General features: G+C 37.8%; 1 protein-coding gene and 1 long non-coding RNA gene across 4 annotated transcripts; one reads left to right on the forward strand and one right to left on the reverse strand.

Moving 5' to 3' along the window:
• Positions 1–1528: 1528 nt before the first annotated feature.
• Positions 1529–47852, reverse strand: LOC120515103 (calcium-binding mitochondrial carrier protein SCaMC-1-like). Of its 3 annotated transcripts, none has more exons than XM_039735832.1 (11): positions 47499–47852; positions 46899–47153; positions 23341–23467; positions 22482–22569; positions 21412–21523; positions 16647–16805; positions 14494–14646; positions 12855–12962; positions 10617–10784; positions 10300–10450; positions 1529–3799 (listed from the first exon to the last, which is right to left on the reverse strand). In XM_039735832.1, the coding sequence occupies exons 2-11, from the start codon at positions 47079–47081 to the stop codon at positions 3618–3620; spliced, it is 1431 nt and encodes a 476-aa protein (XP_039591766.1). In that variant the 5' UTR covers positions 47082–47153; positions 47499–47852; the 3' UTR covers positions 1529–3617. The 3 variants fall into 3 exon arrangements, with proteins under 3 accessions (XP_039591766.1, XP_039591767.1, XP_039591765.1); XM_039735833.1 differs by lacking the exon at positions 47499–47852 and adding an exon at positions 47363–47490; XM_039735831.1 differs by lacking the exon at positions 47499–47852 and adding an exon at positions 47321–47490.
• On the forward strand, positions 23799–34399 carry LOC120515104. The gene is made up of 3 exons (XR_005630588.1): positions 23799–24857; positions 28247–28432; positions 34351–34399. It is a non-coding gene; the product is annotated as an uncharacterized LOC120515104 (long non-coding RNA).
• Positions 47853–72089: the final 24237 nt, after the last annotated feature.

The following is a 72089-nucleotide window of genomic DNA, read 5'->3' on the forward strand; positions in this document are numbered from 1 at the left end:
AAGGAAAAGATCTATTCCTTCTCCAGAGACTGAAACAGCTTTTCTGACTGCCAATGATTACATTTGCTTTCTGCTGTTTTTTGGGCCAGAAAATCTGGTGTTGTGTTATCCGGTTTGATCACGGTAAGGCAGAAACGGGAATCAGATAAAAGCCATCTTGTTAGACCAGACAATCTGTTAAATGGATCCAATAGACATTTTATCCATCTATCTAAACAAAGAGCTGGAGAGCGATGGCGTTATATGCTGATTAGCATACGAACTTCGAATTTCACTGGACTCTGTGTATGTGACACTACTGATCCTACACACCTATTTATCTGCATACAACATCTCTGTGTATGTGTATATAATAACAACATGCACACCTCCAGTCCTCTCAAGATCGAGGTTCCACACCCTGTAGCTCCCTCAGTATCAGCAGGTTGCCACACTACAAGTGCCAATACGTAATCAGCTTTGGCAGTTTGCTTCATGTTTAGTTGGTGAATATATATATATATATATATATATATATATATATATATACAGTACAGGCTGTCCTCGAGTTACGTACGAGATAGGGACTGTACGTTTGTTCTTAAATTGAATTTGTAAGTCGGAACAGGTACATTTTATTAATAAATGCTATTGTTGACTGACTGTAACCAACTGCTCTGCCAATGAATGATGGAGTTTCACCTCTCTCTGACCTTTTTATTATTTCTACTTCATTTTCTATGGTGCTGGTTTTTCTCTTTACTGTATCACCAGCACTTGCATCAGATTTGTGTTTCAGGGACATTCTTGAAGGGTGAAGACAAAAGATTAAGATGAGCTCTTCTGCACAGCACACGCTATCACAGCAGAAAGGCACCCCTCGACGGCACGTCTGGTGTACTGACGAGAGACAACGTCCTACTATGTATGTAACTGTACAAGCAGGCTTGCTATTGAGAATGAATGGGGGTGGCGAGGGGCGGTTCATCCGTCCTCCAAGAACGAACAGGGTGCTGCCAAAAGCGGGTAGTGAATCGCCCACTACAGCCCCCATTCAACAGGCAGCCACCTGAGGCACACTACAATGCTGCTGCCCGCCACCCCATTCACCGTCAATGGCCTCTGTTCAGCCACAACCGGGTCACATCTTGCAGCATTGCCAGCCGCCCCCCAAGAACGAATGGGGCAGCCGTGTGTGGTGGGCGGGCAGTGAAACACCCCCCTTCGACCCCATCAAGCCTCCGTCCTGCACACGAATGCTTGCCATGCACCCAGCTGCCCACTGAGAATGAATGGGGTGCAGCCCCCACCACCCCACTCATCAACTAGAGCCACCTGTGGGACACTACACTGTGTGAGCAGCGAAACCGCCACCGCTTGCAGCGTCCCCAGGCTGGAGATGATGGAGCAGCAGTTACTGAGGAGACTGTGTCACGTCCCCCAGACAGATGAAGGAGCAGCTGCGGCCCCGTTTGTAAGTCGTATGTCCGTAACTCGGGGACTACCTGTGTATAATATGAGAGAGTCTTGAGAGAGGATGTTTTCTGTTACAGTATGTATGTATTTTTGTGGTAGGTAGATAGGTCATTTTGTGTTGTGTTTTTAACAGTGTGCTTAGCACTGAATACAGTTTCACCAAAAAAAATAAAAACTAAACTGAATTGTGGACAGACATCAAAGATTTATGCTGATAGATTATAAAAATGTGAAGTACTACTAGAAATCTGAAGTGAGGCACCCTTATTGTCACCTCAAGAAAAGGCAAATCTTTGGTGTGGTGTAAAATGTGTTTAACTAGGATGGAAAACATTAAGGCAACTGTTGTGTATAGCAGGTCTCAGGCTACATGGATATCATTACAATTGTTACTTACATTTGATTCTCAGTATCCAACTCCACAGCAGTTCATTTGATTCATGTTTTTTCAGTGTCTTCCCAAATAGAATTTGATAAAAATTAAAAATACATGCAGCATACATATTTTTGGCATATTTATCCTGAGTTTAGCAACAAACTGAGTATGCAAGACGTAATGGAAACTCTAAGTTTTATACATCTATCCATAAACACACACACACACAGTATAAACAGTGAAGCCCTCAGAAGATGCACAGGCACACACTAATAGAACAGATTTTATATGTGCCGTCCTCCATTGTATTAGGATTCATAATTAATAGAGGACTATTAAAACAATGCAGACCTAAAAGGCAGGCAGAGAAAACACCAAAGTATGGTGAATTTTGATAACGTATTCTTTCTACAACCCTTAACTTGATGGTACAGCTATCTCAAATTTCACTGAATAAAATACCATTCTTCAGTATTTTGCAGGAGTTGAGGAAAATTTACAAAATAATGTCTAAAATGAAAAACGTCACACAAAAAAGCAATCCTACTTCACAGATTTCTGCAAGAATAACTCTTTTCTAATATTGTTGTTGTTTAGTAACCAAAAAACATAGAACAGCCATTCCAGTCACTTGTTCACATACACAGCCCGAAGTTAATGTGCGTGGCACTTTACGAAAGCCTTCATAATCTCCATTAGACAATAAAGAGTTACTTTTTTCCAGTGTTTTTGAAGTATGCAGACACTTAAAAGCGGGCCAAGGATGATTTTACAGAAGCATTTCCCAGTCCAGGTTCTGGTCAAGCCCAACATCAACTTCTTTTAGAAAGCACTGAACCAAAAACCACAAGGCTGGTTGTCCAATCCCTAAACTACTTGCACTTTTTCTAATATATATATATATAAATTGTCCTAGGTATCCGAGATGGCACTATATAGAGTAAAGGTTGGCTAATAAATAAAGATTTTTCTTTCTTACTTCAAGGCCAGCTTTCTATCGATCACTCAACAGGTTTATTTGCCTTAAACTTCTGGTCAGAGTCGCTGGCTCAAAACGGTGGGCTGTCAAAGTCGATGAAGAGTAACGGACAGTACAGTAGCACAGCAGCCCACACCTGTAAAGACCCACTTTTGTATTTGTGACCATTTGTGTGGATTTGGTTTCGTTTTCCTAGTATCCTCGTGTTGTTTCTTTTGTGTGTGTTTGGGCAACTGGAAATTCAGTTTGAGCAAGTGAGTTTTGCTTATGAGGGCGTCTGTAACGGCTGAGGTTTGGGCCTACTCTGCAGCCAATGCTGCTGGCTCAGAAATAGGACAGGGGACATGTCTGAATCCCAAAAACTGTCATTTTAATTAAACAAATAGTGTGATTAATTAAGAAATAAAGGAAAAGAGCACAAGCATGCACTGTGAGGACTGAAAGCTAGAGATGCTGTTACTGTAAGTTCATATAGTGCCACGCTATAGAAATCAAACCTGAAACTGATAACAAACCTAAGCATAGTCAAGTTCACATAAATGGTATAAAAAAATAACATATAAAATATATACCCGAGCTCTTTACAGAGTGTCTAGCACAGCACCGAGGTATTGTTTTATGATTATAACCTAAAAACAGTTTACTTCTGTAAAAAAATAAGTCAGCTTGCCAAGATGTCAACTGTCTTTCAAAATAATCAATGGCACAAAATAAACGAATTATTTTAGACATAAAAACCAACATTCTGCTGATCTTCCTGCAAGTGCCTGTCTGTTTGTTGATTGTAAACTACAGTACTCTTTGGCTTTATTTTGAAATCCCCAAACCAGTCTTCATGTATTCATACACGACATAGCTAATGCTTACTGCAGGAATAACCTTCAGAAAATTGGGAGCTATTCCTCGGTAAAGTCCAAAAAAGCCGTCCTTTACTATGATTTTCTTTGTGAGGCTGACCATGGAAAGTTGAGGTGCTCCTTCTACGGATGCTGAAAAAAACAAAAAAAAAAAAAAACAAACTTCAATTTTTTTAATTTAAAATATCACAGAAAAAAGAAAAGCCCTTGTACAGTTACCGCTGTTTATGTACTTCCATATTCAGTGTTTTCAAAATGGATCACAGAGTTCTGTTTGGCTAGTAATTAGAAACTTGTAACAAATTGGAGTCGAGGGTCGTATTTTCCTTATGGTGCTGCTGAAACAAAAGATGCTTCCTATTTCCCTGCGCTGTAAAATAAGCAGGACGAGGCACAGTGTTTTTCATTAACATTTGACATCACTTGTTCGCCATGTCTGAAAGTTTCCTTCGTGTCTCATGGCCTTAAAGCATTACAGACACCTGGATGAGAAGACGCCAACGTAGCTGGCCAATCCAAAACAACATCAAGTCAACTTGTGAAGGTCCCTCAAGTCCAACTGTCTACCATACTAGCTGGTAACGTATCCCATGGTGTTTGTGTGAAATCTACCCAATAATACGTTGGTGTATTCCCAGATGGGTTTGAAGTGGAGAAGGACAAACTGATTGTAATGGCCTTTACCAAACTACTAGCACGCAGACTTACCTTGCTTAACTGGAAAATTCCCAACCCACCCTTTATAAGTCAGTGGGTAAGTGACGTTCTATCGCAGGGGTGGGCAAAGTCAGCCCTGGAGGGCCGCAGTGGCTGCAGGTTTTTGCTCCAACCAAGCTGCTTAATTAGAAAACAATCCTTGCCAATAATTTAATTTCATGGCTTGTTAGTGCTAAATGGAGAAATGCCCATTTTTTTTTTTTTTGTCATTTGCATCTTTCTGCTAATGAGGAGCAATTAAAAACCGCAAATACGGCTGTTGGAGACTAAAATGTGCAGAGAGGGTTCAAAATCTTAACTCGCGAGACAACTAAAGTGTTACTTGAGCAATAAGTGCTTCTTATTCAGCAAACGGGTGGAAACAAAAACCTGCAGCCACTGCGGCCCTCCAGGAATGACTCTGCCCACCCTGTTCTATCCTATTTGAAATCGGGAAAAAAATGAAATTCAAAACTTTTTAAAAATATGGCAAAATGTAATGAATCCAATTTTAAATTAAGCATTTATATTGGGGAAGAAAAGGACATTTTTCCCTTTTTTTTTCTTCTTTTCTAACCAATTTTGCCCATGCTGCTGGCTCTCCTCTCTTTTTTTTTTTAACTTTTTCCCCTTATCTTCTTTCTTTTTCTAGGTTGACTATAAAGTCATTTGTTGTCTAAGTTTAACTTAATTCTATGCAATGTTACTTACTTCAAATAAAATAAAAAAACAAAAAGAAATCCATCCATTATCCAACCCACTATATCCTAAGTACAGGGTCATGGGGGTCTGCTGGAGCCAATCCCAACCAGCACAGGGTGCAAGGCAGGAAACAAACCCCGGGCAGGGCGCCAGCCCACCGCAGGGCACACACCCACACATTAAGCACACACTAGGGACAATGTCGGATGGCCTGCATGTCTTTGGACTGTGGGAGGAAACTGGAGTACCCAGAAAATTCCCATGCAGACACGGGGAGAACATGCAAGCTCCATGCAGGGAGGACCTGGGAAGCGAACCCAGGTCTCCTAACTGCGAGGCAGCAGCGCTACCCACTGTGCCGGCCAAAAGAAATCTACCCACAGGAAATTTTCACCATGTTCTTAAGGAAGAACTCATATTAAAGTAACAGCTTGGATCCACTATACTAATTCCCTTCCCTTTTAAACACTTTAGTCGTGTGCCCTCTTAATCTCCATTTGCTAACTTATAAAGGCCCAACAATCTCTCCTCATAGCTCATACCTCAGCACTGGACTCTCTTTAGTGCTACTATTGTAACATGGAGGCTAAAACTACACAGAGCACTAGCAGCAGGTGAGAGCTCACTGGTATGTATAGCATAAGAAGAATCGCCCTAAACTCGTGTGCCGTGTACTGGGCTGTATAACCTAACTGCCTTCTTAATTTCTTCTATACACTGTCTTTTTTCATTCTAAAATAATATTTTAGGGCATAACAGCTACATAATAACAGGTAATCCAATGAAATATTCACTCAAAACTGCAGTATGGCCACTGTGTTCTTCCCCAGAAAAGAAAAGAAATGCTACTAAAGAAAACACACAATCTCCTCCTATACATGGGTACAGCCTGCTGCCTTGCAACTGGCATTTCACACCAGAGCAGTAAAAGAGGAAAATATATAAAGTACAAATGTTCAATTAACCTCCAAAGTAAAACTAAAACAGTAAACAAATCCAAAACTGAACACAGAAATTTTATTTGATTTAAAGGATAACTTTGGTATTTCTCAAGTCAAATGTATTTCTTTACAAACATATATAATGCCTTCTGTAAAATTGTCTTCTATAGTTAAGCTTGCTCTATAAATTGAATCTAATAATAATAGACTATAGGGCATGGAAGAAAAGCTACAAACTAATAACCATGTTTTAAACCAAGAAGGTTGTCAAGTATTGATCTGCTTCTTGTGATTAGACACACCTGTAAAACAGCTATGGCCACTGTGTTTTCTGAACACAAAAACAGAAATACTATGCTTCAGCCACTGTAAGAGAAAACCAGCTCTGCAAGCTACCTCAGCACTTGTAGTTTTCCTACACTCCTTCAACTCCCTGGACGTGGTTTCTCTCTCAAAAGATAAAATCACAGTGTCACATGGTTCGCTTTGTTTTGATTGAATTCAGTATTTATGTGAGAATTTGCACAAATAAATAGAAAATGCTGCCTTACCACAAGTAAAATTTATCATATATAAATATAATAGGAACATGTGACAAAATGTATCATTTTCTGATCCCTCCAAAGTCAGAAACATGGAAGGCATGGATCAATGATCGACAACTGTTTTCTCCTAAATAATGGAAACCATCATTTAAAAACTGCATTTTGTGTTTACTTGTGTTATATTTGACTAATGGTTAAATGTGTTTGATGATCAGAAACATTTTTTGTGACAAACATGCAAAAGAATAAGAAATCAGGAAGGGGGCAAATAGTTTTTCAAATAGTATATCCAATGTTTGTGAAGAATGTAACAATGTGAACATATCGCAAGTTCAAGTATTTTGAAAGTAAAACACTGTTACATGCTACTATCAGACTCAGTTCTTGAGCAGTGGCGTTCCCATTCTTCAAGAAAATATTCTAACGTAAGGCACGCTCATTTAAAGAGGCAGCACTCTTAGTATCTGCTTTTCAGCATGCAGTATATTCCTCATTAATATAATGAACTGCAATGCTCAGGCTTGCTTCCATAGTTGTAACTCAACCACAAATCAGTTGTAGCTGCATAAAGTGCTACCTGTTTCAGATGCATTTAGATTCTTGTTTCGACACCTGGAATAAAGTAAATGCTACATTAATGTCACGTTGGACACCAACAGGCTAGCATGTCAATGAGAACAGATGGTTCCTTGCCTTGCTGGGAAGCATTTATAATGGATGGATGAAGGGAGGAAGGGAGGCAGTCTCACTGGGCCATGTGCTCTCCCACGGTGATAGGTGGCAGCATCCCTCTGGTGGATCTCCCATGTGCACACCTGCAAGGGTGCATGGGAGTTGTAGTCCCAATGGGTGGCCCTGCTGGGTTTCTTGGGAGTCACCAGGGGGTGCTGTGGAAAGGAGACTTTCACATTTTATGGAGGTTCCACCTTGCCTGGTAGTGATTCCTGGAATACGGTGATGGCACTGGAAGTAATCCCAGGTCCAGTATAAAGGAAAGTCGCTCCACGTCAGTCAGGTGTGGAGGAAGAGCAAAGCTTGCCTGGGAGGTGTGGAGATGGTGAAAAGAGAAAGGAATTGTACCGTGCCATATTTGTCAATAAAGACCTGATTGAAAATATTGCCTGAAAATCAAACACTAGTTTGAACTGGAATTGTTGTGGTGTATTTGTGTCCAGGGTTTTGGGGCTCACTGTTGCCCTCTGCAGGCCACATAAACTTGGACGAATTAGAGGGGATGACTTCTCTTACCGAGTGTTGATCATGTTTTTTAAAACCTACTTTTAATCAGAGTCTTGCTTTTAATAAATATAAAGAAACACTGTTGTTTTGCTTTCAATAGCCTGCTATAAACAGACATGCGTTATAGCAGACACGGATAATGGTGGTTAAATGTGTCATGGACCTAATCTTACTGGGACTTGATGTTGCTTGCTTATGTTTTACGCACTCTTCATACTGGACTATGTGGTTGAATTTTACATAACTGCAAAAAGCATAGTTTTCTTTATTTTGCTATAGAAATATCAGGTGGTCTAGGCTCAATATTACTTTTAGTTCTTAATTATTCTGGAAGCTGCTGCAAACAGAAAAGAAATATTAGCACACTTTATAAAAGATGTTGTTTGAATCAGACTCCCAAAAATGTGTTTTGCGATTATTATATAGTTCGCCAGTGCACTCGTGCTTAGTGAATGTGTCTGTGCCTGATCACAACGCTCACTTGCTGTTTAGAGCAGTTTGTAACTGGGAAAGCTTAATCTGTGAGAAATCAGGAGTAGAAAGCAGAAATTGTCACTTTCCACAACTGGTATATCGATGCACTTGTAACTGTAATCACGAAGAATATATGATTATTTATGCAGCCCTACTACATGTACATTTACTTTTATTACATTTTATTTACCACAAAGTCTAAATTATGTCCAGGTTCATCTGTAATGATTTTCCTGACTCTAAAGTTTAGTATCATCTGCAAACTTAACTGTCTTGCTATCTTCCATCCATTAATTTATACAGGCAGAATCCTGTTGTAACGAAATTCATGAAACCATAAAAATATTTTGTTATAAAGGAAATTTCATTATAATGACTATGACGAAAATACGTATGGTATACTATTGTGACCGGGGTCATCAATGATTTGCCATCTCATTTCACCGTGTGATATGCTTATTGCACAACGTTTAGAACATTTAACACCCAACCTGGACTCACCATTCTGTCTCTTGTGCAACTAACTCTGTGACCTAAGCTTGTTCTTAAACTCAAAAAATATTTTATTTGAAAATGAGATGTTAAATGTCCATCCATCCATCCATTATCCAAGCCGCTATATCCTAACTACAGAGTCACGGGGGTCTGCTTGAGCCAATCCCAGCCAACAGAGGGCACAAGGCAGGAAACAAACCCCGGGCAGGGCGCCAGCTCACCACAGGGCGGATGTTAAATGTCATTTTTTTTTATAGAAATACAAACGCACTTCTAATTTGTCTCTGCTCAGGTCCCACCATCTGATCTTTAACTTTGTCATCTATTTATTTATTGTTATTTTTTGCCTCTTCTTTATTCCAGAATCAACTTTTTCCAGGGTTGTTCATTTTTCTTCAGTGTAAACTGACACCATTTCTCACTTTTGTTTGTTCATGGTAAAGAAAACTTTGACAAGTGCTATGAAACTAGAACAGTACAGTATTTGCACAGGACACAACTAATTTGACTATGTGTATAATGTCTCGTCTACACTCATGCCGAGCCTCACCGAGGCTGCCAGAGACCACAAATTTCACAACAGGCTAGTACTTTCTTTTGGTGTAACAAGAAAGAGACAGCCTGTTGCAGGTTTCCCAAAAATCCAAGAAAGTGTAGATGCGGGATTAAGTATTTTTTGCATTGCATTATCATCTTCGGTGGACAGTTTTGGTCGAAAAAAGTTTGCTATACTGACATTTTCATTTTGTTAAAGTGAAATCCATTTAACATGATATTGTAAGAAATGTTTGTCCGAATACAATATACAATAAGTATTTGTTATTGTGAAAAATGTGTTACATAGGTATTTGACCTGTATACGGTACACCTATTAAAAGGTAATCAGACGTGCTAGTAAGAAATTAACTGTATTACTACTACCTACTACGACTACTAGGTGCTATGCTCAATAGATTTTACAGATCATAAAGCTTTTAATGTATATAACCTGAAGGAAAATAAAATCTGGTACTTTTTTCACCCTTTTATTTCGGACAACCTTTGTAATAATCTGCTCCAAATATGCAGCCAAGATAATTGCTATCAGCAATAGAGACCTTAGTAACAGTATATCATAAACACAGGAAGCATCAATTAGTCTTCAGCTGCTTGTTTGGGGCCTTTATCATGTACACGTTTTACAGAGTGCTGCAAAGTCAAGTTAATCAGTACAAGCAGACATGATAAGAAAGAGGCACGAAAAAATCAGAATAAAAGAAGACATTTCATGTGGCTATTCATGCCTATCTTTTCTGGAATAGGGCCGATGAATTCTGAATCTGTACACAATATCATTTCAAATGTCATTAAAAGTCAGATTCCTGAAAGCACATAACAGCAAATGATATTTTTTGACTGCCCGAGTTGTAATATGTACATATAACTGGTTATACATGTATATGGTTCGATTTAAGTGATGACTAAGTGTTGATCTTCAAAAATAAAGCAATCTTAAAGACACCAAGAAAAAAAAGATGATAGTTTAGATTTTGAAGCTTACCTTGTGCTTGCATACGAGTTCTGATCAAAGCAAGGGGATAACTGGCAAGCTGGCCACAAGTGCTAGAAACAGTACCACAACCCAGAAGAACTAAAACACCAGGATTTGCCGAATCTTTAGCATAATGTGTCAGCCATTTATTCTTCAATCCCTAAAGAGAAAGAAAAACTTTACAGTAAAATGGATAAATTACAAGTAGTAAAACTAAGATGTACTATAAATTGTAAAACAACTGAAAGGTATTAGCTACAAAGAATCAATAGATGTACAGTATTCTTATATAATGTAGATCAGACTGGATAAGATATAATTCATACCTCATAAATTGCCAGATCGATGCCTGCATAAGGTATAATGCCCAAAATGTTGGGAATGTAGCCTTTATAAAAGGCTTTTACACCCTCTCTCCTCAGAATCTTTTTAGCACAGTCAAACATGCCTGAATACTGGCCAGTTTTCCTGAGAGTTAATCTAGTCTTCATGACCTATAAGAGAAAGACAAAAGATTTTTTTTCAAAAATCCACATTGCGTCAAAACAGTATAAATATGGATCCACCTATCCTTTCAAAACTATGGAAAAACATTGTAAAATACATTTTATGATGTTCTTGTTTAGAAGGTTCAGTACAGAACATTTAACAACAGGGTGTATTATTGACAAAAATACACTGAAAGTAAAAAACCTAACGTGTGTGTGTGTAATGTATGCTTATGTTTCACTTTTAGAATGTTAATAAAAATCATTTTGCACTCAAAATCCATACATTAGTTACAATTAAACAAAATGCACATTACATAATATCTCACATGTAAGCCTTGTAAAAGTTTTGCAGCAGCTCTTATAAAGGCACAAAGTAAGAGGAAGGGGAGAAAATGACATGATCTATACATGCTTTTTTACTTTTCTTCCTAGACAGGATAAGAAGACATCAGTTGACAACAAATGATGTCACTTCCTCCTGTTCACTAGACCTGCCCATTATGGCTTACTGGGATAAAAGGATAATGTGGGCCGAAAGTTGATTCCCTTTTTAATCCGACTGAACTTAAAATTGAAATCACATCCTTATAGGCAAAAATGTCAATCAGTAATACAAAATAAGAGAAACAGTTAAGTCAATCCATACTACTGTTTTAATAGTGGAAATGGATTTCAAGTGTCTTGGCACTCTCCAAACTAACTTTTGAATGCACAGTATATGACACATAGACACAGAGGTATATGATCTAACCGTTACACTGAGTCTTTCTGAGATGATGACTGATGTTTGTAAAATGGCTTTTAACCAATAATTACACAGAATATTTAATATTATATCTGAATATAAAGTATATTATATAAAGTATATTTAAAATATATTTTTTAAAATACATGTAAAATGTGCTGACCACTGTTCGGTTCTCAAATACTGATAAAAGTTAATCATGGTGAGTGTAGAACCTGTGATTAAAAAAAGAGCATATTAGCTTTCTTTTGCTTTGCTTGAAAACCATTGGTGTAGCTCACGCAGAGACGAGCTTGTGAATATATGAAAAGTGAAGTTGTTTTGTCTTCAGTTTCTTGCTGCTCTACTCTTGTCAGTTAAATTTAAATAGGCAATCATAGTTTACGTTTGCCAGAGTAGTTGATTTTGAGATAACATGCTGGCAAACTGTGTGTGTCATATTCAGGCTTTCTATGCTGTCACCAGGGTTAGTGGTCATCTAGTGGACAGAGGCATCTTTACTGCGATTCAGAAATTTTAAGAAGTTCAACTCCAACGTTTACTATAAGACAAGTGCCTAACTGTAGCTTTTATATAAGACATTTCTATTCTGTAATGCTTGGTCGGTGAATGATTTTATACAGTTTATACGCTGTACATCAAATGAGGGTTAATGATGGGAGATTCACAGACTTATTTTTCTTGTTTGAATGACTTTTTTTTCAGTGAGTCGTATCTGTTGAGTTGTCAGCATGAGCAAATTGATTCAGCAGTACAAGTGCTTACATGATGTCATTTGTATTTTTTTGTTTTTCAGGATGACGCTTACAATTTATGTGCAAGTAGAACCCAAACAATTCCAAGATTCTCTGAGCATGTTTACATTAAAATGTATTATAAGTAACTGAGAATTTTTACAATTTGCTTAGAAGAGGCTTCAATATATAGAACAGAATAGAAATTATGACTACTTAAAACTGCAGTTATTTGCGAAGTTAACTGGTGTTTTTAAGCTGGCCTGCCATTATTGAGTATGGGAGCGAGTTTTTATTTGGCCATCCAAAACCGAGTTCTCATTTGTGCATATTGCTACTAGAATAGTCCTTAGCTTCCCGCTGCCATGCAATTTAATTATTAGGTTCAGAAAAATAAATGAATAAATTTGATGTCATTTTGTAATTAAGGCATAACAGAGAAAAAACCCTAAATATAAAAAACTCCTGAGCTTAAACTGGATTTGCCATAATGTTTCCATTGCTATGCCAATACATATAAAACACTGAAAAAAAGATATTAAAAAAATATATAAAAATATAAAAAAGTAAAAAACAAAATATATAAAGCCTTACCTCCATGGGATAAATAATAGTTTGTGCAGTGGCCCCAGCTAGGGAACCAGCAATAAACCTCTCATGGGGCTTGATCTTTCCATCACCTGATGTAATCAGCTTTTTGTACTAAAAGAAAGTAAAGAAATGTACAATTATGAAAAATAGAAAGCAAAGAATCCTACACATCACTACAAAGGACAACAGAAATATTAATAATGTATAGGCATAATGTGATGCATAAAAATAATTACAGCTAGAGGCAACACCATTAGTGGTCTTATAAGAAGTTCTGTTCAAAATAAAATGTTTTAGGTTTTCAGATTCTTGGACTAAATGGCACCTTTTTTTAAGTATCTGCAGCGCAGCCATTGCTATATTCATTTTAGCAGATCCCTTAACCCAAGGTAATATAAATGCTGGAAAATGACCTAACATGCATGTCTGTAGGAAGAGAAAAAGCATACAAACCAGAAGAAAAAAACAAAATCAAGCACAGGGAGAACATGTTCATAGTAACCAGGCCAGAATTCCAACCGCCATCTCCTGGAGTTACACTATAGCTGTGCCACCATGGTGTCACTACACCACATGGTAGCAAGCGCAGTATAAAGATAGTATATTTACTAAAATGGACAAACAGAGGATTCAAAATTTAAAAGTGAAAACTATACTATATTACATCTATTATTAGTTTTTGTTTTGACGTAACTACCAGGCCTTTCTATTTCCAATTACTTATAAGCTCAAATTATAGCTAAATAATACATACAATTAAACGTAGTGCTGCTGCCTTGCAACAGGGAGACCAGGGTTCAAGTCCTAAGTGCTCCATGCATGGAGTTTATATGTTCTCCTTGAGTTATGGGTTTCCTTCCATAGTCCGAAGACATGCTGGCTGAATGGACTTGACGTGCTAAGCTGGTCCTGGATGTACAGTATGTGTGTGTTCACCCACATGGGCTGTAATCTTGTCCAGGGATTATCCTACCTTGCGCTCAATGTTTGCTGGGATAGGCTCCAGCTTCACTGCAAACCTGCTCTGGCTTTGGAAGATGTAAGAATGGATGGATGGGTATTGAATGCATCTTACATTCAGAACCATGTCATCAGAGATGCCCAAAACTTACAAATTCCAGTGTTACATTACTAAATTGACAGCAAAACACCTTTGGAGATTTCATTATCAACTAATCAATGTTTACCAGGAACAGTCCCTTTTGTATGCCACAGTCAAGATGGACTGCAAAATTTCATCATGGAATGACTTTTCTAATGGTTGGCCCAAGGTCAACGTAAGTGCCAGAAGGAAATGGTGGTACTGTGAACCTAACTGTAATGAGCAGCTGAATGCTGACAGTAAGTGAGATGCCAAAACAATACAGGAATTAATTATGGGTCAGCTGAATACATCCATCAACAGCAATGTCTATGCATGTTGTTAGATGCCCAGAATATTGCCTTCTGAAATGAAGCATCATCACATCCCATTTATGCGTAGCTACCTTAGAATGTAATGGTGATCTGATACAGAATCCCTCAGTTTCTCGATTTAGCATTTCCTTTAAAAGCCTACTAAAGATGCTCAGCTGCATTCTGCTGTATACTTCCAAGTCTAACATTTATCAAAAGGATAATCAGGAAATAATGAAAAAGTTACCTGTTCATAAGCCCAAAATTTAATGGCAGTCTCAGGAGCAATCTTAATAACATTAACTCCATTACCACGCCACAGTGATGTTACTCCACCTTCTTTAACCATTTGTTTGAGGCCACTGGATATGCTCATTTTATTAGATTTTGATGCATGCACCTACAATAGTAAAAATTAAAATATTTTATAATTGGTTTCAAAAAATGGAATGCACTTTAAAATTGATTATTCAAAGTAAATATGCCTAGTGAAACAACAATGACAATTAAAATCAATGCAAATGTAACATAACAATAGAAAATACATTGTTTTAAACCTATAATAAATTTAGCAAACTTGTCTTGAGGAAAAGTGTGAGTGTTAACCTGTCAGCATGCCACTTATAGTGCAATAAGCAATGGGGTGCAAGCAGAGGATTTGTTTTTCAATCACTACTTAGACTGAGCAACACAAAAAACATTTAATCTTTGTAATACATGTTTTACAGTACAGGCACTTACTACAGTTAAAGGTAAGCCACCATCAAAAAATTGCACTAAGATTTAATTTTATAATACAAATTAGGGATATGAATAAAAATCATATAAACCTTTAGCCACTTTTAAGATAAAAACTGCTTAGGAAATAAAAAAGGAAACAGCACTTGAGGCCCAGCCTCTCCCTCTAGTCATACTAGCATTATATATAAAACAATATTTGACAAGAAAAATATGAATGTAATTCACACAAATTCGTCAAATCAAGTGTTGTAATAACGTAACTTCTATGAGGCCATTGTACAATGCTTTGTGGAAGCTCTCCTCATTGGTCTTCCTCATTTCATGCACCGAGAGGACGTGAACAATGAGAACTTGCGAATACAATGAATGTTCTCAGCCTGGTGGCTTTTATAGCACAGGCACAGAAGCAACAGCAAGGCTATAGTCAGGCAATGAGCAAACAAAGTTATACTTTAGTGAGAATGACATACTGAGGTGTACGGACACATTAACAAAGGAAATGTTGCAGCTCTCTGACTCTGTGTATCCAGGAGCCCATGACTGCTTTCATGCAGTTTTAGCACTGTTATTTCTTTAATAGATTAATCTGAATATACACTGTCATATTCTAGTGACTTAATGTGACTACAGTCAAAACTTTCACATTTTTAAATGCCTTTTAATGGTGTACAAGAGTGTTGAACACTTCAAAGTATGTGAAATCCCTTAGTAGAGGAGAATGTAAGACAGGTTTGTCTATAGGATTTGTTTCAGTTCTCTCCCAGATTTTGCACTGGGTCAAAATAAGAACCTGTCTGTTAGCGTCTTTCTCAAAACACATTTTGGAAGAATACAGATGAGAAAGAAATGACCTTACTATAGAAAAACTCTCTGCTGTAGCAGTTGTTTTTTAGCAATATAAGACAAGCATATTAAGCAAGCAGTCATGAGACTTGTTCAATGTGTTTCAGTTTCTTTTACTTAAAGGTCCTCAACTTTTTTATACCTACTTTTATGAGACAGTGTTTTCGTTCCCAAAATACATAAGCAAATCCCGTGTTCAGAATCCATGCATCTTTTCCCCCTGTGGATTAGCTTTACAATGGTAATTACTTGCAAGCCTAAAGCATTAAATAAATGGCATTGTATGGTAAAAGCCTATACCCTTATCATGCCAGCAGATATTCCAGGTGTACAGTGTGGTCCACATGAGTTTCCAGTGCTTAGCAGAATGCATAAAAATATGCTGAAAATTAAACCTACAAATTCTGAGCTGCTGCAATTTGACATTAAATTGCAAATTCCATGTAAACATCTATACATTGCTGATTCATTGTACAAATTGTTTGAACAACTTTATTGTACTTTAACACCCCAAGTGCAAATATACATTTTGACAATAACGTATATTTTTTAATAATCTTTCAGAAATTCTATTCTCCATTTCATTATATTGTGTAGAAAACCAGGCTTTAATTTTTGTTAATTTTCAGCTTCAGACAAAGACATAAATACCTTTATTTAAGTCATTAAGCATTTTGAATTGTTTAGGCTTCTTTTAATCTTTAGCCAAAGGTGGGTAGGGAGGGTTGTAGAGTACAGGCAGTTCAGATTTTACCCAAATGCAAAAACCCCTCTTGGCAGTTGAATACAAAAACATTGTGAGCTCAAAACGTTTACCTGCATAAAGACTTTAATTCGATCAAGAGGGGCAGTCCCAGTTCTTGAAACAGCTCCTGCCATCCCTCCAGCCACAAGCTGCTTCCACCACATTCCTGTCTTCTTTTCCTCTTCTGTGAATTCATCAGGAATGGTTAGGCTGTCTCCAATATCTAGAACCTGAATCCAATAGAAAAGATTATTTACACTGATGAACATAGAAATAATTTACTTAATTTGCCTAATTCTTGTAGAGGCAAACTGTGACATTTGTTAACTTCAAAATGAGGAGTAAAAATCAAAAACATTTATTTTATTTACTTACTGTAAGCTAGAAAACATTTTAGTGGTCTCCATCTACCCTATTACAATGGCCACATTTAAAACTAAAATAATCAAAAAAATCACCAAATTAATACTTTTTTGTACTGCAAACAAAACTGGATAGCTTGCAAAAAAATGTCTTTTTGTGCAGACCCACTAGTTAACAAGTACTCAGTCCTTATGTACTTTGTGTTTAATGCCATCACATAGTTCTTCTAATGTCACAGTAAATTAATGTGGTAAAATAATCCTATAGCTGAATATATATTCTCCATATCATTAATTAATCAAGTTAAATATAACCTGGTTTAATCACTAGTGTTTATTATGCTTCCTCTAAGGTTAAGAAGTTATAAGCGTGACTTCTGTTTATGCAGGGTATTCTAATAGTGTTAATATCAAGAATAATTAACACATGTAAAACCAGGGGATAAAAACACTACATGGACTAGCAAAAAACACAGTCAAAATAGAGGCTTGAGTCTAAGGACCCAAAAGCTAACTGAACCAACAATCAAAGCCAAACAAATTTTTTATTCAAAAATAACATTGCTAAAAGGGGCAGCACTAAATTGATTTTTATTACCCCTAAGTGGTCTAGTAAGAATTAGTTTTATAAATTGCTGTGTGTCACCACCATCTTATATAAGGAGGAGCGTGACAACAAGGCATGTGACTTGATCTCTCTAAATAAATCAGCATACACTCATGAAAAATGCATTAAATAAATAATAAATTAAGGGAAAGTAAGCTAAAGTAACGAATACTAAGGCAAATCAAGTTTGGCAGTGTTAGCAGTCATCTTGAAAATAAGCTCAGTATTATCTGGTATGTTTTAGCATTCTGAGTAATAACTGCCCAAGGTTTAAATTACATTAAAGCTAACTAGTAAATCAAACCTTATACATTCTCATCAGCACACAAGTGAACCTTCTGTTTGCTGTTATTAGACATACAGCAAGGACAACTCCGTGTGCTCAAAACCCATTCATCAGCCTAGAAAAATACTTTTGAGAACGGCTGCCTCAGCTCACACAGAACATATCTTATTCAGTCATATTCTGTCCCTACTGGATCATCTACATTAACTATTTACACATGACAATCAGACAAATAATTAGAATCAGACAAATAATTAGAAATGATTGTCTAGCAAGCACATACAGTAGATCAATCAAAAATTATGTATCGTTTATAACATGTTTTCATAATGCTGTTTAGTGTTTTGTTAATTTTTATATAAATCTTATTAGAATTCTCTTTTGTACAAATTTCAAGACCTTCACAAATATTGATGGACTCCATCACTACCTAATGCAGAGTTTGGAAACATGACCACTTAAAAGTAAAATGTAGTTAAATAAAAGAAATAAAAAAGAATGCAAAAGGTGGTATGATACTTTTGATGTCTGGCATACTGAGACGAAGAAGAACATTGATTTTCAGGATCCCTGCTTTATGCATAGCGCAACACTGCAGAGGAATGACAAGGCTGCAAGTCTGCATTTTCATTTCTAATACAAAAGCACTTTCCTAAATTGAATTTGGACCACTAATTATTATGCCTTATTCATTAATGGAAACTGCATGAACATTTTAACTTCCTCTAAAATGACTAAATATTGTAAAGACTTTCACATTTTTTCCAAACTTTTCATCACTAGAGGGTTTATATTTTTTTGGAGTCTATGTAAACTACAACGTTTCAGTAAACATGTAAAATAAAAAGTTTACACTGAAACCTGAGTTATATTCATAACAAAATTAAGGTTTTATTTATTAAAAAACTACTACACATCACTCTTAGAAAAAGTCTTAATATTTCAATTAAAATACTTAGGTCAGCTAAAGTAGCATGCAAATATTTTTAAACTTTTGACTAAATTACCCCATTTTTCAATCCACTAATCCAGGTAACCTTGTGCTAAAATCATTTCATTTTTTTCCCAGCATAAAGCAACACTCAATACCTCAGAATGCCAAGATGAAAACCGGATTTTAGGCATTTTTGCATGTTTATTAAAAGTAAAGAACTGAAAAATCACATTGATACAAGCATTCAGACCCTCCGTTATGACACATGAAGAGTTGCTCATTTCCATCCCATTCTTATCAGCAATGTTTGTACACCTTGTTTGTAGCAAAACTAATCAGAGATGGTCATTGACTTAAGGAGACAGAGACACACAGCAGAGCTAGTCCTACTCCACATCAATAGGGAACTGGTGGAAAGGGTCACTTCTTTTAAGTTTCTGGGAACTTATATCTCTGAGGACCTGTCCTGGACAGCAAATGCTCTGGTGGGGGTCAAAACATCCCAACAGTGACTGCATTTTCCGAGACATCGCCAGAAAGTAGAAACGAAGGGGAAGCTGCTGTTGACCTTCTACCACTCAACCATCAAGAGTGTTTTAGCATACTGTATTTCAACATGGTATGTTGGCTGTAAAGCATCCACGGCAGAGAAAACAATTGGCTGCTGTCTGCCCGCCCTGGAAGATACTGCACCTCCAGTGCACACTGCCTCCATAGAGCCAGGAAAATCATTAATGACCATTCCCATCCTGGTCACTCAATGTTCAAGATACTGCCCTCCAGCAGGTGGTACAAGAGAATTAAAAGTAAAACAAAACGATCTGAAGATAAGTTTTTATCCATAGGCCATCAGAACTTTAAATTTTAAAAACTGATAGAACTGTTATAATTTTTACTTCCAGTATGTACGTTGATTACTTTAGTGAATGAGAATTTCCACCCCTTGTTTAGTTATGCACGATATAGTATATGTTTGTCGTTGTTTGTTGTACACACACCATTCACAGATGTAGCTTTTACAACTTCATTGTACAGTACTGGTACAATGACAATAAAGGCTTTCTAATTATTCTAAAAAAATGGTCAGAGAGGTGACAAAGAAGTTGATGGTCATTCTGGCTAAGCTCCACAGAACCTGTGAGGAGATGGAAGAAACTTCCAGAAGGACAACCATAGAAGTGGGTGGTATGGCCAAAAATGTGTATCACAATAGAATAAAAAATGATCACAGTTACAATGTACTGTATATCACAGTATATTCTACTGTATGCATATATTTTTAGACTGATGAGACCAAGGCCAGTGTCATGTCTGAAGAAAACCAGGAACTGCTCATTACCTGGGCAGTACCATTCCAATGGGGAAACATGGTAGCAGCATCATGTTGTGGAGTTGTTTTCATCAGCAGGGACAGGAAGACTAGACAGAGGTGAGGGAGTGCTGAATGGAGCAAAGTACAGGAATATCCTTAATGAAAACCTGCTCCAAAGTATTCTGGACCTTAGACAGAGCAAAGATTCACCTTCCAGTAAGACAATTACCCTAAGCAACAGGCAAAGACAACACAGGAATGGCTTAGGGACAACTCTGAGAATCTCCTTAAGTTGCCTAGCCAGAGTTTGGACTTGAACCCAATTGAACATCTCTGGAGAGACCTGAAAACAGCTGTTCACCGACTGTCTCCATCCAACCTGATAAAGCGTGAGAGGATATGCCGAGAAGAATGGCAGAAAATCCTCAAATCCAGGTGTGCCAAGTTTGTTGTGTCATACCCATGAAGACTCCATGCTACAATTGCTATCAAAGATGCTTCAACAGTAAGGGGTCAAAATACTTGTATGAACATGATGTTTCAGTTTTTTACTTTAATAAAATATGCAAGAATTTAAAAAATTATTTTTCCACTTTAACATTCTGAAGTATTGAGTGTTGCTTGATGTGGTGAAAAAATCGAAATAATTTTAGTATAATGCTACAATATAGAAAAATGTAAAAATTGAAGGGGTCTGAATATTCTGAATCCATAAAATTAACTATAAATTGACCTTTTGCCCTAAAGCTTTAGACAAAATTGTAATATAATATCACAATTAAATTTTATCTTAAAAGCACAAAAGTAACATCAAACTTTACTGTGGCATTAGCCCTGGTCACAGTTGAGAAATGACATACACTAATGTTTTAAAATGTAACTGAATTTCCTCAAGAGGAATCATTATAATAAATGTTTACTTTACATTCAGTTTTTAATACCGTCCATCATGTATTTTTCTATATATGTTTGAAAATTTTGTTGACATATCACACATTTTTCTTTGTTACTTTTAACTCTTAATTTCCAATCATTTCTAACATGTTAAATTCTGAAGTCAATATTTTGTCTGCATTATACACATATCAGTAATTAAGTGAAGTAAGCCTGTTGCAAGCCAAGAACATGCTGTACAAAAGCCCAAACAGTTAAATTGAGTAGAAGGATTTCTCATTGGCTTGATTGGCTTAGGTGGCTGTTTTATGCCACCTACAAGGAGGATGATGCATTTCACTCAGGCATAGCTCTGTTTCAAAAGGCTATTTCATATCTTTTACACCTGAACAAGTTTACTTTCACTTCAGTTTATAGTAGAGAATGGCCCTACATACTCACAGTTGAATGCTTCCAGAATCGGATAATCTCTTGAATGTCTGTGGCTGGGTTAAAGAGAAAGTGCTCCCGCCATTCATTCCAGTCAACACTCAGGGTCCCATCAGCATCAATACTAGAAATAAAAAAAACATAAAAACATAGAAGGATGGATAGACAGGTGGCTGGACACTTGGTAAATTTAATGCATAGTCAAACCTAAAATTCCAAAGTCATGCTATTCTTGATCCTTTGTAAGAGCTTTATACCCACAGGTAATTTTTAAAATTAAACACAGAAAGTTACACTATATAAATCAAATTAGATGGCTTCATGAACATTAAAAAATTGGTTTACCGTTTGTATTCAATACCCTTTATGAAGACTAAAAATCATGTTTCATGAATGCCACACTTTGCAAGACTTTGGTTCTCTTTTTCAGAACTCGCTCATGTCATGTTTTTCTATGCCTGTTTCATTCCAAATTGGAGCCCTATTTATGAGAGACAATACTTAATAATAATTATTATTATTATTTTAATAGTAATTATTATTATATTAATAATACTTATTTTCCCTTACAGAAAATGGGTCTGAGGTATATCCCTGGGTGGTATGGTCACATGTGATATTTAAACTATTCCTTGTACACAAAAGTATATCAAAATCATTTCAAAGCAAATATAAAAAAAATCTGCTTTCTTCTTTAATGTGCTCTTAAGTCAAGTAAGCTTGCAATCATTACCGTTTTGAAGCATTTCTCAACTATTTGTAAAGTTTTTATTGAGATGTACATAAAACATAATGTGTGCCTGCTGATGCAAGTGAGTGTTTTAAAATTGCAAGCCATACGGCCCAGTAGTGTTTTACTTATATGCACTAAACAATTAGTTTTACTTGCTATTCTGCTACAACTCTTGTGCAATATTCTACTAACAAACATTAATTTTTTTACTTGTGGCAAATAAACTAAATTGTTAAGCGTTCTATCATTATTACAATAACAAGAATTAAAAATTAAGATAATTCTAAACTTTAATCTTAGCGAGTAATGAAACCACTTTAAAGTTATTAAACACAAAATCACCATGAACCTTTTCAAAATCTTTTGTGCGCTCTCTTCTGTTATGGAGACTCCTAATTTAGCAAGAGACTCTTTAATTTCAGAAGCATCAATGGTCCCTAAAAAGAAAAAGGGGGAAAAACTAACATTGAACTGGATGTTCTTGATACCAAGCCTATCAATATATTAAATACTCAATATAAAGCTGAATTAAAAAAAAAAAACTGTGAGACAGCAGTGCTAACCACTGCGCAACAAATAATAAGAGATGCAGATGGAAAAAAATACCAAAAACAAAATACAACAAACAGCCAAATACTAGCAATAAGTAAATAATATATAGATCATTGCACTCACAGAGTTCCAGTCTCACGGAACACACTGGCTGTTAAATGAAGCAGCAGCGTGCGACTGGCTTGCTTTAACTATCTGAAACTGTGACACAGGGCACTGTGAGAACTTCTTTTTATTTCTCATGCATCTGTGCAGCTGCATCACATGTTTTTCTTCTATCAAGAAAAAACGAACACCTCGTGAATAGTAATAAATCTTTTGTTTTTATTACTTCACAAATTGTCGTATGTTTTGTGATGCAGCCCTAGACTTAAAATAAAATTTAAAATTAAATAATGTGGATTCAATTACTTTTAATCATTATTTTATATATTTGAACAGTAAACCATACATATTCCTATGACATTCTAAGCATTATTTATGTAAGTTTTATTACAACTTAACTTTTCTTATGAGATGAAGACTATAGAGTAACATGTAAATATAAATTTTGTATCTTGTAAAAAAAAAAAAAGTGTTTTCCATGTTATTTAATTTTTCCTACTCTGTTCTAATAAATGCATAAATAATGGAAGAAAACTATGACTATACTATACCATCATTATTTCTGTCCAGGCTCTTGAAGGTCAACATCAGTTTCTTCTCATGATCCTTAAGATACTCTGAAAATTCTTCAAAGTCCAATTGTCCATCCTTATTGCTGTCACCGGCTGAAACAATTTTCTGGGAAGAAAAAAAAAAGGCAATTAATTAACATGAAAGAAAATGTACAATGAAAAATATTTCTTGATGGTTGTCAACCCTTAGGAGAAAAAAGTGATCCTCAGTAAAAAATGAAATAAAGTTCCTATCTAATTTGTAGAGAAAAGAAAAAATCCCCATTAGTATTAGACAAAAGACAGATGTGGTGTTTGGTCGCTCATAACAATGCTGACAATTATTTCATACATATTCAGTATTAACCTCAGTTAAATTATTAATTTAATATTAATATTAATTTAAAGTTGATTCAATACAGATTTTGATATTTTGTATATAAATATTTAAATTAAAGAAGATACAACACAAATACTGATATTTTGTAAGATACATTACAAAATATCATAATCTGTGTTGTGGCAGATGTGATCGCTGTAATCTGATTCGTTCTAGTTCTTGTCTGATTAAACAGTTTTTTTCTTTAAATTCTGCAAGTTTTTATTATTATCTTTGGTTTCTCATATTTGCCCATGACTTTAAAAAGCGGAAGTATGTAGTGCAGATTAGATTACAACTTGAAATCAGCAGTGCTCAGCAATGTCTTTTCAAAATAAAAATGCATCATATTTAATGTTTGCTATGTTTAGATTATGTGTATTATTCTATTTAACTTGGTAATGTGCAGCTTCCCCTACCTTAAAATACTGTACAGCACTGAGATGTCACCTCATATTCCTGAACACATGGAAAATGGTAAATTTACTCAATGTTGTTGGATTGGATCAACTGCATCAAACCCAGAAGGTTACAGGTTTTTCAAGCTTTTTACTCTTAAAGTAACAAGTTGCTTAGATGCCGGTACATGAATACTGCTGCTTTGTAACAACAATCTCAAAAATTACAACTAATGGGTTAGACATGAAATTTTACTGTACTCTGTACTTGTGACAATACTATTGTTATAGACCACTGCCTGTTCTTGGCAAATGCTCCAGTTGTTAAAGGGCTAAAATGTAAGGGTGTAGTCACACTAGGCCTGTTTGCTCCGTACCATGTCCAAGCACGATTGTCCCTGCTCCCTACACCTCTGCTGGCCTGCACTCACTAACTGCGCTTAACATTCTGGGCCCGGGCACAGTTTCATCATGACCATGACACTTCATGTAAAGCCAAAACAAGATCCAAACACGCTGTGACAGCATGCATGTCAAAATGATTTGACTTATTTTGTGGTTGTTTTGGATTTCTGTAGGGCAGATAACACTCTACCCTCTTACAGATTTATTGAGTATGCAGTGCAGCGTTTTGCTGTTAATCGTGCTGCATATATGAGAGGATTTTTACAGAGACAAATGATGTTAAGGAAGGAATTTGCAGCTTTTCTTGCCAACTACAATTCACATTCAAGTGTAAGGTAAGAATAAAAACCTGTTTTTAACTCAAATGGTATTGAATGAAATGGGAATTGTACTATCTGACTTGTTGCATCATTGACGTCATGTCTGTTTTCTGTGCTTGGGCACATTCAGCGATCACATTGTTCCCAAATGCTACTAAACTGTGCTCAGACCCACATCTTCTAAACGGGGCCAGGGCACGGTACAGTTGGCCTGGCACGGAACGATCACACTAGTCAAACAAACAAGACTTTGTGGGGTTACACACGGAATGAACTACTAGTGTGAGTACAACCTAAATCACAAGTCCACAGGTTAAGTCCCCATAACTAACTTCCCACGTGACTTTGTTAAACCAAGCACGTCTCCATATAGACAAATGTGTGAAACATTCATTCATTTACTGAAAACAAGATTATCAAATTTTATGATTGCAGGGAGTTACAGCTCATCTTGGAAGAAATGAGTTCAAAGCAGGGGCATACAATTTGGAAAGGTCAAACTTGCTGTATATACACCTCCTCTTTTGCAAATATTTTGCAAATGTAGAGATGCTAATTAACTAAGTTGCACATATCCGGCTTTCACATCCCCAGAGCCTAAACAAAAACCTGCCAAGACAGATGGACATCTAAACCGTCCTATAAAGTGTTAAAGGAACAGGATTCAAAACCAGCCTTCTGGTGCTGAAAGTCAGCATAGTTAGCAACTGCCCCAGCCATTTGTCAAACATTTATTCTGTACTGGTAAAGAAGTGTTGAATGGTAACCATGATGAAAGGCACTTTTGAAAACTGCAGCTCCTTCTCTGATTTTAAACATTACTTTGTAAAGCAATAACTATTTACAGTACACTCCAGTTTTTATTCCTTGGACTACCCTGAAATACCTCATAGCGACAGGCTTTATGAGAATATTCATCATGATACGAATTTTACAAAATACCAACAGCTCAGTTTCAAATGTTTAAATATATCCCGTGCCAGTAACTGTTCAGTAATAGAATTTGGCACTTACTTCATGATTTTACACTTCTAAACATGATTCCTCACTAAATGTTTGGCTTGAAAATACATTTTGTGATTTTTTTTATATATTACTTGGATTCAACAGTAACTAGGAAAAAACAAACGTGCCAAACATACACAGATTTGATAACATTTGTTGTCACAGTGTGCAACCTTTGAGCTGGAATTCATTTTCCTACTAGCTTAGTCCAGATAACAGCATCACTAGGGTGTAACAGGTGGCTAGTGCTAGTGTCCTGGCAAATGGCTGGTTTCCTACAATTTCAATTGCTAAAAATATATTGATAGGAAGCATTGCTTAAAATGTTAAAAAAAAAGTACTAGAAGTAATGAATTTCATTTGCAGTGCAGTGAAAAAGAATTTAACCCCTCCTGTTCTCCTTTATTATTGCCTTTTGTTTGTTTTTTACATTTTCATGTCTTCTAGCAATACATAATATTAATAAAATAACAGTTTTCTTTATGTACTCCTTATTTTAAATTGACAAAGTTATCCAATACCAGTTGATGCCATATGATAAATGAACAATCTCCATACATTCAGTAACTGGTTATGCACCCTTCACCTACAATGACTTCAACAAAACGCTTTCTATAATTCAAGATTAACTGTTCAGAGCACTGACAAATTTAGGCTACATTTTCCATAGAACTGCTTTAATTCAGAAACATGAGTAAATATTTGAGTATGAAATTACTTTTTCATTTCCTGCCATAGTACTTCTATTGGGTTTAGGCTAGGACTTTGACCAAAATATTTAACTTTGCTTCTTTATGGACATCCTTATGTAAGCTTGGATCATCGTCCACATGACCTAACTGCTTCAGCTTCAGCTTACAAAGAGATCAGAATTTGAGGGTTTCTTTAGTTATGGCATCTCATCCAAGTCATGTGTCAGTAAAGCATCTTACATGAAAACATTATCACAACTATTTTTCATTGTTAGTACAATGTTGATGGGACCAAAAAGATCCATATTTGTCTCATCTGTCCCTAAAACCGTCTCCAAAATAGCTTGGGGATCAACCAGGTGCTTCCTGATAAATGATAGATGAGCATTTATGTTCTTTCCTAATTAGAAATGTTTCCCACCTTGTCCTCTTCAATGAAGCCCTTTTTCTAGCCAATGCCTTCCCGAGGCCCATTGACTTTTGAAGCAGAAAAAGTTTGCAGTTCGTTGGATGTTTCTTTAAGATTCTTTGTGATTTCTTGGATAATTTTAGGCTGCACTTTAATTTTTGGCAAGTGAACTACTTCTTAGTAGACATGCTACTGTATTCAAGTGTTTTCCATTGTGAGATGTTTCAGTGGAGTCCTAAAGCTTTATAAAAATCTTTTGTAGTCCATTCCAGATGATACAGTAGACATTAACATACTACTTCTGATCATTTTAGGCATTTCCTTAAATCATCGCATTACAGTACATGTTTTCTGATTCAATGTGCTGGCAACTTAATTTTGATGGTAAGGATAGAAATAAGAGGTTTATAATATGCATGGTTAGCTGTAATCAAGCCTTGCAGTGTTCAATCAGCTGAAAAGAACTATCCCCTTAAATGGATTTAATTCAATTACGGAGAAAGTGTTTTTTTCTCATGGCACCAGATGGTGTTGGATAACTTTGTTCATTCAATAAAAGTCTTAATTTAAAACATGTTATTCGTTCATTCAAGTACCCCTTATCTAATATATTTTTACTGAAGACCTGCCAAAAATTTACAATTAATAGAGGAAATGAAGAAGGTGTTAAAATACTTTTTCAAGGCAAAGCATGTGTCATACTCTGACAATCTGAGTGGACTTTATCCCATAAGGCTTCTACTGTAAAAGGTTCTTTTATAAGCAATAGAAAAAAAAATAGTTCTCTGATATAAGGTAAAATAAGGAATGTCATAAACACACAGAGTATCTTCTTTGTCAAAGCCATGACACTTTTTCACTTCTTTTATTATCAAATGCTTCCTTACTTAATATGTTTCAGTAAAAGTTTTCCATGTATTACATACAAATTTCAATTGTTTTCACTTCACAATAAATAACTTACAGTATAACCTAAATAATCTACAGTACATTGCTTCTGACTTTAATCTTTTATAAAACTTTGATCAGATTGTGCATCTTGTGAGCTGCTGTTTGGTGGACAGTATCAGACATGTGAACCAAGATCCCAGGATCCCATATATTGTCACTGGTGTAAAAACCATTTTATAATGACTTAAAATTTTCAAATGACACTGTCCCAAGATGGTAATAAATAACAGGTTTTTCATCAGTTGTATCATAAATGTAATATCTACATTGTAAATGGTAATTAAGTAAAATACTAAAACAAAACATTTTTCTCACATTTTGATTTTTCATATTTTTTTTCCCTTAAGGAAGCTGCTTAATTTAGCTGTATACAAGACAAGAGAACTACTACATATACAGTATGGCACAGATGGCTGAGATTTTGTGGAAATGCTTCTGGTTAGTTCACTGTTGAGTCAACAGCTCCACCTACAGCTTGTCACATGTATAGCTGTCATGAAAATACACAAGCCTCATAAAAACCTGTGATGCATGTAAGTATCTATAGACCAAAATCTGCTGAAAGAATTTTACTCAAAATCTTCTGGTATATTAAATGCTAATAACTGTGCCAAGTTTTATGTAGATTAAGTGATTTGTTTCTGAGTTATTATATCCATAATCGTACATCCTGACACACTTATACACTTAGATAGACATTATCTGTGCGTGCGGGCAGAAAATTATAGACTAATGAGGCAAAGACGATAGCATCATCTGCACAAAGCAATGATGCTGTACTAGGCCTCTCCAACTAGACACCCTCACGATGTGACGATGCGGGTTCTGCTCCATGCTCCCATCTAGGCTTCTGGAGGGCTCTCGAACCCGACACCGTCGGTAATGTCACCGATGAGCTAGACAGTGAGGACTTCAACAACGAAGCAAGGAGATGGTGCAAAAAGTGCAAAGTGCTTTTATTAAAAACAAAACAAAGTGTTCAAATAAATAAGTGCAGTGTCTCAAATAGTTCTTAAATAATCCGTTAAAACAGGTGAACTGTGGAGGTTAAAATCCAATAAATACATCCTTTTTAAAACGAGGTTAAAATAATAATGGCTGGAAGCAGTCTTGTCTTAAAACTTCAGTGCTTTCTTCTTTCTACTGGCGGCTCCCCTGCTTCTCCCATACGGGCCCCACAACAGGGGAGTCGCCCAACCAGCAAATGCAGCTCCCTCCTATTCTGGTCCGGTAGCCTTCCGATCCCCAACTATGCAAGGCTCCAGCCAGACCGAGACTTGGGTTCCCTCCCCAGCAGCCAGGGCGCTCATGCTGGGGCTCAACACGCTCAAAGCCTCCTTGACTGCCACTCTCTTCAATGGCAAGTCATCTCCTCTGCTGGTCACTCCAGCTCCCCAAAACTGCTAAGCTGGAGTGACCGCTTCAATCTGTCCCCTGAGAGTTGTCCAAAAGACTCCTCTGGGGCTGCATTCTACCTTCAACGAGCCTGCTCTCGCTCTCCCTCTCACTCGCTTACGCACCAGCTTTCTTCTTCCTGCTGCCTTCTTCTCCATTAAACTCCGCTCCCGTTCTTTACTTTTTTCTCCCTCCTATCCGCCTCGCGCTTCTACTATATATTACGGGGATGTGGATCAGGTGTGACGATTAGCAGCTCCCGGCAACAATTACGGATGCGGACAACTGCTCACCTGTGCACTTAAGCGAGGAACCACCCGCATCACGAAGCCCCGGGAACCGCTCCGGCCACACTACCACGCCCCCTCTAAGCCACGAATGCCGCAATTATCTATTAAAACTGGCCTTTTCAATTTGAGCTGTGGACCCGCTATACCACACACATCTTCTGCTGTGCTTTGAGACATCACACTAAAATTTGTGAAATTGTGCACAGGGCTGCTTAAAATATATAAATCCTTTTAGAAAGTAAGGTCAAAATTCTGGTAATTTTATGTCTCATAAACTTACTTAGGCTATGTTGTTTATATTGTTGGCAGCGAAAAAAAATGTTTTTTAAGGAAATAAACTTTCTGGTACAGTGGGCTTTAAAACATCAAAATCAAACACATTCAAATGACATGGAGCTTCTAAATTGAAGACAGAGTTACAGACCAGTGAAAGGAGGGTAGGCAGATCTTCAATTGAAAATTTGAAAATGTTTCACTTTTGTGTGCTGCTGTCATTTTCTAACTATTTATTTAACAATATTTTAATAAAACCACATATTTTGAACGGTGTGAGTGTTTTGATTCAGCCAGGGCTGTGGCACTAGCCTGTTCATTTTCTTGTTTATTGAATATTTTTTTGCTTTATAAGTTTTCTTCTTGATACTAACTCTACTTTTGGATTTGCTTACTTTTTGTATTTAAGTAATATTATGATTCTTCTATTTAGTGTTTAATTAATTTTGTGGCTATGTTTATACTTAAGTGTTTTTTCCAGCTTCCCTGCTTCTGGTGTTAGGAAACCAAATGACCACCTGATTAGGCAGTCGGGGTATTAATCCACTGTTTCTGGACTGTGTTTTTTTGCATTTAGTTTCTTTTAGGTTTTGTCTTTTAGGCAAACTTTTTTTGTGCCTATTATGCTCTTGCTTTGGTTTTTAGACAAACCCTTTGAAAATGCTTTAGTAAATATTTCATTATTAATAAATCTTTGTTTTATCGCTTGACCACAATTTTTGTTTAATCATTCTGCTGCTCAATTTTTGTGGAAATTTGTCATTTTGAACCTTTAAAGCTTTTAACCCTAATTTGGGTCTCTCTAGGCCAGGGGGTCCCCAACTCCGGGGCCCCAGTGGTTGCAGGTTTTCATTCTAACCCCTTTTCTTAATTAGTGACCCGTTTTTGCTCCTAATTAACTTCTTTTAAATTCATTTTAATCAACTTGCTCTTGAAGAATTAGACCCCTTAATTGTTTCTTTTTCCTTAATTAGTTGCCAAACAATAATGATATACAAAATGAGCCAAAACATGACCAACAAAGTGTGTCCATCATACAATATCTGAAAATAAAGAAAGATGAAGGTCTCAAGGATGTTGATCTGCTCAGGTCCCCAATACATTTTAACAGTGCTCTTAGAAAAAAGAAAATCAACAATTTCAGAAATGTAATTCCATTGCATAATGAGAGCAGCAACAAGCCATGGAATAAAAGAACGGGTTTAATTAACGACAAGAATCCGCACCTAATTAAGCAACCGGTTGGAGTGAAACTGGTTGGTGTTGGAGGCCCTGACTTAGTTGGTCTTAGTTGGCTCACTCACTTCACATTTCATTTCTGTTTAAGGAAAGAAACGAAGCAATTCAGAGGAACAATGAAGAAATTCGGGGGAAAAGATCTTAAAAAAACAAGTCAATTGAAATTGATTCAAAAGAAGTTAATTAGCAGCAAAAACAGTGCACTAATTAAGAAAAGGGTCAGAATGAAAACCTGTAGACACTGGGGCCCTCAAGGACCGGAGTTGGGGACCCCTGCTCTAGGCCAAAAAGCCAACCTTTTCATTAGGTGTGAGGCTGACTGGGGTGAGGCCTGTTCTTGATGTCCAGACCAGTTTCATGATTGGTATGGCCTTTTGTGTGGTTTTAGAAGGCTTGCTTCTTTTTGTGCTGCACTCTGGAAGGAGTTTTAAGCAGTAAGCATACAATTGACATGTGGACTGTGTGGCATGAATAACATGACTTTTTTTTCATGAGCATTTTAATATTGTCTGCAGCTGTTCGTCATTACCACTGGCTGGTCTGCATTGAATCCAACTGCATCCGAAATTGAATCCAACTGCATCAGAAAATCCTCTATTAAAACAAAACATAATTTTAGGTGGCCTATATGTGTTACATATGAACAACTTCATATTTAAAACTTTATCTTACACAGGACTGAACTTGAGAACCAATGCTGAGGTACCACCATGGCTGCAGGCTTTTATTCCAGCTTCAGTTTCATAAAACAATGTTACTGATACTTCTAATTGATTTAACAGTTTATCTGTCTGACCTTTTATCTTCTCTTATTTTGCATCCAGAAAAGTAATCTAATATGATATTTACAGTACATTTAGACAAAATTCAAAAATGTGTATTTTCCATAGGATTACACGTTTAACTTATTTTCTCATTTTCTTTATAACTGGCCTTTCTCTGTGGAGTCTGCTACTTATCCAAATACTGACACAATTAAGTGATGAACAGTGACAGACACAGGTGCAAATGAAAGTGAACAGCTATTTTAGTGTCATGTTCATTTGTGAGCTAAATATTAAGATTCTTTGTTCAGATGACAAGTTTTGACTGTCTTGCTTTTTAAGGCTGTCAGCATCAGTGTGGTGTGAAATAACTTTCACTTTATGATTAGGCCCAACAGTGCTAAGAGAGAGAGAGAGAGAGATTAAATCCTTTATATAAATTTGTTTCCTTTTCCTAATCAAGAGAAATCTGACATGTTATTGCAGACCTGCAATATTTTTAGGCCTCATATTTATACATTTACTTCACATTCCCTGTGTGACCAGTAATTGCTATTGTGGTTAAAATGCCTTTAACAGTGAACAGAAGAAAACCAAAGGTCAAGTACTTGTTTCCTTATAAGAGCAACCAGGACATGGTGGTCTAAAAATTTCCCAGGCAGCATCTCTTATATTCTGACTATAAGACACAAAAAAATACACAAATACATTTGCATGTAAATGTTTTCTCCTTCTGTGCATGATTTTACAATAAAACTACAGAATAGAACAAGAATTGTAAACTTTTTTGAGATTCTGAATCCTTTCAAAAGGCTTGTATTAACAAAAAGTACAATATTTTCTCACATAGAGAGGACTATAGATCATTCTTCTCTCTTCAATTACTATCAGCAAATTCAGAACGTTTATTCTTGCCTTGGTATTTTGAATTAATTTACATCTGACTTGGGGTCTTCATGCTACACTTCCTAATCAGACTCAACAGCTTGCATACAGAAAAGAGTAACTGCTTCATTTTGAATCTACTTGATTCTACAATCCAATTTCAAGAGAAAATATAACCACTCTTTTTAATTCAGTAACTAGTCCTTACAGTCGTGTAACCAAAAACAAATGCAAAAGGGACACAAATGGTGGCTATGAAAGAAAAACTGAAAACATTTGGGGGACATGACCTCTGTTACCAACTTTTATTATGGGAAATTTTAGCTCTCTAAATGAACTATTACCCCAGTTAAATCGGCCAAAAATATAATGGGATATTCAGAGGTTTTAAACAACTGGTAAACAGAAGAAACAATTTCAACATACAAGTATTACTGAACACAAAAAAATAAAAGGAGGTGAAACTTGAAATCAAGCAGACAAAGCTGAAGGACAAAGTTGTTACTATGTTATAATGTATTTATGTATATTATTTATTTCAATGTATTACTCTATTCATTTAACTATTATTTATTATCTACATATAGCATAGTACAGGGTGTCCCACGAAAAAGTGGCCTGCCTCCAGCAAGATGACTGCATTACGTGGCAAAGAGAAAAATGATCAAATCTGGTACTCACATTTACAGAAGATGCTGAAAGTGATCTCCTTGGGCGTCAATATATTTCTGTGCCCGTTTCAGCATGTTCATGTATACTCTTTGCAACGTCATTAGATCGACTGGAGGTAGGCCACTTTTTCGTGGGCCACTCTGTATATTATAATTCTTTACTTGTCTTGCACTTGTCCTCTGTTCATGTATACAGTATGTTACACCATGTCCTAGGGAGAATTACTTCATTGCCATTGTACGATGCAATGCAATTTATGGATGGAATAACAATAAAGCCACTTGCCTTGGTGAAAACTGTTTAGGAAATTACAAAACTATTAACACTTAAGTCCCAGCCATCAGACAACACAACGTTCTTTACAGAGAAATTGCAGATTGATATTATAAACTAGGGCAGTGGCACGGTGGTATCGCTGCTGCCTCACAGTTAGATGTGGGTTCGCTTCCCGGGTCCTCCCTGCATGGAGTTTGCATGTTCTCCCTGTGTCTGCGTGGGTTTCCTCCCACAGTCTAAAGACATGCAGGTTAGGTGCACTGGCAATCCTAAATTGTCCTTGGTGTGTGGGTGTGTGTGCCCTGTGGTGGGCTGGAGCCCTGCCCAGGGTTTGTTTCCTGCCTTGCGTCCTGTGTTGGCTGGGATTGGCTCCAGCAGAACCCCGTGGCCCTGTAATTAGGATGTAGTGGGTTGGATAATGGATGGATGGATACTATAAACTAAAATTGCCCAACCAAATCAACTATATTATTAAAGCATTGTGACCTCTCACAGACCAGGTAAAACAGGTTTGGTGGAACCCTTCCTCATTAGTCTTTTTTCTTCTTTTTGCTCTAGGTGGTGTCACACACGTGCGACTAGGAAAGAGCTGAGTGGACCAAGTGGAGGTAATTACACTGTGGAGGTGCACTAAACCTACCTCTATTATCTCTGCAGGCCAAATATGGGAAAACCTGCCTGATTTAACATCACTTACGGTTCCAGCGCCCAGACTGCCATCACTTCTGGTTCCAGCGCCCAGACTGCCATCACTTCTGGTTCCAGCGCCCAGACTGACGCCACTTCCGGTTCCAGGCAAATGACATTGTTTTCAGTAAGCACTCTGAAGAGGTCATCTTGCTTTTATAATTGCCCAAAATGTGTAAAAATTACTTTGGTTGAACTGTAATAAATATCAATATGCATTGATTTGTTTTGCTAAATTATTAATATATTCACATTAATAATACATCCTCTGTTGTTTTTAATGACTCTAAAAGTGCAAGATTTATCAGCGTTTAGGAAACTGTAAGCTGCATTATCTAATGGAAAAGAGACACTAAGAAACCCCAATCTCATCTCCCTGACCAAAAATGTGGCTGACCACATGGCTTAGTGGCTTTGAAGCTAAACTAGAAAGCAAAGGTTACAAGTTCATCTGTGGGAGGTTACCATCTGGCATCACTGTTCTGTTTTCTTACTGGTAACCTTATATATTCTATTGTTCTTCTATAAACACATACACAATGGACTGAAATTTCAAAATCCATTGTGGAACTAAAAAATACAAATGAAAATAACAGGAAAAATAAAAAGTACAACAACAAACACAACAGGAAAACAATAATGACCGAACATTTACAACAGTCATGTTACAGTGCTTCAATGTCCTGTGTGACCACCTCTTATATCCACCACTGCTTGACACCTTTGCTTCACAAAACTTACTCAAGAACCACCAGATCTTGAATGGTCATTGGTCCGCACATTCTGCAGAAGAACTGACTGTAGTTGGGAAACAGTTGAGTGGTTCAACTGATATTGTCTGGCAACAGTAGCATATCTTGCTTGACTGCACCACATAAATGGCCCACTCTCAGCTCCTGCACAATGGCCTTTGTCTTTATAGGACCTGAAATCTCAATTAAAAGTCTTTTGAAAGGTCAGCATTGTTCCATCTTGATGTCGTTGCATAAAAGTGCACCTAACAAGCTTCTGAGTGTTTGGAAATTTGCAATGTCTCACTCTACAATCTGTGCTGCTTTTTTACAATGCTGAAACAAATGGACATACTTTAGCAAAAATTGTTAAAATTAGCTGTTAATAGATTGTCCATAAGATTTGGGGTAGTAAAATTGCAGAAAGGAGAATATCAGGTAAAATTATTTAGTTTTAAGCAAGATTAAGTCATTCAATAAATTCTTGTTTATTAAATCAATGTTTATTATGATTGCAACGAGTGGTGATGTGTTGCATGTTGGATGGACATTTAAATAACAGTTTTATTGTATTCTGTACACATAACAATACTACTACTACAACAAACTATAAATGACTACAGTTTCTGATTCCAGAAAATGTTACGTTTCTTTTCCATCAGTATACAGTAATTTATTTATTCTTCTTAGTATTTGTCCAGACATATTGATCTATACCATACAATGCTCATGTTGAATAGCTTCCTTTAAACTAGTGCTAATATCATTTAACTCAATCAACTTAAATAATCAATCGGTTTACCCTGCCAAGACATAGAAAATAATTTTGGCTTGTCATTTAAAATTTGCGTTTCCACAAATAGTTGAACATTAGACCAGAAAGTTCCTCTATGAACATGTCTATGTGTAAAGATGAACTGCAGCTATTAAATCTGGGGTCCATTTACCTGAAAGCCATATTGAATATTCAGACTGGCACATGCTAATGTAAAAATGAGTCAAAGCTTTCATCAAAATGAGCTATTAGAGTGATTTTCAAAGCCATTTTAAAGGTGCTAACACAGATCACTTTGTCTGAAACATTGTCTCACGTTAGCATTTAAACAGGTAGTTTACACACCACATTTATATAGCATTTCTGATTATCACAACAGCAAATTTATTACAACTACAAATAATGTGTAACAATCTATTTTACATATTTTTTTCAATGCAGATAGCCTTTTGTTAAACATCAGACCATGTCAAAAATAAAGAATCACAATTCCCAGGCAACACATTTTAAGTACACTAGTTAAATTATAAAGTTATATTACAATCTGTTATTTTAAATTTGCCATTCTTCTCAACATAATACATGCCTAAAATAATCAGCCAGCCATTTAATAAATGTATTTGACATGGGGGTATTAAAAATATTCCTGGACTGAAAACAAAACCTTTTTATTTTGCTGTAATCTTGGGGGTTATTTAATTCCAATCATAATCCATTAATATTTTATCAAGCTGCATGGTCCTCATTCAAAGAATCTAGTTTGTCATTTACTGTCAATACTACCACTTACTCACAAGTCTGCTGAAGCAGATGGTGCAATTACTACTTGAATCATTTTACTCTTTCTGACTTTTAATCAGGAAACCACAGTGGATGGGTGGGAATGGCACCATCAGTGACACATCCTGCGTCAGTTAATCAGATGACTCTCCTACATTCATGGGCACCTCAGTGAACTGTAGAGTGCCCAGAAAGAGGCTTGGCCTAAATCTACTACATTTGAAGTTAACATTTTTAAAGGAACAAAGGGCCCAGGAAATGTATAACCGAGTTTTTATTTGCATTTCCTCCATTCCTAACTGGCTAAATGTTATATTTTTTCTCCTTTCCAACACAGATTAGCATTAAAAATGCAGTGATCTGATAATGTTTCTATGTATGTGTAATTTGTGGGAAGTTGGGACAGCGCGCACCGCCCGGTAAATGAAAGGCAAAATGGGTTGGTCCTTTGACAAGACTGACAAGCGGGCCCCCTCAGTCTACTGGTCTGGGATGATGGCTCTGGGTCTTTTGATGTATGTTACTGTATGTATGTATGTTATTGTAAGTATAAGTTTGTCTCTTTGTCTATAACCCATTCATATGTATTTAAATGTTATAATTGATTAAGTAAACAAAATAGAAGTATTAGACCTCTTCTCTCTGATTCTTTGCCTACTTATGTTCTAATCCCTTGAACCATTTTCCCATAACAAAACATTTTGGCGTCACTTGCAGGATTTTGGGGAATCTGGTAAAATATTGAACTATTGAGTGAGGCAAAAAGAAATCAGAGATGTCTAAGAAAAAGGATAAAAACCCTGGCACGGTTCCTTTACCTCTTCCCGGCTGGGAGGAAACGGTATGGGAATACTGCGCTAGAGAATTGAGACATGGGGGGGATTAGCACAATATTGGCAAAGTTTAGGCCCCCCAACACCAGTGAATGTACGAGCTGCGCTTAAGAAATGTCAAGTGTCTGCAAAAGAACCCATAACGGGCTTGCAGACGCGGGGTGGGTTTTACTAACGGCAGTTAGATGTCTGGACAGCTTGGTAGACGAAAAAGGGAGATTAAGAAAATGCAAATGGACTTGACGGATGTGTTAGGGCGAGCCTCAATGGCCGAATCAAAGGTAGCTGTATTATTGCCGCGGGTACAGAGAGCCGAGGAGTTGGCGGATGAGGCAGCCTTATGCATAGCCAAGATAAATACCTGGCTAAAAATTTGCGAGCAGCTAGCAGTACACGTAGCAATGTATAAAGAGAATGCCATATAGATTAAGCAACGATCGCTCAGTGTTAAAGTGTGTGGTGGCGCAGTAGTTAGCACTTATGCCATGATTCGAGTTTATTTGTGATTTATGTTGAAGCTTACATGTTGTTTGTTTTGAGTTAATATTCTCAATGACAGTTTAGTCTTTTTGACGAGAGTGCCGTCTTGCTGTAGTATCGAACCGCGTGATTTCTTGATAGTTGGATTTGCCCTAATTGTCGCAGGAATGGATCGCCACGGAAGCAATTCCTCGTTGTCGCCGAGTCATTTCGCCAATGGAGTCTCCTTGATCTAGAAACCAGCGCCGTTTCGAGCTGAGTAGAATCGTGTTAGAGTTAACATCCGTTAACGTCATGAGAGGCTGTTTTATATTATAGTCTGATAAGTAAAGCAGCCTTCAGAAAAATGTAGGAGGATAGCACCAAAAAAGAATAACAAGCGTTGAGAAGAATATAATGCGCGAAAAAGAAAAAGTGCACTGTATTTAACATCAAAGGTACCTGGCGCTCGCTAATGTCTGTGTATATGAATATGTCTGTGCTGAACTTATTCAATGTGTGTGCCTGTATACTATGTGTATGCCTGAGCATTAATTGTTCTCTGTGTGTGTGTAAATATGTTTGTGCTAAAATGTGTGAGCGTGCCTGTTGTTTGTTCTGTGGGTGCGACGTGTGTTTGGGAGTAAGAAAGCAAAAACATGGAGACTTCTGGGTAATGTAGTTCAACTATGATTTGCTGAAGCTGCCGTGTGCATATAAACGCCAGAGCTCTGAGTAAATATGGGTTAAAATAAATGTGAGTATGAGTAACATTTGATAAAATGAAGAATGCAATCACTTTTAGTAATAAGTGATAATAAGTAACAAAACTGAGGTAAAGTTGAATGTGTTAAAACAATGGTTTTGGGTGATTTTGTGTATGTTATATAGTGTATTAGAGGGATCCCTATGTGTGTGTATGTTAAATAGGTTTCAGTGTGCTTAAAAGAATGTGTAAAAATATGTGTTGTTTGCAAGAATTAAATAATTGGTATTATTGTGAATGTAAATGTTGAAATTAAAAGAGCTCTTAATTCTAAATTAAAAAAAGATTTGAACAGGTGGTGTAAAAGGTCTCCAGATTAAGCATATTATATGAGCACCCCTTTTATTTGAGTACTGGCCAGACTCTGATAAAAGGGAGGATTTTAATTAAAATGAGTAAATTTCGATTGAAGGAGACATTCTTTTACCAAAATGAAGCAGGTTATTGGTAATACTCCTTTCAAAGCCTATGTTGATTAGTGCTGCTTAGAAAACAAAATTTACTGTATATTGAGAGGCAGAGCACAAGGAAAGCTGCTATAATGTGAGGGTTACTTGTATGTGGTAATGAAGGTAAGTGTAAGTGACAATATGGTGTGCATTTGTTTGGTGATGGTCAAATGCGACAAGTGGTATGAAGAATGGCATGTGGCAGTATAAAAACCAGCCAATGCCAAACTGTAAGTGAAAGAAAGGGAATAAGGAGGGTTAACTAAGAGGAAAACAGACTGTACTCTTTGGAGTCAACATTCTGAAAACGTGTAATAAAACATCTGGAAGATAACAATGAAAGAATGTGCAAGATCAACTGTCTTTGACAGAAGGTTATGGGGAAAAGAAAATCAGTGTATATAATTGAAGTAGATTTGAAGTATTTTCTTAGTTTACCTGATAAACAAGTGGGTTCTTCATTCTAAATATGGGTAGAAATGTGCAAATTTCTTAGAGGGCTTTATAGTAAATAAAGACACATTTTGCATTATAGGGCATTTTGATATATTGATTTCTTTCCTCATTTCCTTTGTGTGTAATATTGACATGTTTGTGTGAAATACAGTGGAATACTGGGATCACAACAAAACTAATGGAAGGCTCACTTTTATACATGTATAGAAACTTTAAAAATGAACACCTTGTGTAAAAAGAAAAATGTTTTTAGGACTTTGCATAACTGAACAATGGTTTGTGATTAGATACATGGGGGAAGAAGTGTGGAGCCTAACCTTTTTGTTATTCAATGTCACCAAGGAAAAGATTAAGAATTTACCCGTCTAGATTGTGGATTTCTTTCTTGACTCTGCTTGATATGTTATGTTTAATTTTGTTTAAATTTTACATTTTGAAACCAGTTTAAATCTTGGAACAAATGCAGATAATTTGAATATTATGTCAATATTATTGGGACCAATTTTTGTAATGATTTATTATTGAGTACTTTTCCTTTTGTAATACATTGATTGACTTTATTTTAATAATGACTTGGGACATGTTTTTTTTTTAATTGAGTGGAAATTGCAACCGCAGCCAAACTGGAAACAGCTATAAAGGAGGACTTGAACTTTGTGCTTATCAATCTAAATTTTTACTCTGACTGTTTAAAGACAAATTGACTCAGACAAGCACAGACTGGATTGAACTGACCGTTTGTTTCACTGCTAGCAATATTTTTAATAGGGGTACCCCCAACGAAACAGATCTGACATCTTATGACATATTGTTTTTTGGATCCATAAGTAGCTACCAATGAAGAATTAATATGCTGACTATTTAAATGAGCTTTTAAGTCTTTACATCTGCAGGTGAAAGCTGTTTTTTCCTAGTGCATCGTAGATGACAGCATTTGAAGTTGAACCAGAGATTGGGCTGTGATAAAGGTCTGCAGATAAACTAATTATCTGACTCCAAGGAGAACCCAGCCATACCAAAGAGGGAATCAAGTCATGAATCAGGCCATCGATCAGCTGACTACTGGACAACGGACCTTGATTCCAGTTCCAGACATCATGGATACCTGCTGCCAAGAGCTCAACTATGCTGGTGATGTTTGAGCCCAAAAGATCATCGTGGATTCCGAATCATAGATGACATCTGCCTACTTGGGTCCTTTTTGCTTGGGATGTTGGACCCCAACACCTGCTTTGGTCCTTATTAGAGAAGAAAATCTGTCACACTTTTACTCTGCAGGGCTCAATGTTCTTGCTGGAGCCTGCTTTGACTGTCCACTTGTTTGACAAATGGCAACATCTTTTGGGTTAAAAGTATTTGAACTGTGAAAGATATAGAAGGGAAAGCTAATTATTTGTAGACAAAGCAGAATATAGGGATTCCTAAATAATATGTATTTAATGAATGTTTGTATTAATTCATAGTGTTATTTTTAGATAAATGTTTTGATATGCCTTCTGATATTTTGTATGAGATAATAAGTCACCTTTAAGGACCAATGATTTGGTTATTTGTAAAGTTAATCAGAATTGAATCTAATCTAACATAAGGGAGATTGTTAAGTGATTGTCATTGAAGGGACAATGCACTATTACTAGTCAGGGTCAGTCCAGTTTAGATATTCTAGGTTATTGATTGTAGTGTTATAGCAAATAATGTAGAACTTTACATTTAGGTACATTTAATTAATTGAAAAGAATAATAGTAAGCATATGGGATGACACACATGACTAGTACTTTGGGGATAAGGGACACATACTATAGGTCAGGACATCTATAGCTTTTAGAAGAGGATAAAACAGTTTAGGCTAGCATGTTGATGGTGATACAGGTCAAATGATTAACATCATGGCTTGATGAGTATATGTTATGGAAATCAGTGAAATGAAGTAATAATTTGGCCCATAGGAGATGGAGTGTCCTATACATACAGAGTGTGAGGTCCGTGAATTAAAAAGCCCAAATGAAGTTTGAAGATCTCTGAAGATATGAATAAGCTTGGGTACAACCCTTGAAATTGAAATTGAAATAAATGTGACCTCAAAAATGACCCAGTGATTTGCATTTTGGAAGTAGTGCTGACATCTTCCGAAGGGAGGATTGACACCTACTGTCCACAAGATGGTTGCATTAATGTGATAAAGGTGGCTCAAGGTTGAGACCACAGCTGGGTGTATATTTGGGCAATTTTATGAATGAGTGTATTAAGATGTGAGCATGGTGAGGTGTGTAAGGACTTTATCTCCGATTATCATTGTGCACAGCGGTGGCAACCTAAAACTGAGAACTTTTGAGTTATTTAAGATAAATATTTATGCCATCTGTATCATCACCAATAATATTAATTAGTATTAACTTTATTTGAACCTGGGTATCATGGGGGTTCATGTTAGTGAAGCAGAAATTACTCTCTTAATAGTACGTTGTTGCTTATTACTAGTTTCCTAATTAGTTATTACTAGAGTTGCTGTCAAACAGGTGTGCATCCAATTTCTTGAACCATGGACACCTTCAGTTAAAGATTTGTATTCTTTTCTTAATGACAATGTGGATGATGAAATACCAAATCAGAAGAAACTCCTTGGGTGAAGTGCTAGTAACCGCTCCCCAGGAGGTGACCCTCTGTCGCAAAGTACCTGGGTTGAAGAAAAATTGTAATTTCACTGGAAAAATATTTCTCCAAGCGAAGAAAAAGCATTTATTATGGACAATTGTTTATTATTATTGCTTTAATGACTATATTTAACTGTTATGTATTTTGTGCTTTACTAAAAATTGCAATCAGAACAAGAAGGGCAAGAGCGCTGGGTTTGCGCTGAGCGAGGGGCCGAATGTAATGGAAGGATTTTTCTAAAGAGAGGGGGGGATCAAGAGAGCAGATGGGCGTTGGTCGCTCAGCGCAAAACCAGCTTCAAGAAGGAAAAGTACTGGGAATATGGCCAGAGGGTTATGCTGACTTGTTTTTCACTTGTTTTCACTTGAGGGCTTCACTATTTTGTGTGCCTTTTGGTACCAGACGCGTCTCCGTCAGGATAAAGGGGCATGCTGACTTGTTTTTCACTTCAAGGGGCTTCACTACGCAATTCTTTTTTTGTGTGCCTCCTGGTACCAGGTGTCGTCATCATCAGGACCAAGTGCAAAACAACACCGCCCGTGGAAAGGTGTGTGTGCTGAAACTAATCACTTCTGTATACACTGCTTACACGTAAGCCGCTTTGGGCAAGGACGCTCAATTAGTATATAAGGAAGGTTCCCCTCAGTTTCTTTGGAGGCTCAACCGTGGGGACAGCGCACCGCCGTAAATGAAAGGCAAAATGGGTTGGTCCTTTGACAAGACTGACAAGCGGGCCCCTCAGTCTACTGGTCTGGAAGTTTTCATTTTTCTTTCTTTCAGTAGCTCATATTACGGAGTATTTCTTCTACAAAAATATATTTTCTTGATGACTCAAGTGATTTTAATGAAACCAGTCATAGTCCAGTGGTAGATGACTTTGTTAACTGGAGTGGTAAAGTCTTTTATATGCCTAAATGCTACAAAGATTACCAAACAAATAATCAATAAGGGGAGAAACAACATTCTCCCCCAACAAACAATCATCAAGGACCAGGCAGTGGAGATTGTTGAAGTTATAAAAATCTGGGGATAATAACAAACTCAAAACTGACTTTAAAGGAAAATACAGAAGCAATTTGTAAAAAGAGACCTTCACAGCCTTTACTGTTTAAGGAAGTTATGTCATTTTAATGTAAGTCCCACCATTATGTCACACTTAATTACCTATGTTCTTCTGGCCCGGTTTGGATTTTTTAATGTCACCAACAAAAAAATAATAAATTAAATTGGAAAACATAGCACTAAAATAACAAGGTCTCAACAGCCCAAACTCACAAACCTGTTTAACAAGCAAGTATTACGTATTCTATCAGACAGGACTTGCCCACTACATTCTCAAATTCAGTTGCTGCCTTCAGGTCACAAGATCAAAAGCATCAGGTTCAAATACTCTTTCATGTCAACATCCACAGCCTTAAATTGCAGGAAAAACAATTAACATTTGAATCAATCATGAGTCAAGTCTAACTGTTGCTTTAACTTTTTATGTGTAATACTGGGGTAGTCACCATTGGTCCTAGAGAGCCACTCTGCGAGAAGTCACTTATTGCTCAAGTGACACTTTTCTGCTTCATTTTAGTGGTCTCACTTGTTAAGGTCCCCTGCCCTTAATTGCTTATTTCAGTCTTAAACAACTGCATTCAGTGGTTTTAATTGCTCCTTCTTATCAATAAGATGCAAATGACAAAGGAGGCAGCAGGTCACCATCTAACTTGTTTTCATTTACACCTGTGTGGATTCATCATGCCTTATTTAGTTTAATAAAACACTTAAAGAGAAAAATGTAACAGACTGAAAATTATTCATTTTAGGCTTCAAATCATTTAGATGATTTCCTTGGAAAGGAACAAAATCTACGATATAAGAACATTACATTGCAGATTAACAAGCCATAAAATTAAATAAGGTCTGACTGGCAAGGATTAGTAAACTAAACTAAAACCTGCAGCAACTGCGGCCCTCCAGGACCGATGCTGCCTACCCCTGGTGTAATATATATGTGTGTGTATATATATATATATATATATATATGTGTACGTGTGTAATGGGTCACCAGAAGTACCATGTTCATTGCATTATTTATTTGTACTATGTTTACGCTCATTGGTTGTGTTGTCTGTGATATGTTTTTAATGTTGCATTTTGATTAGTGCTGGGCGGTATGACCAAAATTCTACATCACGGTATTTGTCAAATTTATACCAGTTTCACGGTATTCAACTGTATTTTTTATTTAATTACTGCAGTAGACTGGCTAAGAATAACCTATTCCACTGTCATGGGAATTGTCCATTGTACAAAAAAACATTTTAAATGTGTATACAAGTATTAATACAGGTTTGCATGGCCCCATAAAGTGATAGTTTTCAAGGGGGTGGCACTAATGAAGAGAAGGAATCACATTGCATGACAATTGAAATCAAAATATAAAACCTTTTTATTGAACAAATTTTGCAAACAACTTAAACTATAATTTTGACAACATATTTTCAACCCTCCAAAGAGGCATTTAGACTTAGTAAAATATCCAGAGGTGCTTGTAAATAGTAAATATTTTTTGTCAACCAACTACACTTTCTGTTAATGTTAACAATCTGAGGTCGTGGAGGATGCCAATCTTAGTTCCATATATTCATGGTACTCCAAAGCATGTTTGTGGCTAAGGTGGTGCAAAAAATTGCTCGTGTTGCCGCCTCCGGCGACAACTGTAGCTCAACAGCATTTGCAGTAAATAGTTGTTTGGTCCACATCTGACCTTTTAGAACTGAAGTATCTCCAGATAACAGACACGGCTCGTTTTTTCAGCAAAAGTTCTTCTGTGTCATCGTGTTAAAACTTTATCGTCTGCTACAGCTTCGGTTTCGGAATGTTCTCTGTCCATTTTCACCGCTCAATACCTCGACTAATGCATGAACTCCGTTGCATGCGTGTTTAGCGGTGTAGCAGTGAAAAAGGTCCCCCCTTGAGCAGTTTCCCGCTGCGCCTCGTTCTGAATGTCTTTTAGGCTATTTAAACCGGTGTTTGGGTATAAGAAAAATCCATATCATAACAAAAATAAACAATGGTTTTCGGCATGAACCAGTATACCTCCCAGCACTGGTTTTGATCTCTTTGTAAAACATGATTTCAACCCAAATTTCCTTCTTGGGACAATAAAACTGAATTGGATTGAATCTACTGCCAAGTACTGTATGATAAAAGTACTATAAAACCTGATATAATGCAGTCTGTTTTTGCTCTTTCAACTCAGAGAGGTTCAGTGTGGAGTTGGGGAGCGAGGGTACTGAACACTGCAACAGGCCAGAAGCCACTCCAGAGTACATCCCACCTAGCATCCAAACCTGCCAAGACACGTGCCTAATCTTCACCAGCACATACTGAATCAAGACCGTTCAGCAAACTGATGGATGACAGGCAAAAAAAAAAAAAAAAGCTTCATTATGTGTTAGACTCAGTGATAGAGCTACCTTGGGAAATAGTGATCCAACTGTGGGCACCAAAAGTGAAACACACCTTCTTTGAAAAACACCCAGGCACCTCCCTGTTAACGCCTTGTGAACAGAAGTATGGCTGAAAAAAACTTCATGACTCGCTTTATTTGAACAGTATCTCTCTCAGGAACAGTTTACAGAAGAACACACAAGGATTACGTTCAGACTGTTTAAACTGTATCTAAGGGTTGCAATTTCAAAGCACTTGGTCAGTGGCTCAACCACCATAACCTGCAACGTAAAAATTGAGTGCTCTTATTTTATAGCGATTCATTTCCTTCTTGCCCAGGTCTGCTGGTGCACCTAGCAATGTGAGGGTAAGGCATGGCAGAAACCAACCCAGCACCCGGTGCGAGTGTCTTACTGGGCACACTTAAATATATGGGACCACTTTTGATTCCTCGACTAATATGATTGCACCGTTTATAATGCCTGTTGTTTAACTTATTTTACTTGCATGTGCCATTGTGCTGTGTCACAAACAGCTCCAAACCTACCATGTTTAACTCATATACATTTTAAGTATTGAATAAAAGGGATTCTGATTCCCCTTTGGGGTGGCAAGGTGGTGCAGTGATGGCATTGCTGCCCTGCAGCAAACAGTTCAAGGTTCGAGTCCCGGGTTCACCTAGCATGGAGTTTGCATGTTCTCCCCGTGTTTGTGTGGGTTTGCCTCCCACAGTCCAAAGACATGCAGTTTAGGTGATCCTAAAATGGCCCTAGTGTGTGGTTGGGATGTCTGTGTGGTCGCCCTGGTGCCCTGTCCGGGGTTTGTTCCTGCCTTGCACTCTATGGTACCTGGGTTAGGGTCCAGCAGACCCCCGCGACCCTGTTCAGGGCTAAACCAGTAGAAAATGACTTGACTGATTAATTCCTTTGGAATGTGTGGGGGGCGGTAGAGATACTTTGTGAATTTCCCCTTGGGATTAATAAAGTATCTATCTATCTATCTACTTAAAGATCGCCTTGGATGAATACTTTTGCTAAATGTGCATAATATATAAAACACAAAGGTACACTGTCTGTATGGGCACATAAAGATCATGCGTTGTATGCAGTAAGAACAGTTAATGTTTAAAAGCAATGCCACGAGACTTTTTCCACTCTCTCGCATGAATAAGGTACCTTTTCCGCATCCGGGCCCACTGCCATGCCCATCTTCTGCAGGCCCTCTCGCAGCTCGTTGATGTCCACCTTCCCATCTCGGTTGGTGTCCAGCTTCGCGAAGAGCTCCTCGTACCTCTTCTTGTTTTCCTCCGCTACGCACGCCGCGTCGCTGAGCACACATTTTCTCGCTAAACGTAGCATTTGCCCCGCTAAGACTGAAGACACACTCCCGACTGAAGTGGCCGCTGAGGAACTCGTTTAATCTGCGGCTGTCTGTCAAACAAAAAAAATTACGTGTGGCAGCGTCCAAGTCGTGCAGACGCGCAGGCTTCTCCGGTTCTCGATCGACGAATTAAACAGATAATGTCTCCTTTTTCCCTTTCCTCCTTCTACATTAAAACACGCCCCTTTACTTCTGCACAGATGTGGTGAAAGCTTACTTTTCCCCTTAACAATAAAGGCCAAAGCACGGTTCCTCTTACGTCCTGGATCGGCCAGTCGGTGGGAGGGCTTTTCCTTTCCTTCTTTCTTCCCCCCTCTGGGTCTGAGTCTGTGGTAAGGTATGGAAGTTATTTAGATGCAATGATAACCGTGACGTGCCGCACCCAAAATACTCACTAGGCCGTTTATTTTATGGATTCGCCGTGGTGACGCGTCCTCTCTCCGTCTATCGATTTGTTCTTTTTCCGTTCCTGTCGCTCTCTCCCTGTTCTATCACCTCCACACCCACACATTCATCGGGACATGTTTTACTTTGTATTTTGATGCCTCCAGTTCCCTCAGCATGGGCGTTGGCATTTCTGTGTCTAAGTTTGGCATTCACTCTTTGGACTCGGCAGCCGCAATTCATAGAGCCAGGCTCGGCGACACGGAAATGTGCACCGTATCAGCAGACAGAAGAGACAATTGCTGAAACTATTAACCGGTTCGATTACTGGGGTTAAAACTGGGAGCTTCTTCATGGTAAAGTAATACGAACTTTGCATGTTGTTAGCAAGTGCGACGAGCCCGTTACAGCCTGGGCGTCAAAGTCTGGGGGAGGCGCTGTGCTGCAATAGAAGCCAAGTTGAATAAGAAACGGACGGACGAGGCTCATTCGACTTTATTATTTTGGGGATTCGTAACGTATCATTTATTAATCCTAACACAACTTATGTGTTCGAACTTTAGTGTACTTTATTTTTTTAATATGGATAATCGGTGAGCTACCCATGCTTATTGTCAGCATTAGCTTACCTTTAACGCTTATTCCTCTTTTACTATAGACCAGTGAAACCAGTGCCCATTCGGAGCCTTTGGCTGGGAGGCCGGGCAACAACAATAATATTTATTTATATAACATTTTCATATAAATGATGTTGCACAAAGTGCTTTACAGGATGAATAAAGAGTAAAAAGACAAAATATAAAAAATAAAATTAGGCAATACTAATTAACATAGAATAAAGGTAAGGTCTGATGGCCGAAAAAAACAAAACCTGCAGGGGTTCTGAGGCCACAAGACCACCCAGCCCCCTCTAGGCATTCTACCTAACATAAATGACCTCAATCAGTTCTCATGGTTTTCAGGTTTCACATGCAGGAATTTGATGATGATGGTCATGTGGACCCCAGGCATTCAATCCATCAATGTAGGGACTGCACAGTGCTTTGATCAGATGGTGGTGGCGCAGATCATCACGACAGAAAACCAGAAAAAGAACAGCAGAAAAGGTAGGGGTTAGTATGGAGCCACCATGAGTGATAATGATAATTAAATGCATATACAGAATATAAGGATTAAACTAAAATGAAGCTATGAGAAAGCCATGTTAAAATAATGTGTTTTTAGCAGTTTTTAAAAATGCCCCAGTGTATTAGCCTGGCATATTTCTATTGGTAAGCTATTCCAGATTTTAGATGGATAGCAGCAGAAGGCTGCCTGACCACTTCTTTTAAGTTTAGCTCTTGGAATTACAAGCAGACACTCATGTCTGCCTCACGTCGCCTCAAGTTGTCTATAACGGATAGTCGGTATTATTAGACTTCAACGAACGGGGTGGGGGGCTTTCTGCGCCCCTTAAGCAACTGAGACGGTGCCCCTTTGTGTATGTACCGTGGACTTTAAGGAGCCCGGGCCGCTTGGTTAACGTAGCGTTCTCACTTTTGCTTTAATAAACGGCGCCCGCTCAGTGTTATCAGGGTTGGATGAGCGTCCCCTCCGCACTCCTTAACTTTTATAAATGACGCCCCGTAGATGACAGCGATCACCTATGTCACCTGATGGATTGACTGGCTCTGAGCTAAACATACAATTTCACATAATTTTCATGGTACAAGCAAATAAGTCAGCCAATGGGATACCGGTGAATGTCCTGTGTTACGGATTACTTATAAATAAATGCTTCAAATTCTCTCTGCTAAGGTCTTTGTGTATATATTTACATTTTTTAACAAATAAATCTGTTTTACTTATTAATAAATGTTCCAAAGACATTCTACTGTACAAAGTTATACGTGTACATACACCCTTGTGCATATTAATTGAAATAAAAAAATTCGGACGTGAACGTCAGTAGGCTTAACCAAGGAACCAAATTACCCAAACTATTCTATAACTTTTATGTAATTATTTACCACTCTGATGTTGATCTTTCTGATCATAAAATAGGTCATTACAATAGCAATCAATGATAATAATTCTTAATTAACTGCAGAATTATGGCATTTGAGAGTTCCTCTAGAGTGCCACTTTCTCTTGCACGATTTGGCTCAGAAATGAATCAGCACATCGTCATCTCATAACAGGCTTAAGTTTGGTATTTTTCCGTACAGCCATTTTAGCTCTAGACCGTCACCAAGAAACTGAGACACCCAGACAGGCACACACCCATCATGAGATATCAATATTTTCAGTACCAGGGGACCCTAAAACATCAAGATCTGTTGAAAACTGGAGATCAGAATTTTTGATGAATGTAACGCTTTCGCTCCTACCCCATAGATGACAGGTTATGGTCAGGGTGAGGGCAGAGCAAAAATGAAAAGGACTGCACAAGCATGCAGAAGATGAAGATGATTCAGGCCCTAATTCAAGTTTGGTAGACAGACCCCAAAATGCTGCAAGACTGTTCAAAATTGGTGTATTCCATTCCAAAATGCATCCAGATGCTTCTCAAGAGTTGAGGAGGTCATATCCTGTGCTGATGTGAGTATGTGAATATTATTCGTAATAAAAAAATTGAGCAATACTGATTTTGTTGTTTTCAGAGGTCGTTTCAATTACTTTTCACAAGGGTGTATATTTTATTCAACAGATATATCGGAAAGTGGCAAGTGAACTCTGTTCTACTTTAGCCATTCTATCTAGAAGAAGTCATTCCTAGGCTTATATAGACATAAATAAGAAAGACAGCTAACAAGCAGTAAATCATCCTGTAGACAGTGGAAAGTTACTAGGAAGGTTAAAAACGCAAAGTAAACAGCTTATCACATCAGTCAGTTACTTGAGGCAGGCACATGTCACTTGTCTTTTTAGATGACAATTGGATTCCTTCAATGGCATGTATTAAGATTAAATCCTTAATGCTATACCTACAGATTAGTCAATGGGTCAACACCTATATACTGTATATAGTGAAACTTGTGAGCTCCTACGCTCCTTCCGTCCACTCAGGTCTGCAGATAAACAACATCTCATGATGCCACCTTGGCATGAAATCTCAATCCTGACTTTTCATGTGTAGCTCCTATCTGGTATAACAAGCTGCCCACCCATAATCAAAATCCTGACTCCCTTAATGTGTTTAAGAAGCATTTGAAGGCTGTCTTGTTTGGTGAATTTCTGTCTAATTGATATTAACTGTTAAGTTTTTGTAACCTATAAATTTTAACTCGCTTACATTTTATTCTGTGCTCTTCACTTGTAAGGGTCAATTTTGTACCCTTGTCCTGTAGCACTTGTTCCCAAATAGCCCCCCAGACTGATGATGAGTCGATTATGTTCACTTTTTTTGTAAGTTGCTTTGGATAAAACCATCTTCTAAACGAATACATGTAAATAAATAAAGCTATGTCATGTTTTAGGTGACGCTAAAAAGAACTTATTTGTTCTATAATAGCAATAGGCATTGGATTCAGAAAGCATTCATATCCTCACTTGTCCTGTGCACTTTATTGTGTTGTAGATTTTAAATGGGCAAATTTGACATTCTTGCACATCAGTAATGACAAAGGGAAAGCATGCTTTCAGAAAGGTTTGCAAATTTATAACTTATAAAAAATCTGTAATTCAGGTAAGCATTCAGACTCTTAATTCAGTTCTTTGTGGATGCCCCTATGGCAGCAATTGTAGCTCCCAATCTTCTTGGACAAGTCTCTACCAGCTTTGCACACCTGAATTTGGGCAGTTTGTCCTATTCTTCCTCACTGATCCAATCAAGCCTCATTCAATTGGATGGAAAGCATCTGTAAACTGCCATGTTTAGGTCTCTTTCCTTGGTCACATTTTTAGATTTAGCAAAGTCCTCCTCAACGGTGGGTGAAAATCAGATTGTCGCATAATGTTTTGTGAACAATGCAAAAAAAAAAAAAACAACTAAACAACACAACAGGTGGTCCTCGTTTTAATGACATTTAGGCCCCATTTGTGAAGTGGAAAAGTCATGCATATGAAAAATTGGTGCAGCACCAAATTTTGCTTACTATACAATGTATGTTTTTTTTCCTTCAAAGGCTCTACCCCAGTAAGCACCACCTAATGGTCTTCACCCCTAACCGTATCCTACCATTTATGTGCTCTTGGTACACTTGGAACGTTTCTCTATATATTCTGGCACTGCCTTACTATTTCTTTTTTTTTTCATCTACCTTAATTTTTTTCCCCTTCACTTTTCCACTATTACTCCAAAATTTTCTTAGCTTATCTTAGACCGCTCTATTGCCACCTCTTAACTCTCACTAACATAAATTATTCTGTTTTAATTTCAAAACATTTCTTAATCTGTATACAATTCTTGGCCTTCATTTCAACTGATTTTTTAATCTAGATCAGGGGTCCTCAACCCCAGTCTTGGAGGGCTGCAGTGGCTGCAGGTTTTTGTTCTAACCCAGTTGCTTAATTAGAAAGCAATTCTTGCCAATAATTTAATTTCATGGCTTGTTAGTACTTTAACCCTGCCCTGTCAGGTCATTCTCATATCCTAGATTTTCTTCCCCTTTCTGAGGATATCATCCAAATGATCTGAAGGCTAAAATGGAGGAGTAATCCTCAGTCCTTCACTTTTTTCTCTTCACTTTCCTTCCAAGTATTTAATTAAACCCAATAGTGCACGATAAATACACGCAGGAGTAAATGGTAACAAGCTAAATGGAGAACTGCTGGTCTCTTTTGTCATTTGCATGTTATTGCTAATTAGGAGCAAGTAAAACCCAAGAATATAGCTGTATAAAACTAAAATAAGCTATAAGGGATCAAAATCTTAACAAGCGAGACCACTAAAAGTGTTACTTGAGCAATAAGAGCTTGTTATTAAGCAACTGGGTTGGAGCAAAACCTGTAGCCACTGTGGCCCTCCAGGACCGTGATTGAGGACCCTGATCTAGAGCCAAATCTTGATTTTAATAAATCATTTTATTTAATTATAGGACTTTTTAGTGTTCTCATACTGCCACATCAAACATTTTGTATTATAGGTGTCTTTTTTGTAGAAATTCTTAAGCTTTGACTGAGGAGACCAGTGTGGGCTATCTGAGGCAATGTCCTGTCCACCAAAGTTGGTTCTGCAGGATTATGGCTTCAAGTGTTTTTGCTACTAATGCAGCGATCCTTTCATATGATATGTAGAAGCAGTTCAAATACACCCTTAAAGCCCTGCATTACAAAAAGCCCACTATGGGGCTGGGAGATCCAAAAACCAAATGTCCTGGAAATATATTATTCATGAAGTGACAGTTAATGCTGAATTAGTTGAGTCAATTAAAATACATTGATTGAAGACAAAAAAGACAAATGCAGAATTCAGGAAGTCATTCTCAAACAGACTCTTCTGTCCCCACTCTCCAAAGATTTATTGCCTCAGGATAGGAATCTTTAGCCATTAAGATCAGACAAATAACCTCTTATAGGTATAATTCTTGTCATGAGTGACTGCCACACTTGAATGCCAGCACTAATAAACAAGCTAAGCCTGGTTCTGGTATTGGTTCCATTATCTGTGTTTCCTTCAGATGCTACTATGACTTCTAAAGTAGACAGAAATAAAATATTGATGGCTTCATTGATTGCTGGCAGGGGATATTTCCTACTACAGGAACATCCCTGCCTTCAGTCCAGAGCACCTTGGGGATGTGTGGGGGGTACCGCTATCTTTTCTGATCTTCATTCCATTCAAATTGTCAAACAATTCATTCCGATCAGTTTCACAAAAACAATTTATATCTTTAACTGAAGCTGTGCTGTTCTGGTGGGTGCAGTAAGCAGAACCAGCGTTTCATCACATCCCAGACATGTTTAAAAGACAAATTTAGTTAGAAATAAAATTGGTTTTGATGTTATTGTTGGTTTCCTTTTACTGTATTATTTTTTCATTTTATCAATAAAAATGTCATCACAAAAAAAAGAATTGAAACTGGGAGCAGAACTATAACAAAAATAGCAAGCTACAAGTTGTGTATATTTATACCGATACATTGTGGTCAATGGTAGGAATTGCAGGTCCACAAGGTGAAATGTTGGGACGCCAACCCAGTCGTCCAAATGATCAAACAAAAATGTGCGCTCAATCGCACCAAACAAACGGAAAATTAAGCTCCTTGGTTCAGGAAACTTTCTTGGCTGATGAAGCCTCTTAAAGTCATGATGGGAAGGAGCTCTGTCCCGTGGTACATTCTCTTGACAACTCCTTTCGGGAACCATGGGATATGTAGCAGCAGAACTGGAAGGAGCAGAGTCAGTAGCCCTCACTGGGTGTCTTCTTGGCACTGTGGAGGGAACACAGATAAGGTTAGTGCCAGCACTCCCTCTTGACCAGTCTGTCAGTTCTATAGTTTTATAAACCAGGATATAACTAACAACTATCTTAACAAGCAAACAAAGGTATTTTACATAGCACATTTCTATTGCAAACACCATGACAACTCACCTTGTATCTACAGATCCATTACACTGTTTACATGTATTATTTCTTCAGCTGGAGGTTAAGCTACCTGCTGAGGGTTACACAGTGAGTCAAGAGCAGATAATGAGCATACAGCATTATGGTTTAGAATTCAGTTTCTTAGCCACTAAGTCATACTGCCTACCTACTCAGAAAACCACTCAATTAAATAAATCTATCCAGAGGTAAACGAAACCCTCAAACTGAAAGAGGGAACATTTACTTTTTCAAATTAAATTGTATATATAATGTGGAATTGGCTCCAGCAGACCCCCGTTACCCTGTGTTCAGATTCAGCGGGTTGGAAAATGGATGGATGGATATAGTGTGGAAATATATATATATATATATATATATGCACTCACCTAAAGGATGATTAGGAACACCTGTTCAATTTCTCATTAATGCAATTATCTAATCAACCAATCACATGGCAGTTGCTTCAATGCATTTAGGGTGTGGTCCTGGTCAAGACAATCTCCTGAACTCCAAACTGAATGTCAGAATGGGAAAGAAAGGTGATTTAAGCAATTTTGAGCGTGGCATGGTTGTTGGTGCCAGACGGGCGGTCTGAGTATTTCACAATCTGCTCAGTTACTGGGATTTTCACGCACAACCATTTCTAGGGTTTACAAAGAATGGTGTGAAAAGGGAAAAACATCCAGTATGCGGCAGTCCTGTGGGCGAAAATGCCTTGTTGATGCTAGAGGTCAGAGGAGAATGGGCCGACTGATTCAAGCTGATAGAAGAGCAACTTTGACTGAAATAACCACTCGTTACAACCGAGGTATGCAGCAAAGCATTTGTGAAGCCACAACACGCACAACCTTGAGGCGGATGGGCTACAACAGCAGAAGACCCCACCGGGTAACACTCATCTCCACTACGAATAGGAAAAAGAGGCTACAATTTGCACGAGCTCACCAAAATTGGACAGTTGAAGACTGGAAAAATGTTGCCTGGTCTGATGAGTCTCGATTTCTGTTGAGACATTCAAATGGTAGAGTCAGAATTTGGCGTAAACAGAATGAGAACATGGATCCATCATGCCTTGTTACCACTGTGCAGGCTGGTGGTGGTGGTGTAATGGTGTGGGGATGATTTCTTGGCACACTTTCGCCCCTTAGTGCCAATTGGGCATCGTTTAAATGCCACGGGCTACCTGAGCATTGTTTCTGACCATGTCCATCCCTTCATGATCACCATGTACCGATCCTCTGATGGCTACTTCCAGCAGGATAATGCACCATGTCACAAAGCTTGAATCATTTCAAATTGGTTTATATATATACTCAGCAAAAAGAAACGTCCCTTTTCAGGACTGTGTATTTCAACAATAATGTTTTAAAAATCCAAATAACTTTACAGATCTTCATTGTAAAGGGTTTAAACAATGTTTTCCATGCATGTTCAATTAACCATAATCAATTAATTAACATGCACCTGTGGAATGGTCGTTAAGACCTTAACAGCTTACAGAAAGTAGGCATTTAAGGTCACAGTCCTAAAAACGCAGGACACTAAAGAGACTTGTCTACCGACTGTGAAAAACACCCAAAGAAAGATGCCCAGGGTCCCTGCTCATCTGCGTGAACGTGCATTAGGCATGCTGCAGGGAGGCATGAGAACTGCTGATGTGGCTAGGGCAATAAATTGCCATGTCCGCACTGTGAGACGCCTAAGACAGCGCTACAGGGAGACAGGAAGGACAGCTGATCATCCTCGCAGTGGAAGAGCCGGATCTCAATCCCATTGAGCACGTCTGGGACCTGTTGGATCGCAGGGTGAGGGCTAGGCCATTCCCCAGAAATGTCCAGGAACTTGCAGGTGCCTTGGTGGAAGAGTGGGGTAACATCTCACAGCAAGAACTGACAAATCTGGTCCAGTCCATGAGGAGGAGATGCACTGCAGTACTTCAAGCAGCTGGTGGCCACACCAGATACTGACTGGTACTTTTGATTTTGAGCCTCCCTTCATTCAGGGACACATTGTGAAACATTTTTAGTTTATGTCTTATGGTGTTGACTCTTTTAGTGATCATACAAATATTTACACATTAAGTTTACTGAAAGTAAAACAGTTGAAAGTCGGAGGACGTTTCTTTTTGCTGAGTATATATGTATGTATATGTTTTGGATATGTAGCTGTGGATCTTGTTAGTGAGATCCAGAAGTCCTCCTAGGTGTGGCAGTAGCCCAATAAAATAGGACTCTGTAGCTCCTGCAGCATCCCCTGGCAGCATCTCCGGAACCTAGCAGGGCTGAAACCACAAATACCAACTTCCATATAGCCCTGTGGGAATCCAAGGCATTGTTGCACCCCAGCAGGCTGCCCAGTAGCAGCTCAGGGGAGATAGTGCCCTTCATAAGTAATATCCCCCTGTCCTTTTATTAAGGAGGCTTCCCAGCCAAGTAATATATACAGTATATAAATGTGGAATACACAAGGAAAGCACTCTACACTCTTAAAAATTGGACGGTTGGGAGACAATGTCAGAGAGGCAAGATTGCTTTGGTTTGAACATGTGCAGAGGAGAAATGCTGGGTATATTGGGAGAAGGATGCTAAGGATAGAGCTGCCAGGCAAGAGGAAAAGAGGAAGGCCTAAGTGAAGGTTTATGGATGTGGTGAGAGAGGACATGCAGGTGATGGGTGTAACAGAACAAGATGCAGAGGACAGAAAGATATGGAAAAGATGATCCACTGTGGCAACCCCTAATGGGAGCAGCTGAAAGAAGAAGAAGAAAGGAGTATTAATACGTAAAGCTAACATTTATACAAAGTCTTGAGTCTTTTATTTAGCCACATGCAGCACGATAGATCCAGTTAAGAAAATACATAAACATCCACTATAGCAGGTGCAAAAACATAGTAAATCTGAGTACTCCCCTTAAATATAGGAGTAAGAAAGATTTGTTTGTGTCATCAAACTCTCTGTCCCTGTCCACCAACTCTTGTTTGGTTATATAAAATGTGGCAATATTGTGGTATTTAGAGTTAATTGTACCTGCCCTAGGATGTAAAAAAACAAATTAAAATCTATGAAGTCCAAATAGTTAATATTCAAAGGTGTCTGTCAGACTGATTGGGATTTTGAACATTTGTTTTGTTTATCATGATCAAACAATGTTACAGCAGTGGATAACTCTTAAATCATGTTAAACATAATTTTGAACAAATCTTAACATTTTTAACAGATCTATATACGAGTACCACATGTTCACTTTGGGTACTTACATTGCAAACACTGAACATCATAAAACCCACAATTTAAAAAAATAATTCTTGAGGCATATACAAATATATAAATACACCGTAGGACTCTTATCTCATAGCCCATTAGAGTTATAGCAATCAACAAATGTAACTTAATCACTTTAAATCAATTAAATACTTAAAATCTCCCTATATGTACTTACTTTGTGCATATGATACATATATTCTATGTCTACTGTATATCTGCAAACATCCCTTTAGAGTATGTTAGTATTCATGATCATATTAGATTACATTAGCCTATAATCCTCTGTTACCTGTCCAGTCTGTCTCTAAGGCTCCAGAAAGTTATCACCAATGTTGAAAACATCCTGCATTGTTCATGTCCCAAAGAAGGCAGATACCTCTTCCCCATCATAAGGACCACAGACCAGTGGCACATATGCTTCACATCATGAAGACCTGGCCTTGGACTATATAAGTCCTCTTGTGGAAGACCACCTGGACGGCTGCAGCTTTCCTTTCAGTCTCTAGTGCCTTTAGTACTGTCCAGCCATCCCTGTTAACGTTTAAATTCAGAGATATGAAAGTGGATGAGCCCATGGTGTCCAGGATAATGGACTGACTATTGGGCCGATCATGCTTTAGGAGACTCACGGACTTTGCGTCTTCACTCTGTACACCAAATACAACACCCGGTCATGTCACTTGTGGAAATTCTCAGATGATTCTGCACTTATGAGGTGTATTGATAAGGGGGATGAGGCAGGGTCGAGGAGTCAGATGGAGAAATGTGTTTCTTAGTGCAGAAAGAATTGTCTGCATCTTAACATCAGCAAAACCAAGGCAACGGTTATTGACTTTCGCCTCACTAGAGATCCTCTACATCTGCTCACCATGTAAAGAGTGGATGTGGTGATGGTGCACTCCAAGTACTTGGGGGTCCACATCAATGACTGGTTGGACTGATCTTGAAACACAGAGGTACTATATAAAAAAGTGCAGAGCAGACTCTGTGTTCCTGCAATGTGGGAAGTGACATCCTCTGTAACTCTGTGATGACCATTGCAATGTGGTGGTGTGCAGTGCTGGTAACATCACTTCAAGAGAGGCCCAATGAATCAACAAGCTATAAGTGCAGGCTCAGTTATAGGACACATGCTGGACCCCCTGGAGGTTGTAGCAAAGGAGAAAACTAAAACAAAACTGAGTGCTTTATGATCAATGCTACACATTCTCTCTGTGTCACGCTAAAACACCGAGGACTTTCAGTGAACAAATTATTCAGCAGAAACATATCATGAAACGCTATGGGGGCTCCTTTATAGCAACAGTAATATGTCTGCATAATGCCCCACTGTGACTGGGGCTGCCAAATCAGGTTTTCTTTCTTTTTAAAAGTATTTTCTCTTTATTCATTCTAGTCTGCGTTCAGACCATACTATGTGAGTATATATATTAATCTATCTATCTATTGTGGAATATGGCCAGCCATTCATCCTGGCCAATACCCCCAGGCCGCCAGGTGGAGCCCTCCCTGCAGTATGGAGGTGCCCCGAATGTCAGCAGGGAATCATGGACAGTGGAGTTTTCCTTTACAGCCCTGCTGGATACCTTGGGGGCCAACAGAGGACGCTGCAGGGCGGCCCAGAGACTCTTACGTGCCCTATAACCCGGAAGTACGTCTTAGTCACAGCGACAGGAGGAATGACGAACTTCCGGGATGAAAAGAAGACTTTTGATCTGACCCGGAAGTGCTAAGACGTCACATGGACGGGGGTTCAGAAGCACTTCTGGGTCACGGACTATAAAAGACTATGGCAGGGTGGCAATGCGTCTGGGAGTGGAGGAATTATTGTTATTGTGATTATTGATTAGTTTATGAGTATTGTAGAGAGGAGGGTGCTTTGTGCACATTTTTATTATAAAATAAATAATATTTGGACTTTTATCTGGTGTCTGGCGTCGAGTCTGAGGGTTCAAGGGGACGACAGCGCCCCCATCTGTCACACTGTCTATCTATCTATCTATCTATCTATCTATCTATCTATCTATCTATCTATGTATTTATTTAAAGAGCTTCTGTAAAAAGCTGAATTTTCCCTGGGGACAAATGAAGTTAATTCATTTGTTCGTTTGTTTGTTCGTCTGTACATTCTATCTATCTATCTATCTATCTATCTATCTATCTATCTATCTGCAGAATTAAGCAATGGATACAGCAAAAAGAGCTGACCTCTAATAACACTAAACCATCTTATTAAAGATGTGTCCTGCAATTCTATCAACTACCAAGAACAAGAATGGCAAAGTGATTTAATACAAAAGCAGAGTCCATTTATTAAACAAACTATAATTATATTTTTTATTAAAGTGTATTCATTTCTATATACTGTATATTCACTACAATTAAAGAGCTTTAATCAAACAAACAAACAAACCCATATTGCTTTAAACAAAAGATAAAGAGCAGTAAAAGCTCCAACCTTACACAACACAGAGAGCTAATTAGTAATGAAAGGCCCATTATATTATACTTCCTTACATTGATTAAAACAACAGAGACATTGATAGAAGCCCAGAAGGCTTATTCCAGAATAACATTAATGAGTTCTTGTCAGAAGCTGTGCTCTGTTGCACACAAGGAGAATTAGCTTTTCCTCTACTTTTAAAATTATTATTTTCCCAGTGAGTTATGGAGGGTGCATTAGGATTCTTCCAATGGAGCAAAATTAGCTGATGTTCCAACAGTGCAGTGTAGGAAACTGCAGTAATTTTATCGGTAGATAGTCTAATCTCATCCAAACACTGCTTTAATGGATTTAGGCTACCTGTAAATCTGAAGATGTCTTACAGATAAGCAAATGCCTTTTTCCAAAGGGTCTTAATTTAGGACAATTCTGAAGCATAGGACCTAGCAAGATCAGCGTTATACACCATCATTCACTATTAGGGCCCAACTCCTGGAATATTTGAGATCATTTTAAACTGGAGAGATGTATCCAATGTAAAATTTAAGAAGAATTACAGCAACTTTTACACCAGCTGATGAAGACTGTATGTTACGGATAACTGAATTTCACTCCTTTCCTGAGATATTAAGGAAGAGGTCTCTTTCAGGCAAACTTAAATCATTTAGCAGTGTGCACAGTGACAATATTTGATCAAGTCTAGAAGAACTACCAATATTCTCCCCAGTACTAGCTAAAACATTTTCAAGTGAGTACACTAAATGGAGAATTAGAGAAGCTAAGCAAAATCTTTTTTAAAAGGTTTCTGACTTGTACGTACAAAAATGAACATGTGGAGGGAATTCCATATTTACAACAAAAGTTGATTGAAAAGCAAAAACACATTATTTATATAAAGATCTCTGAACGTTGTGGTATCTAATGATTTCCATAAATTGGCTATTATGTAATTAAAGGAGGCCTAACACACAATATTATCCTGTAATGAGTCTGCACAGACCAGCAGCTCTGTCTTAAAGTGTTGTCTAAAAATTAACCGTAATTGATCTGATTCTAAGTAAATTAATGATAATTGTTGATGACTGGCTCACAAAGCAAGGCATAAAGAGGGACTTTGCACAAGAGTGTATTCCCAGAACCAACCAAACAGTTCTCAGTCAGTTCTTTCTCCTTCAACTGTTTAAAATTAGGAATATTCACAACCTAGCAGTAAAGTTAGCAGTCAGGTAGCACCTCGCCACATGCTGTTTTGATGTTTTCAGATTGTGGCCTTTTTGCGTTTCATATAAATCAGCTTACACTCTTAATAATAATTGTTCTTTAATGGCACTTTACTGGGTAGCGTGGGTCCTCTTTGAGCCATTGCTTGACAGAACCATTTCAGTCTGTTAAGTGTTCTTTTTCATATGAAATGGATTTGTTCGACTTTGAAAAGATTCCTAATCTGTGGACAAATCAGAAACATTTAATATTCATTTAGCAGTCTATGTTGCAGGATAAGAACAAATTATAAAACTCTGAGCTTATTCCTTGTTGTTTAATGTAGTGAGAGTCCTTTCAAAATAAGGAACTCAAAGGTATTTCACAAATTTGTTATCATCTATCTATCCATGGCTGTTTATGGAGCCTGTTAAGGATCTCAATAAAGGTTCTTTCTGGAATCTTCATGTGGATGCTTTTTGAAAACAGCTCCACTCTGAAGAGCCACTTTAGTATCATTATTTTTAATAGTGTAGAAAACATTTGAGTATTAAAAAAATGATTTGTTAATAAATATGGAAACACTAAGAAAAAGAAATGAGGATTATTCATTTTAACAATATTAATTCTGCCCACTAGAGAGGGCTGAAGTGTTGACCACCTATTAACATCATGTTTAATGCTTTCTATCAAGCGTGGAAATTAAGAATAAAAAATCTTGAATTTACCATTGAATTGTATTTCTCAAATACCTTATTGTGTTGAGAAAGGCAATAGAAATTCTTGTAATATTGTGTGGCATGCTATTCAGCTAACTGGAAAAGCACACTTTGTATATATTTTAAAGCAGAAGACCTTGTAAAATGTATTTAGTAAATGTAATGAGAGTGACAATGATAAATATATCTGCAATGTTTAAAAACTTTCAAATTGTTCAATTCTAAATGTAAAGAGAAATCAATTATGCATGAAAAGAAAGCTCATATATATAATATTTTAGGGAAGTATGTTGTATTGTAGCGAGAGTAGGGAGCAAGTTGAGAAGACCCTGGAGAGGTGGAGGTTTGCTCTAGAGAGGAGAGGAATGAAGGGCAGTAGGAACAAGACAGAATACATGTGTGTAAATGAGAGGGAGGGCAGTGAAATGGTGAGGATGCAGAGAGTAGAGTTGGTGAAGGTGGATGAATTTAAATAGTTGGGATCAACAGTACTGGGAGTAATGGGGATTGTGGAAGAGAGGTGAAAAGAGAGTGCAGGCAGGTGGAGTGGGTGGTGAAGAGTTTCAAGAGTGATTTGTGACAGACGGGTATCAGTAAGAGTGAAAGGGAAGGTCTACAGGACGGCAGTGAGACCAGCTTTGTTATATGGGTTGGAGACGGTGGCACTGACCAGAAAGCAGGAGACACAGCTGGAGGTGGCAGAGTTAAAGATATTAAGATTTGGATTGGGTGTGACGAGGATAGACAGGATTAGAAATGAGGACATTAGAGGGTCAGCTCAAGTTGGACGGTTGGAGACACAGTCAGAGAGGCGAGATTGCGTTGGTTTGGACATGTGCAGAGGAGAGACGCTGAGTATATTGGGAGAAGGATGTTAAAGATGGAGCTGCCAGGCAAGAGGAAAAGAGGAAGGCCTAAGAGAAGGTTTATGGATGTGGTGAGAGAGGACATGCAGGTGATGGGTGTAACAGAGCAAGATGTAGAGGACAGAAAGATATGGAAGAAGATGATCCACTGTGTCAACCACTAACAGGAGCAACCAAAAGAAGAAGATGATGATGTACTGTAATTGTAGATTGTTTTATTGAATACAAAAGTACAATTTTTTTTTCTTTTGCTAGTCTTATTATTGGTTAATTGTTGCCATGATAAAATCATTTTCAGACACTGAAGGTACATGTAAATGTGACTGTTAAGTGCTCACTTCACGTGGAAGGAGTTGTCTGACTGAGGACACTGAAGGTGCCCTAGCATGGAGCACACACTGTAAAGGTGCCACATATCAAAATGTTGTGCCTGTCCACCTGTATGAAGCTAGAAGAATGTTTTGGAGCAGCATTGAAATGAAAATGCTAAAACAATTTAGGCAATTCTTACCACTGGGATTAAAAATCTGGTAGAACAGGCACAGCAAGAATTATAATGTTAATGGAAAATTGTCAAATAGAAGTAGCTTCAGCTATATGTCTTGGATAAATATTTCTTAAGTTATGATCTGCATAATGAATTAATTATACAATAAGCTGATGTACATTATAGGCGGCTGTGCTGAAACCCCACAAAATATTAATGCAAATACATTTTGAGTTTTAAATCTGTGTGACTCTCTAAAACGACATACACAGAGAAATACTACTAATTACAACCTAGGAATAAATGACATTTTCTAGAAAAACAAATGAGATGGGATAATAGGGCCACATAATCTTGACAGACTGAATCGTCTGCTGTCATGAGTAAAATGTCATGTCTACTGTGCAAGGAGGATCATGAAACCAAGACTGCAGGTTCAGATCCAGACATTAAATAGTGCCAAAGTTAAGGTGAACCTGATTGTGAAATTAATAAGTGTTTGACAGAGCAAGCTAATAATCCATAAAGACATGAACGCAGTAGGCAATATGCTGCTTCCAGTCCCTCTCTACTTTGTGGGGTGTATCTCACACTTGTCCATCTAAAAGCCTAACTAATCAACCACAATTATATTTCTTTCATTCATTCTTTCATTCACCTCCCATTGGTGTTCTCCATTCTAGTTCCAGCTTCTTAACCTCCACTAAACATTCTGCTAGGCAGAGTCAGGGAGAAGTTTTTACGCTCATCCAGCGATTACTTAAAGATAGATGTCAGGATCTACTTTAGGGATCTTATAAGCAACCAAAAAGGGTTGGTGCTCATTTGGATATCAAGAAGGGTGGAGATGTGCATCAGTTGATTAGCCTATAATGATTTATACAATTAATTTTATTTTTTTATATTTTGGTACTCTTAGTCATAATGCAGTTTACACCAGTATGTTCCAGTCGCATTAATACTGCTTGCACTTACAACATCTGCTCAGAAATATTATGTAGTCCTCCATAGTTTTTCAAATTATATACTGTATTAGTGCACTGTAAATAGCATGTTATAAACACAAATGGTGACCAACAACTTGACATCAAAACAGTCAGGAATGTCACAGTCGCTATCACAGAAACTTACATTTTAATTAACAAACTCAGAATTTCAAAATATTCTTTCATAGTTAGAGTTGCCAGGATGGTGGTTTTGCATAAAGGCCATATTTAACACCTGAAGCGTGATCGCCTTATGTCACTTCTTTGCAGCCGAATTAAGCTGTCTTCCTAGAATGCATAGACATTGGTCTGAGCTTTACAGTCACAGGATATCTGATTAGTTAGGTCTTATGTCTGTCTTCAATAGAATTGGTTATTGATTAAATATAGTGAACCACGCAATCAGCAAGGATCTGTGGACCGCATTGAGCAAAGTGTAATTTCATCATAAGTAACCTGGTTGACAAATTTAGTCATGTTTAAAATATTGGACAAAGCAAGATTATTTAAGAAGATAAAGTCAGGTTGCTTAAAGTTACGTCTGACATTGGTGACTGTCGCAAGAAGTATGGCATGTGTGGTCATCATGCATCCCTACACAATTCAAAACTTTAAAACACTGAATGTGTAAGTCCCATAGCCTTCATAAAGGGCACAATATCCTTGGAATCGTCTGTGCAGTCTGTTGTCTATATAAAGACATCTTTCCACGTAAATGTCCCTGTCCCTTTACCAGCTAGTTTTATTCCAGTCCCTCAAGGACATTTTCAATCTGGTGTCCTAGTAGTAGCTTCTACAATTAGCACATTTACATTCTCTGATTATTCCACAACCTGATTATTCGCAGAAACCTGATTTTTAAAATGCCATGTAAACAAACCAATATTCCGATTAGAGCAATCAGGTCATTGGCTTCTGAGAAACCTGATTAAGAAAGGTAGATTTCTCCTCAGATGATTTGATTATGTGGTCAAATGTTCAATTAAGGCTGCAACGATTAGTCGACGTAATACACGTAACTACAAAAAATCGTTGACGCGGATTTTGTATTGTCGATGCGTCATAAACAGAAACTTGAATAGAGGCTCCAGTCACAAAGAACCATATTAGTTTTTGTAACTGCAATGCACTACATGAACGTCTTGGGGCAGTATCGTTTGTTATTGTTTGTCAAGACTGCACACAGTCCTACCAACGAAGAAGTACATCTGAGGAGAAGAAGAATGTCGAGGAAAATAAACGTGGTTGCAATGGCGAGTCGGATAGAGGAGGGGGAAGGAGATGGAAAAAAATTGGGACAGAAACTTTCTAAAGCAGGGGTGTCAAACTCCAGTTCTGGAGGGCCGCAGTGGCTGCAGGTTTTCATTTTAACCATCTTCTTAATTAGTGACCAGTTGTTGCTGCTGATTACTTCTTTTAATTAACTTGACTCTGGCCCTTTAGTTGTTTCTTTTTCCTTTATTAGCAACAAAATAATAAGACACAAAACAAGCCGCCACATCACACAATATCTGAAAATAAAGAAAGGTGAAGGACTCAGAAAGGTTGATCTCTCAACTCACCAAAACACTTTAACGATGTTGTTATGAAAAACAAAAAATCAACAGCTTTGGAAATGTCCGCTGTGGCAGAATGAGAGCAACAACAAGCCGTGGAATTAAATAACGGGTTTAATTAACAGCAAGAATTGGCTTCTCATTAAGAAACTGGTTAGAGTTTGAAGACCCAGTTTAGCCGGTCATCTGATGGCTCGTTTCACGTCTCATTTCTGTTTGGCTGCATTTTAATGAGGAAACGAATCAATTCAGAGGACTGAATCCTTCTAACAGGGCTATTAAAATGTGAATTAGCAGTGAAAATAGGTCACTGATTAGGAAAAGGGTTAGAATAAAAGCCTGTAGCCGCTGCGGCCCTCCAGGCCTGGAGTTCGACACCTGTGTTCTAAAGTGTGGGAGCAATTCACCGAAAAAGAACAAAAAGTTGAATGCGGATTATGCAAAGCGGAGCTTTCTTTTCACTTCACCACCTCCGCGATGCATGAGCATCGGAAACGCAAGTTTCTTGGAGCTGTGATGCCGCTGTCTCTAGAGAGATAAGTTTTAGCGAGTAAAGTTAGTGCCACGTGTTAACGTTGATGTTTGTACTATAATGTGTATATCAAGGTTTCAACAATGATAGTTAACCCTTAAACCAACACATACTTGGGGGATAATGTACCCCGGATGCCCAATTCTTTTTAGCTGCACTTTTTAAGTAAACATCACAATTCACAAAGAAAATGTGAAATTTTAATGGAACACATTTTTTTCATGCAAAGAGCATCACAATTACTGCAACACTGATCATTTTACACACTGCAAATGAACTGTAAAAACTATTAAAAAAACTACTGCAGCAATCAATTATTATATGTTCAAGTCATTGATGAAATTCAGTAAATCACCGAGCCAACTGCGCTTGAACTGGCTGCATCCAAACACACAGAGGTAAACGCTGATGATTGCAGGCTCGTCTAGTGCAGCGGCTGAATCCCAGAGACAGTGCTGCTGCAGTAGTTCTGCCAGGGCCGGCAGTGGTCATGAGATGGCTGCTCAACGAATGTACGGCACTGACTGATCAGCTCCGGCGTGCTGCCAGATTGCTCTGTGAAGCAAATATAGCCAGTTGTGGGATTCAATGAATGTACGTCGCTGAATATACTCGCCCCCTGCGTGCTGGTAAATTGCACTGAGACACAACTACAGCCGGTTGCAGCATTCAATGAATTTGCCTCGCCGAATATACTCGGCTCCGGTGTGCTGGCAAACTGCACTGAGAAACAACTTTAGCCAGTTGCGGAGTTCAATGAATGTACGTCGCCGCAAATACTCGACTTCAGTGTGCTTCCAAATTGCATTGGAAACCGACTCTAGCCAGTTGCAGCGGTTTAAGCGTTAAGTGAATATAAATGTTTGATAATGTGTTCGGAGCTACAGTAACTGAGTGAATAGGTGTAGCTGAGCCATCCTAGTTTTTTTTCTTCTTTTTTCGTACAATATTTGCGTTCATATGAATAGTAAACCATCTCTAACTAACGTTAGGTAACTTGTGTGTTTGGAGTATATCAATAATTAGCTTGTTAGTCTGTTATTTTTTATTTTGGCATAACATAGTACATGATGTAATAAACTACAACACTTTTCCCTCAGAGTGTGATGATTAAAACGTCTTTCTCTGTCTGCAATATCATTCTTGTGTATTCCTGCTACTTCTTCTCCCTCTGAGCGTCTCTCCTCAGCAGCTGGGAACATCGTCTCAAAGAAGAGAGGCAGCCTCACACCAGAGCACGTCGAAATGCTCATGCTCCTGCACTGCAATCAGGAATATATGAACTGAATCTTTTATAAACTGTACATTATTGTTTTATTTTATTTGTATTGAAGCTTTATTTAAACTTTTGGACTTTAAGACACACCAGTGGCCTTTTTTGGTTAAGTTAAATGCACTTTTTGTTTAAAGACTATGTGCACTTTAGTTTGTATTGTTTAATGTATTTCTTTTTTATTGTGATGGTCACACTAATATAACACATCACATTATTTTCAAATTCATATTTTTCACTGGCTGTTACTTTAATTTCATTATTATTAATTTTAATCGTGTTAATGCAGAGACATCAGGGTGACATTCACAGGTGGACAGATGTGAGCAGATGAGGTAAGACAAGCACTGGAGTCCAGAACAGGATGTACAACCACAGGTCGCAGGTATCAAAATAGTCAGGCATGAAATAATCGTGACTAATCGTTCAAAAAAATTGAACGATTAGTCGACTACCAAAATAATCATTAGTTGCAGCCCTAATGTTCATCACATTATTCTTTCTATTGGTCGAATAAAACCTATTTCAGAAATTGCTGAATTTATGCTGTTGAGCTGGAAACAATGTCATAACTGGTAGAGAGGTTGGGAGCATCCATTGATAATGCATTGTTGTACCCACCACATGTTGAACCACTTGGACTGGGACCCAAGTGCATCAGGTAACACCTCAGCACCACACTAGAACAGGTGTTTAGTGTCTGGAGTGCCAGTACTGCCATCAACCCCTAAGTTCTCCCTGTAAGCTGGAGGACCTGCTTGTAGGTTAACATCATACCCAGGACAAAGCATTTGCAGGTTATGGGCCTTGTTCACTTCTGGCATTTACAGGATTCAGACTGGCAACCTTCTGATTTCCAGCGCAGATCCCTAGCCTCAGAGCCACCACTCCACCCAAGACCAGTAGGGTAACATGTTAAAAGTAACAAGCCTTACATAGTCCAATTACTTTTTAAAGCAACAAGTAACCCAATTCATACCTTACTGAAGTAAAAATACCTGCATATTAGTATAATTCCAGCAGCAAAGGGATTAAGACAAGAGGCACACGCACTGGGTCTTCGTCAGGGCTCAATACCAGAGCCAATCAAGATAAGAGGCAGAAACCTACAAATAAGGCGTCAATTCAAACTAAACATATTTACAAAACACAAGAAAATGACCATAGACATAATGCTTATTTTCTGATTCACGGTAGCCGATTGATGATATTTAAATAGTTTTTGCGCAGTTTAATGACGTTGGAGTGTTTTTGCCAAAGGAGAACTCCAGAGGATTATTTGCACATGTAAATATGAATTTTTAAAATACCAGGTTTCAACCTTAACCGGGTTATTCACTTTAACTCGATTATTTGTTGTGCAAGTAAATGCTCTCTCTGTATGACAGCTTCTGTACCTACATGGCTTACCTTCCTGCTGTACAAGGGCCCTGCAGTCACCTCTGTACATTTTCTCTCTTCTAAATACCTCTGACAGATTATTCATCTTCTGCCTATTTATTACCAATTCTATTCTGGCATCTCTTTCCCAGCTTGGTAAATCTTTACAATATAAATAAATTCATATGGTATACATCACAAATAATATCATTTAGGTCATTTTCAACTGTCAGAGTGTAACGGTATGAATTTGTTTCACAATAATAGGTTCTTTTTAAGCTACAGAATATAATATTTCTGACGTGTTAAGTTTCCCATTGCAAAATTCTTATATTTCCTGTTTCTGATGCACTTTGGTTTAAGTATAGATAAGACTTCAGTTTTATCAGCATTGCAGTATCTTAGCAACTGTTTAGAACAGACCCACTTTTATCACTACAGTATAGATAGTTAAACATTCAACTTTCTCATTATTTTAAGAAATGTATTGCAGTCATATGTACAGGCAATATTATTAAATGATAAATGTCAACCATCCGTCAAGTTACTGAATTACTTCTTCCATTTAAGAGTTGAAAGGAGTCAAAAATCATACTGACAGCTATGGGACCAACCGTGGAAAGTATACCAGTCACGTGTCAGTTACTTGGAATTAATTGATACTTCTTTTAAGAAACGACCAACCTCTTTATCTTAATTTTTGTAAAATCAAGTAAAAGCCCCAAATATGTTTGCAGAAATGCCAGCATATATGTTAGCCAGGTGTACATGTAGTTAAAATCTCTACCAGGTACAATATACTTTTACTGATTTTGTTTATGATGATTTTTGTGATTGGCAGAGACTTTAGATACAACTAGTGTATGTGATTCTTGTGCCTAATGTAAATATTTGCCCAGTGTGCCTAATGTAAATATTTGCCCAGTACAGAGCAAGGACTTGACATTTGGGAACCTGCATTTGCAAACAGGAAAAATTGCTATATGGCAATGTGGATATGAAAGATTTCAAAAAAAGCAGCTTTTCTAGGAGCCCTGGACTGAGATAGAGAGAACTGGCCTGAATGGAAACCAACATTATTAATCATTGTGCTAAAGTGAAAGCAGACATATGTAAGAGTCGTCAAGGTGATAATAGTCAAAGACAAGAAGCCTGAAAGCTGTTACCAGTACTTATCTTTTTAAGTCACAGAGGGTACAAGGTGGCAGCAGAGACCATCTTGTGGTCATTTGGGTTTTTTAGGGCACCTGTAGCCACAGATGTTACACCCCCTCCCTGTGCCAAACTCAGTAAGGAGTCAAGTTTGAGTTCCTCACAAAGGTATCTTTGGCTAAAGCATAGACCGGGCAGACATAAAGAAAGAGACCTGAAAGGGTGGAAACAAGCGGAAGATCATTTTTGTGTTATTTGAAGATGAGAAAGTAAGGCGGCAATTTCACGCGGGAGAAAGGGAAAGTCAGTTATTTATCATATTAAGTTGTCCTTTTGCCCCTGCGGTGGGCTGGCGCCCTGCCCGGGGTTTGTTCCTGCCTTGCGCACTGTGCTGGCTGGGATTGACTCCAGCAGACCCCTGTGACCCTGTGTTAGGATATAGCAGGTTGGACAATGACTGACTGACTTATCCCAAATAGTTTGTAGTGACAGCTGAGAAAAACATTTAACTTCCTATTTTAATGCTGAACAGAGATAAAAAAAAAAAAAGTTTATTATATAAGCCAGTGGCAACCAAGACTGTACAGTGGCGAACAGAGTGAAAAATATCCAAAGAAAACGTTTTTAAAAATTTCTTGTGTCACATAATCCACATGTCAGTTATTGAATTATATGCTCATAGCTAACAAAACACATGAATATTTTGCTGAAATACTTAAAAAAAATATGTCAAAAAAAATAAGTGCAAATCATAAATAGATAACGCAAATCACATGGGATTGACTTTTTGAAATGAAGATCCGCCTCACCTTCTCAAGAATCTTGTCGTCAATTCAGTTGTAAAGGGGCTTCCTATTTAACTAAATCTGAAAAAAATACATGGGCTTTGCCTGTTGTGAGCATACAACTGAGTGACATTACATGTGGATTATGTGATACAAGAAACATGAATTTTTTTCATGGATTTATTTCATACCATTTGCTGTTGTCCAGCATTGGTCACTGTTGGCTCCTGTTCTATCAGAAAACTTTGTTTTGTCTGTTCTCTACAAAAATATATGAATTTTTTTGTCCTCAGCCATCACTATAAACTGTAGTGTAAAAAATATTCCTTTTAAAGAAGGCCACAGCACTTAAAACACTTTGGTAAGTTGTTCACCTTGCAGGGTTTCGACTTACGCTTACTCTGTGGATGTACTGGACCTTCATACTAAATTACCTTTGCTGTAGGCCAAAAGGTCCTTATCATTTTTCACTGCAGAGGCTGAGTTTTCTAAAACACACAGACAACTAAATCTGTATTGAGCCATGTTTGTCTCTAATTAATAATGCTTTTTAATTAATAATTGTTTTTTATCATTAGTGTTTCGTTCTTTTTTGTCACAGGAAGCTCACACCTATCCAGAAGCAGGCCAGGAACCTGCAATGAATGAAATGCCAGCCCTTCAGAAGGTGAACATTTGTCTTGGACTGTAGAAGTAAAATGGAGCTCCAGGAGATAAAGTGACATTAAGAAAAGAACTCTGGTGCCATGTAGTACTGTAGCCTAAGTATTATTCTAAGACTATCAATACTATTCACTGAAATATCACAAGAACGAGATCAAGCGTGTGACCGAGGGAGTTAGTTGGCATATCGATATGCTGTATAAAATCAAATGAGTCCAATAGTGATAAAAAGTCTTTGACCAAAGGTTTCAACCTTTTCGACGGACCCCTTGTAAAGCTCCGACTCAAGAACATACTTTTAAAAACAGTGGCAATGCCCCCCCACGACGAGTCAAACGAGGAGAGTTTAAAAATGAATAACCTGATGGAACCAAGTCAGTAAAACATGAAGAGTCACCATTTAAAATCCAAGTCTCAGTGATGAAGAAGAAATCCAGATTATTTGAGGTAATAAAGTCTTGCAGAATAAAAGTTTTATTAGACACTGATCTCACGTTCAGGAGAGCAGCCTTGATAGAAGTAGACGAGCTCGTTGCAGGATGAGCAAAGGTGAGAGTGCGAAGATTAGCAGCGTTTACTGCCCGATTGCACACCGAGGAAAAGTGATGCCACCTTGAAATGGAAAAATTAAATCCGGTGTCCAGCGGCCATGAATCAGTGATGGATTCCTGAGCAGGAGAAGATGGGTCATAGACAACTCGCAGGCATCGGGAAACAAAGCTCTGGGACTTGAGTCAGCGTTGTTTAACAGCAATTCGGTTCTTTTCCCACGATGGCGGCGAGTGCGT

The sequence above is a fragment of the Polypterus senegalus genome, chromosome 14, assembly GCF_016835505.1.
Source record: "Polypterus senegalus isolate Bchr_013 chromosome 14, ASM1683550v1, whole genome shotgun sequence".
Taxonomy (NCBI): domain Eukaryota; kingdom Metazoa; phylum Chordata; class Cladistia; order Polypteriformes; family Polypteridae; genus Polypterus; species Polypterus senegalus.

Coding starts and splice junctions, on each gene's coding strand:
- LOC120515103 (XM_039735832.1), bottom strand. CDS start 47,081: ATGCTACGTTTAGCGAGAAAATGTGTGCTCAGCGACGCGGCGTGCGTA. Junction 22,570..23,340: donor CCTGGACAGAAATAATGATG/GTATAGTATAGT, acceptor TTTTCTTTTTAG/GGACCATTGATGCTTCTGAA. Junction 10,451..10,616: donor TCGATCTGGCAATTTATGAG/GTATGAATTATA, acceptor CTTTCTCTTTAG/GGATTGAAGAATAAATGGCT.